General features: G+C 56.3%; 4 protein-coding genes across 4 annotated transcripts; 2 read left to right on the forward strand and 2 right to left on the reverse strand.

Moving 5' to 3' along the window:
* Nucleotides 1-3150: 3150 nt before the first annotated feature.
* On the forward strand, nucleotides 3151-4231 carry LOC136127666 (interferon-induced transmembrane protein 3-like). The gene is made up of 2 exons (XM_065883333.1): nucleotides 3151-3404; nucleotides 4014-4231. The coding sequence occupies exons 1-2, from the start codon at nucleotides 3156-3158 to the stop codon at nucleotides 4203-4205; spliced, it is 441 nt and encodes a 146-aa protein (XP_065739405.1). The 5' UTR covers nucleotides 3151-3155; the 3' UTR covers nucleotides 4206-4231.
* A 20552-nt stretch (nucleotides 4232-24783) lies between these two features.
* On the forward strand, nucleotides 24784-26106 carry IFITM5 (interferon induced transmembrane protein 5). The gene is made up of 2 exons (XM_065883025.1): nucleotides 24784-24999; nucleotides 25604-26106. The coding sequence occupies exons 1-2, from the start codon at nucleotides 24811-24813 to the stop codon at nucleotides 25814-25816; spliced, it is 402 nt and encodes a 133-aa protein (XP_065739097.1). The 5' UTR covers nucleotides 24784-24810; the 3' UTR covers nucleotides 25817-26106.
* Nucleotides 26107-29300: 3194 nt separating this feature from the next.
* On the reverse strand, nucleotides 29301-33127 carry PGGHG (protein-glucosylgalactosylhydroxylysine glucosidase). Its single transcript, XM_065882676.1, has 11 exons — nucleotides 32753-33127; nucleotides 31836-31955; nucleotides 31282-31413; nucleotides 30948-31059; nucleotides 30672-30744; nucleotides 30443-30579; nucleotides 30168-30301; nucleotides 29946-30041; nucleotides 29774-29871; nucleotides 29489-29700; nucleotides 29301-29386 (listed from the first exon to the last, which is right to left on the reverse strand). Exons 1-11 carry the CDS (start codon nucleotides 33125-33127, stop codon nucleotides 29331-29333), a joined length of 1545 nt encoding a protein of 514 aa, XP_065738748.1. The 3' UTR covers nucleotides 29301-29330.
* A 1202-nt stretch (nucleotides 33128-34329) lies between these two features.
* NLRP6 (NLR family pyrin domain containing 6) lies at nucleotides 34330-42688 on the reverse strand. The gene is given in 15 exon segments (XM_065882508.1): nucleotides 34330-34737; nucleotides 36604-36717; nucleotides 36823-36902; nucleotides 37029-37156; nucleotides 37599-37737; nucleotides 37740-37765; nucleotides 37844-37973; nucleotides 37976-37995; nucleotides 39034-39123; nucleotides 39992-40532; nucleotides 40535-40636; nucleotides 40639-40875; nucleotides 40878-41726; nucleotides 42001-42039; nucleotides 42286-42688. Coding segments are annotated over 15 exon segments (3306 nt in total).
* Nucleotides 42689-51772: the final 9084 nt, after the last annotated feature.

Below are 51772 nucleotides of genomic sequence, written 5' to 3' on the forward strand. Positions count from 1 at the left end.
TGAGCGCGGGCTCCCTGCCCGCTGTCGCTGCGCCGTGTACCAGCTGCGACTGGGCGCGGCAGCATCAGCACCACCCCGAGGGGCTGGACCTCACGCCTCCAAGAGAGGGGACCTCCTCAAGGACAGCGTGTCAGAGTGCCTGTGGCCACGACGGATGCTATGTGCTCCTGATTTCTCCGTGAAGCAGAGCTCTGTTTATTCTCTACTCCATTCTGGCCAGCAAGAGGCCCTGTAGAGACTTGCTTTTTCCTTAAAATGTTAATTCATGAAACTCCAGAGGCTAGGCTTAACAAAAGGAAGAGATATCTTTCTACATCCTAGACATGTTCAAATATCTGGTTTTATACTGTGTTAATCTGAGCAGGTTCACAGATGGATCTTATTTCCCTGTGTGGTTAGAAAGCTAGGTGACCCTAACTGTTACAGGTTGTTCTGGTCTCTCTGATTATTGGTCCTTGGAAATTCATTAGGAAAAGTTGTGTAAAACCCCTAAAACTTTGCAGAGGAATGGCACCTTCCAAGGGGATCGGCCAGCTGTACCATCCCCTCCTGCCTCCACCACCTCGCCTGCTGCGCAGGGACCCAGCACAGACTCCGAGAGACCCTGCCCCGCCTGAGAAAGGACCTCAGACTTGGGGAGCTGGTGGAGGGGCGTCTCCACAAGATGACATGCCCCTTCTGGGGCCTACCGTTGCAAGTAGAAGGGGTCAGACCCTCTTTTCTTTTGCCTACAGATCACCAGGGCATGCACATAGTAGAGTGTGAGCTGCAAACCCAATTTAAGATAGTCCAGTAGCCACGTTAAGAAAGGAAAAAAACAGGTGAGATTTATTTTAAGGATCTATTTTCTTTGAACCTATATGTAGAAAATATTATAACAACATATAATTAATGAAAGGTATTATTTTTTTAAATAAATGTATTTATTTATTTTTGGCTGCGTTGGGTCCTCATTGTGGCGCGAGGGCTTTCTCTAGTTGCGGCGAGCGGGGGCTACTCTTCGTTGCGGCGGGCGGGCTTCTCACTGCGGTGGCTTCTCTTATTGTGGACTAGATGCACAGGCTTCAGTAGTGGCGTGCGGGCTCAGTAGCTGTGGCACACAAGCTCTACAGCGCGGGCTCAGTAGTTGTGGCGCGGGGGCTTAGTTGCTCCGCGGCATGTGGGATCTTCCCGGACCAGGGCTCGAACCCGTGTCCCCTGCATTGGCAGGCGGATTCTTCACCACTGTGCCACCAGGGAAGCCCCATGAACGATATTATTGATGAAATATTTTATATCTTAACAAAAAATTCTTTTTTTCTCACCAAGCTTTCAAGGACAGCTGATATGAGACTTATGCATACGTCTTTTCTCCACTGGAACCCTCCACGTTCCTGGGCCTGGTGGCCACTGTGAAGCGCTGGAGCAGAGCCACCCTGGAGGCTGTTGTAGGAGTGGGAGCTGGCAGGGAGGACCCCCCAGGTGGGGCAGCAGGAGGGTGGCCACCAAGTTCATTCCCCCAGCCTGACAAGGGGAGGGCACAGGGGACTTGGAAGCTCCTGGAGAAAAGGCAGCCACCCTGCCCTGGGTGGGGGGCTCTCAGATGGCAGAGCAGGAGGGGCTGGGGGGAGCCAGATGGACATCGGCATGGAGGGGGGCTGCGGGAGAGGCGGGTCAGGGGCCAGGCCTACTATGTGCGTTACTTCTTTGTGACGGGGAAACAGCACAGCGCTCATTGCCCCTGAGACACCGGAACGGCCTCACCGCAAGACACACACCGTTCTCTGCTCCGATGTCACCATCTTGCTGTGGGGTGGACAGAGTCAGTAAGAGGAAAGCGTGTAATTCAGGAAGGCTCTGGGCGGTGGAGGCATTGACCCTTCCCGAGGCCCCTCCATGCTGCCCCTTAAGCTCCTTGGTCGGTATATCAAATGTTGGGGGGGGGGCGGGAGGGAGGAAGGAACGACGGGGCTGCGCAGATATGCAGGCCCTGGGCTCCTAGCTGCCACCAGATGCTCTGGACCCTGGGGTCTCCCACCACAGCTGCCTCCTCAGGTCACGCAGAGCCCTGTGTCCCCACACCCGGGACATGGGAGACCATGGGAGGCTCCTTTGGGGCAGGCCACCCAGGCTGCTGGCTGCTGACCTGCAACCAGGAAGGACCCAAACCAGCCTGGAGCAGGGACTCAGGGCCAGGAAGGCCAATGCATTTCCGAGGGGAGGGCGGTGCAGTGAGGGGTGGGCCGTGGGCCAGGGCTCGCTCTGGGGACTGGGGTGTGGAGGCTGAGTGAGGGTCTGGGAGGGGCCCTGCGTGAGGACAGCGGGGCTGCAGCAGGCTTGGGCCTGAGACCCCCGGGCTGGGGAAGGGTCCCGGGGCCCAACCACACCCCTAAGTAGGGAGGTGGGGTGGCTGAGACAGGGCCTGGCTCAGGTGTGAAGGGAAGCAGCACTCATTACCCCACATGTGCCTCTTTGCCATATTGATTACTTTAAGCTGCTTATTTTTAAGCAATAGGACACCTGGGAGAAGCTCTGAAACTGAGTAGGAGTCAGCCTTTCGAAAGACATTTACCCGTACGAGGGAAACCTCCATGCAGTGTGTCTCCTCTTGTGTGGCGATGAGGGGGACGGCCACATTTCTAGAGACTCTTGTGGATGGAGAAGCTCCGCAGGAAACCTTACAATTGTTTGTGTGCTTTTCCTTGTCACCTCCCAGAGGGGCCTCTCTTCCGCACCCCGCAACACCTTCTGTCTTTAGCTGGAGGTGGCATTTAAGGTGGTGGCTTCAGCATTTCGGGGAGTCCCTCAGTTTTCCTGGGTCTCTCCCATGTATAGAGGAGGTATACGTGTTATTAAACTTTTATTTGTTTTTCTTCTGTTAAACTGTCTTTTTATTACAGTGGGGTCTCAACCAAGAACCTGGGAAGGTAGAAGGAAAGTCTTCTGCCCCTTCCAGCCTCTGGGACGGGAAGCTCCCTCCAAGCCCTCAGCCTTCCTCCCACTCACGCTGGTGTAACCTGACACTCGGTGGTTCGCATCCCGCCTCCTAGGACCAGCCCATCCCGAATTCCCCAACTTCCAGGAAAAGGAAACTTCAGTGAAATCGAAACTACTGGGGAAAGGGAGGACCCCTGAGAGTGTCCAGGCACCTCGATCACAGCTGCCTCACGTCCACCATGAACCACACATCCCAACCCTTCTTCAATGGTGCCCACAGCGGGACCCCCCCGAACTATGAGATGCTCAAGGAGGAGCACGAGGTGGCCATGCTGGGGGCTCCCCAGAGCCAGGCCCCCGTGACGACCACGGTGATCAACATCCGCAGCGAGACCTCGGTGCCCGACCACATCGTCTGGTCCCTGTTCAACACTATCTTCATGAACTGGTGCTGCCTGGGCTTCGTGGCGTTCGCCTACTCCGTGAAGGTGGGTGGGCGCCTGGGGGGTTCTCCAAGGAAGTGCGTGTGAGCCTGGAGAGGCCCCCCTGCCTGGCTGGCTTGTGGGGTGTGGAGAGCCCTTGTGTATATTGTTGTGTGTGTGTGTGTGTGTGTGTGTGTGTGTGGCTTGGGGGATCATTCCCAGTGAGAGTTCACAGCGAAGCTGCAGGGGTGCACATGGGGATGGGGGGCTATGTCTCCACCATCCCAGGAAGTTCCCCTTCCCAGCCTTGTGAGAGAAGTTACATCCTTCACACTTTGGATTCAGACCTCGAGTCTGGTCCAGAAAAGAAAAAGGTACTGAAAGGACACTGACCCCTGGTGGGGTGAGTGGCCAGCAAAGGGGACAGAGCAGAGGGAGGGTGAGCCCTGGGGCCTCCCGGAGAGGCTGAGAGTCCGTGAGGAAGCAGATCGAGGCCCCAGGAGGGGACGGGGGGCCCACCGGGCACTGTCCTGCTTGGGCTCCGGGGAACGGGCAGGGGTGGGTCCCCATCTGGGTGAACGGGCCCTGGGGGACGAGCAGGGGAGGGCCTGAGTCACAGCACCTGGCTGTCACCTGGCCCAGCTCCAGGACCCCTCACCGTCTCTTCTCCCCCAGTCTAGGGACCGGAAGATGGTGGGCGATGTCATTGGGGCCCAGAGCTATGCCTCCACCGCCAAGTGCCTGAACATCAGTGCCCTGGTCCTGGGCATCCTTCTGATCACCGTCTTCATCGTTATTTTCGCCACTGGCTCCGTGATGGTTTTTCAAGCAGTTTCCCAGCTCATGAAGGATTATGGAGGCTCCTAGTAGCTGCCGGCAGCCCGAGGCAGTCACCCCTTTTCACTGCAGTTTATACACGCATCTGTCCACAGCTGAATGAAATAAAGCATTTGTATGTGAGGGTGTTGTGGGTTTTTGTTTTGTTCTGTTTTGTTTTTTTGCGGTACGCGGGCCTCTCACTGTTGTGGCCTCTCCTATTGCGGAGCACAGGCTCCGGACGCGCAGGCTCAGCGGCCATGGCTCACGGGCCCAGCTGCTCCGCGGCATGTGGGATCCTCCCGGACCGGGGCACGAACCCGTGTCCCCTGCATCGGCAGGCAGATTCTCAACCACTGTGCCACCAGGGAAGCCTGGGTGCTGTGTTTTGACCTGGGGAGGGGGCCCTGTTGAGAGTCCCAGCCTGCCCCTGAGACTGAGCCCCTCCCCCGCCTCCCCCCCGCCCCCACCCCCCCACCCCCCACCCCCCACCCCCCACCCCCCCACCCCCCCACCCCCCCCCACCCCCCCAACCCCACCCCGTCCCATCTGCTCCGCTGCTGGGTGGGACCTGCCAAGTCCTAAGGCTTTGCCTGTTTTTGGCCTCGAGCTGGGGCAGCAGCAATTGGACAGGGGTTTGGGGTGGTGCCTTCCTCTGGGGAAGGGTCATGCCGGGTCCAGAACACCCTTGACCCTGTTGACAAAATACAAAACAAAACAAACGAAGCCCGCAAATAAGAAAAGAGTTTATTTGGAGTTTTAGGATTTGCAATCGGAGAAGTGCAGATTCAAGTAGCGAGTCAAACGTGCTGCGAGGAAAGTACAAACGCTCGGGGGGTCTAAACACAACAAAGACATTCCAGAGAAGTTACAGGGCTTGTTTTACAAAGCGGGATCGGTGCTAGCAGGCATTGGGTCACATGTCGGCAGCTGATTGGCTGCTAAACTGAGGCTTCCAGGGAGTAAAGACAACAGGTTCCAAGTGGTCCCAGGACTGCCAGGACGTGTCCGCAGTGGCTCCCCTGCTCCCTTGCAGACCCTTTGACATGTGTCTCCACTTTGCTGTTCCTGGTCCATGGCCCCAAGGACCCCGTCAGCTCAGGAGGGCTACAAGAGTGCACGGGCCACCGCTGCAGAGACAGCCCCCAGGAGGAGGAGAAATCCCTGCCCTGCCCCGGAAATCAGCCCCCATCCTGGTTCTGTCAGGCCTCTAGATGTGTGGGCACTTGGGGTGCCCCAGGGCAGACCCTGCCCACAACCAGCTGGGCAGGTTTGGTGTAAGGTGGGGTGGCCCTAGCCTCCCCTTCGTACCCTGACACCCGACCCCAGCTGTGGATCCCCTCCCGACCCGCACCCACGCCCCTTTATCTGTCCCCAGCTGCAGTGCCCTGACTCCAGGAGATGGCCGAGGGGCTGGGGTCTCGGGGTGGCCATGAGGGAGCCCCTCTCCCCGGGGGTCTGTCACACGTGAGCAGGGAGGGGACAGCCCCAAGGAAGTCCGGGAGGAGGGGAGGCTGGCAGACCTGCCCCTCTGGATTGGGAAGGACTGACTCCAAGGTGAGGAGGGGCCTGCAGCCAGTAAAGCCCTGGAGTCCGGCAGGGGGCGCTGCCCAGCGACTCAGACCCCTGCTGGGTGGGCTGGGCAGGTGGAAGCTTCCGGGACCAGCAGCGCTCAGGAAGGGAGCCAGGGGCGAGGCCAGGAGAGATGTTCCTCCCCACCACCCCCACCCCGAGCGCGTCTGTCCTGCTCTACCCTCACTCCCTCGGGACCAAACCTGGGCGGGGCATCTTCAGGAATCCTAAGGGCGGACTTCCTCCAGGCCAGACTCCAGGCAAAGCTGGTCTGCCACCTAGCAGGATCCTCACCCCAAATCCGTGAAGACTGACGGGGTTACACTCAGTGCCACCCACCCTTCGCGACTGCTGTCCACCCGACAGGGGGATGTGGGACGTGCCTAGTCAGCCAGCCGGGGTCGGGGGTTTGGGGGTTTGGGGTCACACGTCTGTCCCCCCCGACCCCCTGCCTGGGAGAGTGTCCTTCCTGGACTCAGAGAGGCAGGTCCTCCAGCCTCCCCTCCTCCGGGAACCAGTTTCCCTGGGGCCGAGCCTCCCGAGCTCACATGTGGGACCCAAGAGAGAGCGGGCAACCTCGTCTGAGTCACCGTCCTCCAGGGAGGACCCCAACCTACATAGCCCCCTAGGTAGGACCTTGTGAGGGTTTGGGGTCTAGAGTCCTAGGTGCCAGGACGGAAGGAAATCCACTGTGAAGAGTGCTGAATTCAATGAGAGCCGGACAGGACTGGACCTCAGCCCCGTGAGGGAGCCCAGAAGAGCCTGGATCCCCAAGGGGCCTGTGGAGAAGGGTCACTGCCCCAGCACCAGCCTGTGGCTGCCTGGACTCCTCCAGCCTCTCCTGGGTGATGCATAGCACACCTGGGATACTGTGCAGGGTGCCGTGGGTCAGCCGGTAGGGTGCGTCCCCTGCGCCCACTCCCTCTGGGGCTCAGAGACAGGAATACCTGCCTGGGGTGCCCCTCCCTGTATTGGGCTGAGGCGGGTCCCCACCTCCCGGTGTACAGCCCAGGCTCACACCCAATGCCCCAGGGTCCCCAGTGTCTGTGAGACACTTCCACCCAGCAGGGCAGCCACGTTTGCGTGGGAGGGAGTGGTCTTTCCTCTGGGGGTTTCTGTCGACCGGGGCAGGGTCACCAGCTCTGCTCTGGGCTTCTGCTGTCAGCCCACAGCTGAGTGCTCTGTGCTTCCCCGAGGCAACCGGGGACTCACAGCAGTGTCCCCTCGCAGGGGACATCACAGCACCTTCACAGATGAGTGCACTTTATTGAATTCAGCTGTCGACAGCTCTGTCTCCATAAATTGCTGTATAAAGGGGTGGGGGGAGGGGGCGGGCCCACAGCCCCAGGTGCAGGGCCGGCGGTGGACGGCGGAGGAACTGGGCTGCCTCCATGTCCAGCGGCTAGTAGCCTCTATTATTCGCCATCTGTAAAGCCATCTGGTAGGCTTTCAGGTAAGCAAACACCAACCCAACGATCAGAAGGATGCCCAGGGCCAGGGCACCGATGCTCAGGCACTTGGCGGTGGAGGCATAGCTCTGGGCCCCAGTGACATCGCCCACCGTCTTCCGGTCCCTAGACTGGGGGAGAAGAGACGGTGAGGGGTCCTGGAGCTGGGCCAGGTGACAGCCAGGTGCTGTGACTCAGGCCCTCCCCTGCTCGTCCCCCAGGGCCCGTTCACCCAGATGGGGACCCACCCCTGCCCGTTCCCCGGAGCCCAAGCAGGACAGTGCCCGGTGGGCCCCCCGTCCCCTCCTGGGGCCTCGATCTGCTTCCTCACGGACTCTCAGCCTCTCCGGGAGGCCCCAGGGCTCACCCTCCCTCTGCTCTGTCCCCTTTGCTGGCCACTCACCCCACCAGTGGTCAGTGCCCTTTCAGTACCTTTTTCTTTTCTGGACCAGACTCGAGGTCTGAATCTGAAGTGTGAAGGATGTAACTTCTCTAATGAGGCTGGGAAGGAGAACTTCTTGGGGTGGTGGAGACATAGTTCCCCCCATCCCCGTGTGTGCCCCTGCAGCCTCGCTGTGAACTCTCACTGGGAGTGATCCCCCAAGCCACAGCTTCCACAGTTCCCTTGAATCTGCGTCTACGTCTACTTGGGAACTGTAAGTGGCGGTGCACAGTTTCCCATCCACGTGGAGCCCCCAGGCTGCCATCCTCACGTGTGGAGTTCTGCTGGTACAATCCTCCACGAGTCCTCAGACTCCACAGTAGCAACTGTTGGTGTTTACCAGCTGGAGTCAGACTGGGTCTGATTTAAAAACTGAACGGGGTTTCGAAATGAACTAGGTCCAATTTAAGCTGGACTGGGTCCAGTGCAGGTCCTCGGGCGAGTAAAATCTTAAGCAAAGGCTAACAGCGAATGCGAAATTTGCAAGTTAAAAAAAAAGGTGCAAAAATTGGTAGTGCAGGTGGAGCATTTAAGAGCTGTTAGACCACTTGTCTCCTAACCCAAGGACTCCCATGTTAGGATCAGTTGATCGTGGAACGGGTTATATTGACTCCAGGTCACCCACCAACGTCAAGAAAATTTCCGAGCAGCGAGATGCACCACGAACCACACACAATGTGCATCCCAGAGGCACATCCCTTTGAGGTTTTAGTTTGGCTCAGAGAGAACCCAAGGCTCAGCTAGAAGAAAGGAACTTGCCACCTGCCGGCACAACCATTTATTGTATATCTAAGAACTGTTGTCCCAGAAGCTGTAGATATCACAAAAATGGGGAAAGTCTTACTAAAACAACCTAGAATCACAATGGGCGTTTATAAGGACTATTCCAATTAGATAAAATCATTTAAGAGGTGTACTTGAAAGCAAAGTTTCCCAAATCAAAGAGAGCAAATGGGATAACTGTTTTTATTGGTATGTGGAAGCTTCCAAAAGCCTTCAAAATTCCAAAATACCTTCCTTAAAAAATTATTTGCAAAAAGCTAATGAAAATTTAAAGACACAGGTCATAATCAAAAGTCCACCAAAGCATTAACATTACAGCTACTACAGCTCCAAGACCAGTCACCTAGGGGCCCAGGGAATGATGTGTCAGTTGTAGTCAACTGTGGCAATGGAAAAGAGATTGTCCTCAAAGGGGATTTTTCAACATCAACTCCAATGCCCTCCTATCTATCCCCAAAGGAGGCCCCAGCTAGGCCCCTCCCAGAACTGATGGGACTCTGATGGGTCTCGGGTAAACTGCTACACTACTCCCTTAAACAGCCAAGGAAACTAAAATTAAAATTAATGCAAAACTGGAGCCTGCACAGGGGATCCTGGGAAAGCTGACAGAAGCCAGAGAAAGGTGAGGGTTCTTAGCAGAGTCAGCTCTCCTGTGTCTTTGTCTTTATTGCCCGGTCGAGAGAGGAAAACAAAATGTCATGGTGTTCCTTCCTTTCCAAACCAGACCTACAGATTATGGATCCTTTCTCTCCCAAGGACTGCTGTTGTCTTCTTGCTTGTCTCATTTTGTGTCCTAGGAGGGTGGCTTGGCTTTCTGCCTGCCTGGGACATGCAGGTTGTCAGCTCTTTTTTTGGCTGTCTTTGAGAGTGACTCTGGATCTTGGGGAGGTGGTAACCTGTACACCTTCTTTGAGGATGCCTCTTGGGTCCATGGAGTTGTTTGATATTGCCAGGAATATTTACTGTTTGTCCTGGCTGAGACCTGACAAGATATTTAAAAGGATACTCTAGTGTCGATGAAAAATTAATCAAACTAAGAAAGAAATGGAAAGTCTTATTTGAGCCAAATTTGAGGCTTATAACCTGGGAAGAACGTCTCAGAAAGTACAGAGAACTGTTCTGCCCATTAGAAGTCCAGGCACGGTTACATAAGTTTTTTGAGACAAGAGCGCTGTACATTAAATGACGCGTTATCGACAGTTTACACGATCCAGAGCTAAGCGACAGCGTGGCCCCTTACCAGGTCAGGAAGGGGTGTTATCTTTAAGGAGCTGCCTTGCTGATGGGTGAATATTGCTCTTTATGGTTGAACCAATATTTCTGCCGATGGGGGAGGTTGGTTGATGCCTAATGTCGACACACAATTCGCAGTGCAGGGAGAGAGGAGGCCAAAGGGCAGAGAAGATATTGTGTGTTTAAGATTTTCTTGTCTTGCCATAAAATGTGAATTTAACTTCTCACTAGGATCAGAAAGTTGGCTATATTGGAAGCTGATGTTCAAAGCCTGATAGAAATATTTTAGGCCTCCTCCCCTAAGCTAAATCTACTAAGAGGAAGGGAAAAACCTCCTAAAGCTCTTGGGAAAGGATTTAAAAAATTTTTTTTGCGGTACGTGGGCCTCTCACTGTTGTGGCCTCTCCCGTTGCGGAGCACAGGCTCCGGACGCGCAGGCTCAGCGGCCATGGCTCACGGGCCCAGCCGCTCCGCGGCATGTGGGATCTTCCCGGACCGGGGCACGAACCCGTGTCCCCTGCATCGGCAGGCGGACTCCCAACCGCTGTGCCACCAGGGAAGCCCTTGTAAAAGGATTTATGAGTGGATCAACCTATGGTGTCATTTAAGTTGCAACCCAGTTCTTTGAGGAATTAAAAACAAGTGTCCTTATCTTACAAATCTTTGGAAAACCAGAAATGTGGCTCCAGACACAGTTCAAAGTTCACCTGTTTCTTAAAAATTTGGAATCTGATGTTGTGACCTGTGAACATCACAGGAAGGATCTTCAGAGCGGTAGCTGGGGGCAGTGCTATTGCCTTAAAGGTTGATGACATCTCCCAGCTAAGCTGAGAGTCTGAGCAAAAGGGGGGACTGTTAAAAAGAAACAACAGGCCCCAAACGGAGTCATATGTGCTAAGCCCCACACCAGCCAACCAAGACTTAACACCCAACCTAATTGCAGTTTCAACCTTCCCCAGGAGAGTAACCTTTAACCAGTCAACCTGGAATTTCCTGGTCAGTATTAGGAGGAAACCCCAATAAGATCCTTTCCCTCCCCCCATAGGTGAATTATTTAAGCCTGAAATCTAAATTATCTAAGCCTTTTTTTTGTTTATGACTTCTTTGTCTGCCTTTAAAATCTTTTCCATTTTTGTAGCCTGTCGATGGAGAAAATGCCCACTGTGAAGAGTTGCGAGTGAAGTTTTATTTGGGGCAAAGTGAGGACTGCAGCCCGGGAGACTGCATCCCAGACAGCTCTGAGAAACCACTCCAAAGAGGCAGCGGGGAAGGTCGGTGTTATGTGTGATTTTAGTGAGGGGTGGTGGGGGCGACATGCAGTCAAGCATGCATTCTGGCAGAGGCTTGCTGCCGGTCACGAGGAACAGACGTCACCTTGAAGGATTTTAGTGCTTTTCTAGATACGAGGAGATGCAAGAATAGGGCTCCTAAGATCTCCTGAAAGTATCTAACTCTCTGAAGACCTGTCCTGCCAGTTTTTCCCAGAGCGCAGAGGGCCTCACTCCTGGTCTCCACCCTGAACGCCTTTCAGGGGGTGTTGAATGGAAGTCAGCAGCTTCAGTGGCTTATGATTTAATCCTCGTAGAGGCAGACGGCGAGTGCCAATTTGTAGTTGGCAAGCCCACTGGAGCTCCTTTCCACTTGTTGGATGGGATGCTACCCCATTCGTGAATCATTCAGTAAAGCCAATTAGATCTTCAAATTTTCACCGTTGAATTTTTTGGTATTTAATAGGTTCCTGGACCCAATTTCAATGTGTGCGTGTGTGGAGGGGGCGGGGGCTTCCTGCAAGGTGTCTGAGAATTCTACTCAGTTCAATTGAATTCTGACACTGTTCGCCCAGACACAGCTCCAGATCCCACAGGCTAGGGTCTCAGCTCCACAAGACAGCCCTCCCGGCCACTACAGACACCAGGTTATCACCTGGGCTTCTGACCCCAGCTGTAAACCAGAGGGGCCCACGAGGTCCTCCTTGGGTTCAACTAATTTGCCACAGAAGCTCGCAGAACTCAGAAGAACATTTTACTTATTTATTATAAAGAATATGACTCAGGAACAGCCAGAGGGAAGAGACACACAGGGCAGTTATGGGGGACGAGGCACAGAGCTGCCCTGCCCTCTGCAGGAATCTCCATGTGCTCACCACCCTGGAAGCGCTTGGAACCCTGTCCTTCTGGGGGTTTTGGAGACTTCATTACATAGGCACATTGAGTAAATCATAGATTGTTAGCGATTGACCCAACCTCCAGCCCCTCTCCTCTCCCTGGAGGCCTGGGGACTGGGGCTGAGAATTCCAACAGTCTAGACACATGGTTGGTTCCCCTGAGAAGCGCTCATCCTCAGGTGGGTCCGAAAGTCACCTCATTACACACGAGGATACCTTGTCACTCTCATCACTTAGGAAATTGTAAGAGTTTTAGGAGTTCTTTCCAAGAAACAGGAAGAAGGTCGAATACGTATTTCTTTTTTTTTCTTTTTTCGAATACATATTTCTTAATATAAATCACAATAACTCAACAGGCAAAGTATCACTTGGCTGCCCTTTCACGCAGGGCACGTGGGGCTGAGGAATCAGGGGGCTCCAGGCCCTAATCAAACTCTGAGTGGGGCCCGACCCCGTCCGGGCATTTCCCACCCTTGGGGTGGAATAAGAATGGAAGCAAGTGGTGCTCGGCACGTCCTCACGTGGGGTCAGTGGCTTCTGGGTAGGAGCCACGGTCACGGGGCTGGCTGGTGGGGACACTGGAATTGCTCCCCAGTGCCCACCCCCGCAGGGAGGAAAATCAAAACCAGTAACTAAGTCACCTACATAAGAATCTTCAAGTTGCGAACTTAAAATGATGCGAAGGTGTGTTCGCATATCCAGTCACGTAAGTTAGTTCACGTGTCTGGTGTACGTTGCCATGTGCGTGTGTCCGCTACAAGTGGTGGTGCTTTTGTGTACTTTACCGTACGGTACTGTTGCTGTACATCCAAGGAGCTTCCTAACAGAGACCTGACGGAACTGGAGGCCCAGAGGAAGGACAAAGAGAGACAAGAAGAGGAAGAAGTAGCTGAAGAACGGAAGAGATTCACAGCGCAGGAAATGGCAAGGGGGTTTTCTTTATTTGAGGAGGCGCTGTTAGTTTTTGAGGCACAGGACCTGAATATAGAACAGTACATGAAGGTTTCAGTAGCCGTTCAGAATGTAATCCAGTGCTACCATGTCACCTATGATAAGAAAAAAAGAGCCACTACCCAGACATCACTGGATCTTTTTTTCAAGAGGGTAGATAGAGTTGAATCCAGCAAGGAACCAGAACCTGTGCCGTCAACGTCAGGCGTGAATGAAAGTGCAGCTTGCCCTCCGTCTCCCATGGCTGACGATCCTTCAGCTCTACCGCCTCCCACCGCCTCTCCCTCCTGCAGTCGGTAACTCTTCCTGCCTGTTCCCTCGATGCCAGCCCTGGATGCCAGCTGTTGTGCTGTACTGCTGTACTTTTCAAGGGACTGCGCTGTAAGGTTAAAAATCTTAAAAAAAATCTTTTCTTTACTGTTTGTGTTTGTTTTTTATATGCTGTTTGTGTGAAGAGTGTCATAACCTGTCACAGTGCAGAACCGTACAGCTGACTGTGTTAGCTGGCTACCTAGGCTGACTTTGTTGGACTTAGAAAAAACTGGACCTATGAACACGCTCTTGGAACAGAACTCGTTCGTATGTAAGGGACTTACTGTATCCCAGACTGGGAGTGAAGCAGAAATTAAGCCACCTCAAAGCCTAAAGGGTGCAGGGGTGTCACCCCCACCAAACCTCCATTTCGTTCACCTGTCTGGCCCCAGACCCAGATGGAGCTGGTGGAGACTCGGGGCCGCGGCAGACTAAGCCGTGGGAGTCCAAGTGCAGCTGCCGTGCCAGACGTACGTCAACCGGGCCCGGGGCTAGGGTGTGTGGACAGAGGTCTGGGGAAGGCGGTCTTTCCTGTCCTGTCTCTAAAGTTGGACATGGCCACCCGGCCACCTCACGGCAGATCTGCCAGCCGTGGGAGGGTTGTGTCAGACCCACCAAAACAGAGCTTTGTTTGTGAAACGAAGAATGTCCACCACTCAACGCTACACGGTTCGGGTTGTCAGCCGCGGCACTTGCGGACCCACAGGGCGTCCTGAAAGGAGCTCGGGACAAAGGTCAGGAAGAGGCTCCTTGGATGTAGAGAAACCTCTGGAAAAAACTTTAATGAACCCGATTTCTTGTATCTTCCTGAAACTGTGCACCCCACATTGGGACTTGAGCCCACGGTCTCTTAATTAGAATCACTCACCTGCTGTCTGGACAGCACAGAAGGAATTCAGTGAGAGGCAAAGTGATAGACTTACTCATATAGGACGCTCGTGAGGGATACAGGCGGGCAGGCGAGGGGTTCTGCCCCAAGTACTAAGCAGGCTACATTTTTATAACCAAAGGGAAGCGGGGAGGGGGGAAGGCCGCCTTCTTCCTCATTCTCTGAGTAGATGTCACTAGCTCTTCCTTCGTATCAGGCAGGAGAGTGTTTGACCCTATGAGGTCAAACACGACCGTCATAGCGCTCATTCAAATCAGCAGAAGGGTGGAAACATATACTGAAATATGTTGAATCATCTCAGGTTTCCGTATAATGAAGGTCTCCTACTTTGGAATGTCATCTTTCCCTTAAATTCCTGTCCTCGGTCCTAAGGATCATTATCTTGGTGAACCCGACCAGCAGGATGCAGGCCTCCTTCTTTCACTTAATGACCTGGGGCATATCTCATACTTTTATTTATGGCTTTATAGTTAAGCGGGACTGCTTCGTTCATTAAGATCCAATAGCTTTCTTGAGTGATCATTAACCTACAGTGGTCTCCCAACGTTCCCTAGGTTTCCCTCTCTGTCTATAATTCCCTAGTGGGACTTCTACGACTACCTGTGTAACTATCCTACCGTATCCCTGTCATTCCCATACACGGAAAAGCCCTAAAAGCATTAGCTGAGATATCTGATCCTCGTAACTAGCAGGAAATTTTACTGAGATGCGTGCTTCACTGCATTTCCTAGCCCAAACCATGTGATACTGGCTTCTCCCCTACCTCGTAGTTTCTCAGAGCTACTGAGACGCTGTTTCCCAGTCTACAGTCCTCAGTAAGGTCCCTGAATAAAACTCAACTCATAGCTCTTACGTTGTACATTTTTCTTTCAGTCGACAGTTTGGGTGACCACGAAGGGACCCAGAGCAGACGTCTCTCCTTGCCTAAACTCCAAGAGGATAGGCAGCCTTGGTACTAGCGAGGGCCCCTCGTGTCCATCCACCTCCTTGGTGACTCACAGGAATGGATAAGTTTCTCCTGAGTCTCAGGTCTCCCATCCTGGTTGGCACTCCTGAGTTTTACAATATCTGGTGGTTATTAAACTCCTCGTTATAAGGAGTAGCTCTTTCTTTGAACTTAAGTCGAAGAAGGGGTACCTGGATTCCCCAGTTGAAAGACCCTGAAAAGGTTTAGACTCTGGGTGACTAGGTAGGAGGCTGGCCTTGTGTCTCTCCTTGAATTGGCTACTTTAACAAAGTTTGTCTGAATGAAAGTGACGATATCACACGAGAGCTTTCAGCTCCAAAGATAAGGGACCCAGCTTCTCCCAGCCAGCTACGGCTTTGTTTTCTCAGGCAACTGAAAAAGTTATAGGAGTGGTGGAGTGGGATCTTCATACCATGCAGCGGTCCCAAAGGGACAGCCTCTCATTAAGCAAAAAAACAAAAACAGCTCACTCGTCTGAAGATGCGCACAAAAGGATTGGCCATCTGGTGCTCAGGTTTTAGACTACTAGAGAGAGAGACCAAGACACGTGAGAGAGCTAAACGGCTCTGTGGTAACACCTGAAGGAGTTAAGCTCACAGATAGCACGCCAACCCACACAGAACTTTTAACAGCAATTTTATCTCAGCTGACCATGAAATGGGAAACAAAGCCTTCAGAACGGAAGAGAAAGGCATGCCAAATGACCTCCAATAACCCCCCAGCTGGGCTTATGTACTTTTGGGACTTATACTTGCAAGTACGTACTTAATTGGGAAATTCAAAAATCTCTCCCTGCAATGGCCAAGATGGAGCTCTTTCAACATTCCAAAACTGTTCTTCGCGTAAGCAGTTAGAGAAAGCTGGCTTGATAAAATATCTTTTCAGAAGTCTGACCCTAAGGGAACAAAAGTCCTTCTAGAAGAAGCTTGCATTTCTCTCCCTGTGCCTTTGAGATATAAATGTTCTACCAGGTCAGGGAACACATATCCGGGCCATCTCCAGGTCCTGATACTAACGGAAAAAAGGGGCAAGGGAAGAAGCCTTTTTAAAAACTCAAGCACCTAGACTTAGTCTATTTCAACTGTTATTTATAAACTAGTGAGTTTTATATGTTAATACCTGATTCATGACTGTTTTAAAATGAAAATGATGAGATCTCTGTCTATCTGAATGTATGTACATTATAAATGTTTCTACCTCCAGGTGGTATTTTCAAATTTAATTTGTAAATGAGCTCTATTTGATTGACTTAAAAGAAGTTAAGTGCTTACATAAATTCTCAGAAATATAATAGAAACTAACCCAAATGCATCTCATGTTATGTGATCAGGGAACTATCCAGTATTAAATTAACATTCAGTATTAAGTTTTGTCTGTTTCATTTAATTAATACAGACATGTCTTTAGAGTCATCAACACTAAGTATACTACTTTTATTGTACCTAGATTTACTAAAAGTCAGATAAGTTTATGTTACATCTGTAACAAAATTTGTCAGCAAGAAAAATAGCTTCAGATGATGGCTGACTTGTTCTGATGTCCCATGAAGTTTTCATGGGTCATCTAAACATAATTGTTGGGAACAAGTGAATTAAAGAGATATAAATGGGGTAAGAGCTTTCAGATGAACCTTTTAAGAATAGTTAGGTTTTATGATATGTCTACTTACCAGATTTTTGATAACTTGAAACTTGAGAGTTTTGCTAAATAAAGTTACATGATGAAAATTTATTGAATGTCTCTATTATTTCCAAATAAGATAAAATACTGAAACATTAATTACAAAACATAGGCTTCCTTTTACAGAAAAATTAAAGATATTAGTAGATATGTTTGGTGCCATACTGAGGCATATTCTATAAGAAAGCACACATTTTTTGAAATTATAAATAATATTTATAAATTTGCCAATTTACAGAGTGCTAAGGTAAAAGATAGTTCATAATTGCTTACTTCTTAGTTCTCACTAGAAATTAAGGTTTTTAAAGGTTAAGGACTCTAATTAAAAATGTAATTAAACTACTAAAAATTAATGAGGAAAACATCTTTGTATGCAAGGAAAAAGAAAGTGTAAGTAATGGAAATGCATTTTGTTAAGGGAAAAAAGAAAGTAATTTTGTTCTAAAGAGAGGTTAAAAGAGAGAGAGAGGGCTTCCCTGGTGGCGCAGTGATTGAGAGTCCGCCTGCCGATGCAGGGGACACGGGTTTGTGCCCCGGTCCGGGAAGACCCCACATGCCACGGAGCGGCTGGGCCTGTGAGCCATGGCCGCTGAGCCTGCGCATCCAGAGCCTGTGCTCCGCAACGGGAGAGGCCTCAACAGTGAGAGGCCCGCGTACCGCAAAAAAAAGAGAGAGAGAAAAAAGGGGAAAGCATAGGACAAAATCTGAAGGTAAAAAATTTCCGATAACTTTCAGGTCATATCCCTGAACTGGGGAAGAAATGACAGAATTCTAACGAAAAACCTGATGGCTTCAAAAAGCTGTTAACAGAAGGTCAAGATCAAGAGGAATTAGTACATAGGCTGAATGATAACTGTTATGGCTTTCTGTCTGAAATATTACTGGTTTTTCATCTTTGTTTTCCAGATCTAAGGAAACCCTTCTCCTGAAGGTTGCTATAACTTGTGGCGACTTGGTAAATTAGACCTTTGTAAGCAGAACTGAACCATTTGTCTTTTCTCTCTACCTGATCCCTCTAGAGTTTGGAAACTTCTAGTGAGTATTCTTATTTTCATGGCAATATAGTTATTTGGATAAGTTCAGAAAGAATATGTTCTCCTTATAACGAGACACAATTGGGAACACTGGTTGTATTAACATGGCTTTGAAATGTCATATTAGACAATATGCAGTCAGAATCAGATATGACCAGACAGCTTTAAGGAACTAAGGCGAACTTCATGGAGCCTGAAGTCCCTTGGAAAAACAACCTGGTACCTTGTTTACGGGGTTCCTAGCAGTCTTATCAGGTGAATAAGGAAGGCCACCTCCTGGCAGGTGCAGGAATTTCAAGATATTTTGGGGGACCTTGAGAAGAGAAGAATCTACCCCAATCTACAGGTATTACAGGCAGAATCTGATGGCAACTGTTTGGTGTGATTTTCCTGGCCTTGAGAGGACTTTTAAAGTTCAGTCTGAGATTCCTTATAAAAAGTTCCAGCAGGGACGTCCCTGCTGGCACGGTGGTTAAGAATCCGCCTGCCAGTGCAGGGGACACGGGTTCGATCCTTGGTCTGGGAAGATTCCACATGCTGCAGAGCAACTAAGCCTGTGGGCCACAACTACTGAGCCCGCGTGCCACAACTATGGAAGCCCGCGCGCCTAGAACCTGTTCTCTGCAACAAGAGAAGCCACTGCAATGAGAAGCCCATGCACCGCAACGAAGAGTAGTCCCTGCTCGCCACAGCTAGAGAAAGCCTGCGCACAGCAACGAAGACCCAACGCAGCCAAAAATAAAAAAAATAAAAAATAAAAAATAATTCCAGCAAGGCCAATTTAGAAGAGCCTATAGGATCGATTACACTTATGTAAATAATAAGGTCATGTTTATCGAAACCAGGCTTATTTTGTAAACAAATTAGTCTTAATTTGGCTATATTTTGTAGAAACGAGGGTAATTTTAGAGAGAAAAGAATTTTGTTTCAGTGGATATTAAGTTCTAGTGTTGTTAGTTGTCTCTGAGGTTTTGTATTTACTGCCTGAGACTCACTGCCTAGATGGCTCCTTGTTACTGTGTTGCATTACCGTAAGGTTTAATTAAATTGTTTAAAAGGACACTCTAAGCTTGTTTCTGAAGCTTATCACAATAATCTTTCTTTGGATGAACATCAGATGCCCCATGACCTTCAACCAGGAGATTATACACACTGGAAAAGACATCATTTAAAGTATTCTCTCCAACCCAGATAGAAGGACCCTCATCGGGTGCTCTTAACTAGCTCACACACAGCAAGACTGAAGGGAATTAGTTCTTGGATTCATATTTCCCATTTACAAAGGGCCCTTGCACCCGACTGACTGGTCTGTAGAGGACTGCTGATCTCAAACTCACCTTAAAACGATGCTCACCTAGAGTCTGTCATACAGAGTGAAGTAAGTCAGAAAGAGAAAGACAAATACCGTATGCTAACACACATAATGGAATTTAAGAAAAAAAATCATGAAGAACCTAGGGGTAAGACAGGAATAAAGACACAGACCTACTAGAGAATGGACTTGAGGATACGGGGAGGGGAAGGGTAAGCTGGGATGAAGTGAGAGAGTGGCATGGACATATATACACTACCAAACGTAAAACCGATAGCTAGTGGGAAGCAGCCACAGAGCACAGGGAGATCAGCTCGGTGCTTTGTGACCACCTAGAGGGCCGGGATAGGGAGGGTGGGAGGGAGGGAGACGCAAGAGGGAGGAGATATGGGGACATAGGTATATGTATAACTGATTCACTTTGTTATAAAGCAGAAACTAGCACACCATTGTAAAGCAATTATACTCCAATAAAGATGTAAAAACAAACAATAACAACAAAAGACAATGCTCAATCAGAAGAGAAACCATGCCCACACGGGGCCAAGAAGAAGATGACATCAGAAGTAGACAGCTGGCCCAAGACGCCAGACCTGACCCATATGATCGTTTATAGTGTCTTCTGAACTTGAACTTTCGCCTGTGAGTCGAATGCTTCTCCATCATGGCGCCATCCTATGCAGAGTTCTAAACTCATCCAGTTTCTGGGCTGACGGTCAACTAACGACATTCAGTACCTCTGGTTATCTTGGTGGATTTCTCCTATGGCTCTGACTGGCTCTGAATGGTCCTTAGGAGATCGATAGAAGAAAAAAATTATAGTTCTGTTCAGGCCACTATCGAATTACTAGGTGGGATCCCCTCACTTGGCTAATGAATCATACTTGCTCTGACCCTGGCCAGAAATATGAATTTTCTTTACAAGTTACTCGAGTTCAATCAGAGCAGTGAGCTAAATTTCAGTCAAAACCCATAATCACTTGCTTATTAGGAGGGACCCTCCGTCAGTTATGGGGTAGATTTACCGGGTTACAGTCATTTAGGTTTAAGGGGCCCCTTGTGCTGGGAACAGTTAAATCATACTAACAATCATCGGCCTCGTGACACTAGGAAACTGGGCTGTCCTGTGAACAAGCCAGCACGTCATCACCCCTAGAGACAGTGATTGGTGCAGAGCAAACCGTCAGCCGACTGGGAGTATACTCGGCCACACCTAATGGGAATTCTTGGCCTAACTTCTTACTTACGATGTCATTAATGCTACTAGCTATAGCACTTGTTTTCTGCCTGTTCTACAAGATTGTTGTTTCTTGTATTGACCAATGTGTAAGTGAGCTTCCAACGAAAATAATAACTAAGCAACTTGAAATAGTCGACCAAATACATAGTTCTATATGAGGTTACAATGATCGTAATAATGTAACTCTAGATATGGGAAGAAGTAACATGGGAGAGTCACTTTCTGGACTGTAACAGACTAGAGTGACGGGGGGTCCAGAGACTTCACGGCCACCTCTGACAGGGCCTGGTCCAGCAATAGCACATGGAGCCCTCTGGGCACCATGGGGCAGATGGTCATGACATGCCTCCCAAACCTTGGTTAAATTTATGACCAAGAGGGGCAAATTGTAAGACAAATACTGTTGCCTACCATCCAGTTCTACAAGGATCAGGCCATTAGCCACTGGAGTCTCTGACTGACAGCTCACCCTGAGGGCAATTCAGGACAAAGAACAGGACGAAAAGGCTCTCTGTGCTTTGGAAAACCAGGCCCCTTAGGCAGGGTAATCGCAAGAGGAAATTTTTTTTTTTTTGCAGTATGCGGGCCTCTCACTGTTGTGGCCTCTCCCGTTGCGGAGCACAGGCTCCGGACGCGCAGGCTCAGCGGCCATGGCTGACGGGCCCAGCCGCTCCGCGGCATGTGGGATCTTCCCGGACCGGGGCACAAACCCGTGTCCCCTGCATCGGCAGGCGGACTCTCAACCACTGTGCCACCAGGGAAGCCCCAATTTTTTTTTTTTAAGACTTTTTTTTGATGTGGACCATTTTTAAAGTCTTTATTGAATTTGTTATAATATTGCTTCTGTTTTATGTTTTGGTTTTTGGCCCCGAGGCATGTGGGATCTCAGCTCCCCGACCAGGGATCAAACCCGCACCCCCTGCGTTGGAAGATGAAGTCTTAACCACTGGACCGCAGGAAGTCCCAAGAAGAAATTTTAACCCAATTTCTTGCATTTTTTCATATAGAAAATCATTAACTGAGATGTCTGATCCTCGTGGCTATCAGGAACCTTTCACCGAGCTGTGTGCTTCACGGCTCGCATTTCCTAGCTAAAACCATACGTGCACTGGCTTCTCCCCTACCTCTTCAGAGCAGTTCTGTTACCGAGTGCAGAGTCCAAGTTCGCGCTGCTCCCGCACGACAGGCCGTTGAGTCAAGAGACAAGGTGATGGGGAAGAAGCAGTGACTTTAATCAGAGGCCAGCACACCAAGAAGATGGTTCCTAAAGAACCATCCTAATTCGGGGTAGAATTCGGGCTTCTTTTGTGCGAAGGGGAAAGGGGAAGCAGGAGGATCTGAGATTAGAAATGGGTGAAGGCAGATTGCAGACTTCTCGGAGCCACCTGGCCTTCAAGGAAGCGTAGCATTGCTTCATTCTTCTGCTTGCTCACGCAGGCTGGGTCACGAGGCGCCTGCGAATCCTCAAGTCCTTAGCAGTTATTTTTACTTTACAGTCTTATCTCTGCGTATTTGCAAGGTTTCCAGGCTGAAAGCAAACTTATCTACAACAAGTAATGGCCATAAGTAACCCAGGACCGTGGGATGGGAACGCTCTTCAGGGAACTTAATGGGCTATTCGGGAACAAACAACATTTCTCTACTGTTTAACTCCTGGTGTGTGGGGACGGAAGTGATGGACTACATGGGCCGAAGAATGGGGGGGGAGGTGGTGCCAGGTCTGTTCTTCCTGTTACGGTTTCTCAGAGGCACCAAGAGGCTGCTTCCCAGGCTATAGTCCTCAGTAACACCGTTAATAAAACTTACCTCACAGTTCTTGCATTGTGTGTTTGTCTTTCAGTTGACAGTTTAGTCCAGCAGCAATGCATTCAAGGCTGGACGTGCAACATTCCAGGTCAAACAAGCAGGTTGTCCTGACCCTGTGTCATCCACCACTGCTTCCCAAGGCCTGTCTCTCTGCTCACACCTGGGGCTGCAGGGGGATCCCTCTGGGACCAGATGATGGGTAAGGAAGAATTCCCAGCCCGGTTCTCCATTGGTCAGCTTAGTGTGAGGGAGACGGCTGGCCACAGGATGGGTCCTGCACTCCAGCCCACTCAGGAGTGGCCTGAACACCGGGGTGAGGGGCAGAGCTGCAAGCGAGTTACTTTCATTGGACCCTTGTCCCCAGAGGGGCAGCGTGTACCCCTCAGGAACTCGGAGCACCGACCCTGCACAGGAGTCCACGTCATATGTCATCCTCAGGGATGGGAACACAGGCTCAGGTCTGCCAGTCACGTCCCACACCTTACCACCCCCCTGCACCAAGCAGAGGGTGGGCACCCCTCCTGGCTCCAGTTAGCCCTCAGGTCAAAGGCCGTTAGGAGGTGCTGTGTGGCTGTGGGTAGAGTACATGGGCCCAGGACCCCAGGGCAGGACTGGGCAGCTCTGCCTCTTCACTTCCTGGACCACTGGTGCCTTCACGTTCTCCAGCCCTGCTGCTCTGGGCTTTGTGGGTTCAGAAGTTCTGTCTCCCAAAGCTTCCTTCAGGCGACACAAAAAGGTGCCGTTGACCTACGATCTCTGGATGCCCCTTTGTTTCCCACGCCTGGGTCACAGGCAGGGCCACTTGACTCTGGTCCGCAAGAGGAGGGAGGGATGTGCCACACTGGGCCCCCTCTTGCCCAGTGTTATGGTAAATGGCCAAGCGCAGCACTCTTGCCCCAAGACAATCACGGTGACCAAGGCCTAGGTCTCTCGGAGAAGGGGCCACATCACACCGTGACCCACTGGGCCTAGCAGAGCTGGTAGCTGATGGTGCGCAGAATGTCGCCCTGCTTTGGACACCTCTCAAATGTCCTCCAAGCTCCAGAGCTCCTGCGGGCTCAGCTCAGGCCTTTGCTGGGCCTTACTGCAGCTCAGCTTCTACTGCCACCCCATCCTGTTCCTTTTCCTCCCTTCTTCAGGATTGGACACAAAGAACCTCCCTATTCAATGTCCTTCTCAGAGTCTAGGAGCGTGGCCTGGAGTAACCCTGCAGGGCCTGTGAGCCACTGCAGTGACTCTAGATCTGGAGTGAGGTGGGGGCCCTTGGGGGGCGCAGGGGGCACAACTTGTTTTCTGTTGTAACAGGATCACTCTGGCTGGAGTAGTGAGAACGCCGAGGAGGGGGCCCCGCTAACCCAGGAGAAGGTGAGAGTGGCTTGGTCTCAGGGGTCACAGTGGGGGTGAGATTCTGCACATTCTGGAAGGTGGGGCCAAATGGATCCGGTGTGAGTGGCAGAAGGTGCAGGCGTAAGCCAAGGCTTTTGGCCTGAGCAGTTGGACGGGTGGAGCGGCCACCACCTGTGCCCGCAGAGACCGGGCAGAGGGTGCAGTGGACTGAATACTTGTGTCCCCCTCCCCCACTGAAATTCTAAAGTGACGGTATTAGGAGGTGGTTAGGTCATGAGGGTGGACCCCTCATGGTAGGGTCAGTGCTCTTATAAAAGGGACCCCACAGAGCTTCGCAGCTCCTTCCACCAGTGAGGAGCCCTGAGAAGTCGGCCCTCTGCAACCAGGAAGCGGGTCTCACCAGCACCCATCCACGCTGGCACCCTGATCTCAGACCTTCAGGCTCCAGAAATGTGAGACATAAATTTCTATTATTTGTGAGCCACTAGTCTAGGTACTTTGCTATGGGAGTCCCAGCTCAGACAGAAGGTTTGGGAGAGCCTGAGGTTTCCCGTTGAGGAGTTAGGCTGGAGACCCTGGGAGCCCTCCTCCGCGGAGCACGGCACATAGATGGCATTTTTAGCCAACAGGCTGCTGGACCCTCTGGAGGGAGATGAGACCGGGGTGCAGACACAAGCTCAGCCCCGCCCTCCCAGCCCCCTAGCTCTGGATTCAGGAAGAGAAGCAACCAGCCAAGGAGCCTGAGAAGCAGCTGACAGCTTGTGAGGGAGGAGGGCAGTCCCCAAAGCAGGTCCTGATGAGCTCAGTGTAGCACCGCACAGTAACAGTCCAGGTCACAGCTGGTCCCCCAACAGGCCACCCCCCACCCCCACCCCCCGCTCTCTCTCTTCCCTGCTGTTCTCTCCTGAGCACTGTTCTTTTCCACCCGGCAAGGTGGGCACTGATGACCAGGTGATGCGGTCAGCTCTGGGGACAGAGGGGCTGTGGTTTCAGCAGCCCTGGTCCCGAGGAGCCCCGCCTAGCCCTGCCCTCAAGCCGAGGCAGCGGCCCACCCACCATGGCCCTGAGCTGGTGCGTCCGCCTCCTTTCGTCCGCGGGGGCGGGGGCTCTGGGGGGCAGACCGCAGCCACCGCATGGCCCCGCCAGCAGCCTTGGAGGGGGCTCCCTAGGCTGGACTACCCGGACAGGAGGGGCTCTGGTGGCCCCGCACCGGCCCCCAGCCTCTACGGGGTCAGTGTTTCTCCGCGGGGAGCGGGGCTTTCTGGGGGGGAGGGGACTCTGCGGGGGTTGGGGGGTGGGGGGTGGGCTCGCGCAGGCGGGATGGCGGGGCGGGCGGGGCGACCGCTCAAGCCCGGGCTGTCATTTGTCGTTAAATTTAGCGGCGGGCCGGTCAGCCGGGCGACGGAGGGGACTATAAGCGGCTGGGGCGCCCACCCTCGAAGCAGAAGTCCGAACGAGGAAACGGCGCTGGAACCCATGGACACGTCGTACCCCCGCGAGGACCCCCGGGCCCCGACGCCCAAGGACGACGGCACCGCCCACACGGCCCTCACGCTGGGGGCGCCGCTACCCCCACCTCGAGACCACTTGATCTGGTCGGTGTTCAGCACCCTCTACCTGAACCTGTGCTGCCTCGGCTTCCTGGCGCTGGCCTACTCCATCAAGGTGGGCCTTGGGGCGCTTCGGGGGGCCCAAGAGCGTTTCACGGGGGCTGCTTATCGAGTTGGGGTGCAGGAGTATCCACGGGGCCGTCCGTCAGCCTGACGGTGGTGGGAGCCCCTCCCTCATGAGGGCTTCTCCACTGAGGCTGGGGTGCTGTTCATAAAAACGAAAGGGGGGTGTAGTTTGTCCCAAAGAGCCCAGGGTCAACGGGGCTTCACCCAAGGGGGTCTCTTCCATCAAACGCTCTCAGCACCTCTGAGGACTCCCTAACCTCAGAGGTCCTTGGAGGCTGATGCTGGCCTGGGAGGGCCACTGGGTCTATAGCTGGAGTGGGAGGATGCAGGGTCTCCTTTCGGCCCCACTTTAGGCTGAGCCCCTGATGACCCAAGGCCCCCTGGGCGGGCCAAGCCCATGTGCCCAGCTGGGGACAGTGAAGGGAGTGGGTGGAGCCCGGGCAATATCCCCTCAGACGACACCCCTCCATCTAGATTTTGGGTCCGGCTCGGGTCCTCCAAGGTGTGGACCCAGCAGCTGCCTGGGACTGGGTGGCAGGCCCCACCCAGGCCCCAGGCAGGTGTAGAGAGCTGGCCCTGCTGCTGGCCCGCAGGCGCGAGACCAGAAGGTGACTGGAGATCTGGAAGCAGCCCGGCGGCTCGGCTCCAAAGCCAAGTGCTACAACATCCTGGCCACGGTGTGGGCTCTGGTGCCGCCTCTGCTGCTGCTGGTGCTGGCGGTGACCGGCGCCCTGCACCTGTCCCGGCTGGCCCAGGGCTCCGCCGCCTTCTTCAGCACCAAGTTCGACGACTCAGACTATGACTGACAGGCTGGGCCCTGTCCCCGCCCTGACCCAGGGACCCCAACCCCAGGGCTCCACCCTAATCGCCTGGAACCCTGACTTGCCTACGGGCCTGAGGCCCACCCTCCAGCCCCAGCGGGGGCACCTAACACTGACCCTGAAGATCCTCCACAGGGACCCCAGGGCCTCCCCCTCACCTCGATCCATGCCCCCAGTCCCCTAACCACCCCCCCACCCCCGCCCCCAGGCCAGCTCCTCCCTCCCCAGCTGCCAGGCTCAGCCTCAGTTTCACAATTAAAAGCGTCTGGCTCCAGGAAGTGCTTTCCAGGACTGTTCCTGGCTGGGGCGGGGGAGGGTATCTTCCTGAGGGGAGCTACCCTAGGGACCACTGCAGCCACATCCCCCTGGACCGCCCCCAGCGTCCGTGGTGGACGCCCCGCCCTGTCGGCTTGGCGCCCCGCCTGTCCCCTTTGCTCAGGCACTGGGCGGCCTGCGGCTTCCGGGTGGAGGCGCCCGAGTGCTTTGGAATGAAGTCTGGGAAGTCGGACTTTGATCTCTGCCGCTCTGTGGTTTAGTGGCCTGTCTTTCAGAATGTGTGTGCTGTGTCTCCGCGTCCACGCACCTACCCATCCCTGAGTCAGCGTGTGTGCACACGTGCTAAGGGGAGTCCCTGACCAGTGAGACTTGTCCTTGTCCCGCACGTTCCTGTCCATGGCTGGGCCTGTGTTGACCTCCTTCTTTGGGTCACTCTGTTCTTGTGACCCTGCGTCCCTTTAATTCTGACCTGTCCCGGCAGTGGGGTCCCTCCTTCCTGGGTCAGTGGGGCTGGACACGGACACACAGGCACACAGACATGGTCACGCCGTCACCCGTGCACACGTCCACCACGCACAGGTGCACAGGACCACCTTCTGCGCTCGCACGATTGAAGGGAGGCGTGGGGGGCGAGGGCGTTTTCCCAGTGCCTCTGTGCGGGTGCACGTTCTCGCATCAGTTACCTCCCTTATGTAACCCCCCGGCAGCCCCAGCAGAGCCTGGCAGAGTGGGGGCTGCCAAAGACACACGCACACCCTGTGTGGCTGGGGGTGGGGCCCCTGGGCCTTGCTGTGGCCGGGCTAATGACAGGGCAGGCAAATTGCAGGGGCCTTAACCACAGGGTGGCTCAGGGCTCTGAATACCCCACCCATGGTCCCTTCCCTCCCTTTGCTTGCCCACCCTGCCTGGGCTGGGGGCCTGGGTCTCTGTCTAGCTCCTGTACTTGGAGCCCCCAGAGTAGCCCCCCTCTTGTGACAGCCAACAGTTGGTCCAGCTGTCTCCAAAGCGTGCCAGCAGAGATGAATCCCGGCCGCAGGCCGGCGGTACCCCAGCCCCCTGCTGAGTGTGTGCTGCTCCGAGCCAGCCCCTGAGGCAGAGGTTGTGCTGGCCGGGGCCTGGGGTGGAGATGGAGCAGTGCCCCTTCCTGGGCACTGGCCCTACATTGGACTAAGGACAAGGCCAGCGCTCGGACTAGGATGGAGACGGTGTTCCAACACTGAGCTCCAGGTTTGGCCCAGGAAGGGACCAACCCATGCTGGACACAGAGGCTGGGAGCGGGGGTCAGCCTGTGTGTAGCCGGGTACATGTCTCCAAGCAGGGGATAGTCTTCTGGTCTCCACATTTGGTGAGGGGAGCAGACATTGTCCAGCCCTTGCCCAGCTGCTGAGGACAGAGAATACGCAGTCAAGCCAGGCACAGAAGGTCACCAGCAACCTTTCCAGCCTGTGTCCTGGGCAGGTTGAAGGACCCTGGTCAGGTTCAGGCAATTGGCTGTCATGGGCCAGACCAGCCAGGCCAGCACACACATGCTGCCACCCTGTCACGGCCCCTTGGAGGGTTGCTCCTCCACAGGCACACACACACGGCACACACGCGGCACGTATCAAGCTACGTCAGTCCTGTGGGTGAAGGGCCACCTAGCAGCCCCACCTGATGCCTGTGCCCACATCTGGCTCCAGGGCTGCAAAGGCAAGTGTCTGCTTCATGGGGACAGTCCCTGGCCACCATGCTGTGCTTCAGCAGACATGCCTGGGCCTTTGCGGCACTGCCACCGGTTGAGCGAGAGCCTGTGGGCCCCTGGGGGAGCCCCACCAAGTCGCGGGATCCATTCTGAGGCCACAGGCCCTCAGGGAGCTGGTCTGCAGCTCGGCCACACTCCCTGCAGCCACCCCCTTCCCTCTCTCCCTCATGGGGCTTCAGTCCATCACAGTTTGTCTGCCTGGTGTCTGCTTCTTGGAGAACTCGGGCTAACTCTCCACTGAGAACAGAGAGCACGGTTTGCAGATTAAGGAGGGGTGCAGACGTTGGCGGGACTCGCTTACTTGCTCTACGCGAGCAAGTGACTGTGCTTCCCAGCGGCGTGGAAGGGAAACTTGATCCTTTACGAAATCCTCACGTTCAGCAGGGAGCTTGTCAGCTCCTCACAGCAGACAAAGCTTGCCCACTCCTCAGGCAGATCTGCTGCAGCAGGCTCGGCCCTCGCCAGGATTTCCATGGCAGACACCATCTCGCCTCACCCTGGGGAAACCCAAGTCTGCTGTGCCAACTGAGGGGCTGAAGCCCAGGAGGAGACAGTGGGCAGAGCCTCGGCTGAGGGCAGCCTGCCCAGGACAGGTGGGCCCAGGGCCGTGGCCTGGAACTCACGCACACCTGGCCCCAGTCCTTCTGGCTGGTCAGAGGAAATGCAGGGTCTTGCTCCACACCCCACTCCCCTGCCTTCCTGGCTGAGGAAAGGCATGTGACAGAGACCATCCGACTTGACTCAAGTGGCCCAGAGGCAAGAGGACCCAAGGACTGAGGATGCCGAGCGCTCACAACAGCCCAGGAGCGCCTGGACCCAGCCATACCTGATGCTCCCTCGTGTGACACAGAAGGGTCCTTTGTGAAGCTGCGATGCGGTGTCCCAAGTAATCCCACAGGAGACTGAGTCTCCCCCACGCCCCTCATCCTGCCGTGCTCCCCATCAAGGCCGGCATCTGCCTCTGTCTTCGCAGAACCGCTGGCCCTTCTCCCACCTCACCCTGTGGGGTCCTAGGGAAGGGGCACTGAGGGAGGGCGGGAACAGACATGCTGTGTGAGGCTGCAAGAAAGCTGACCATCTATGGGGGGTTGGGCTGGGGAGGGGCTCAGGCTAGAGGCAGAGTCTTGAACTTGGGCCAAAGAATCCAGACTTTCCTTGGAACCCGTGAGCCTGGCTGCCGTGTGGAGGAGGGTGGGAGGGGGTGGCAGGCCGGGAGGGCGTTGAGGAGGGGTGGGCGCAGCCAGCAGGGGCACCCGCAGAGGGAGTGGCCAGGGGGGAGGACCTGAGAGACATCCCTGAAGCCAACAGCCCTGGTCGTTTTGGGGGAGGGGGCAGGACTGGGCGGGGGGCGGGGGGGACTCGGTGGGGCTGGAGGGCCCAAGGGTGTCCCAGAGGGGGTCCTGTGGGCTCTGCGCAGATGTTTAATGTTTTCAAAAAATCTTTCCAGGAAACTCCTGGAGCAGAACTTGCTGCCCCTGCTTCCTACAGGTGTGACCTCTGTATCCGGCCAGCTGAGCAGGGAAAGGAGACCTTGTGTCCTGCAGGGAGAGGAGGCATTGTGGGGTGAGGGCACACACTGGGGGCTACCTTGGGGGTCACGTGCCCTGGACCCCTGGGTGGGTCTGGGAGTGGCGGCCTACCTGGGGACAGGGGGAGCCGATTCTGTGACGGCCACAGCTCAGCCTCCAGCGGCGGGGCCCAGGGCCCTGCTCGGGCAGTGACCTCAACTGTCACAGAGCCCTCGGAGAAGGAAAAGTCAAGCTTGCTCCCCTGGTAGGAGATGCCAGAGACGCACACTCCGGAGATCCCCGCTGGACACATGGGGTCGAAGGTCAAACCGGCCTCAGTGATCCTGCGGCGAGGGGAAGGTCTGTGAGGAGGGGGGTGGCGGCAGGTGGTTACCCTCTGCCTGCCACTGCACTCACCTGAATCCCGTGACCCCAAAGAGCACCGCCTGCAGGAAGCCCCCCATGCCTGTCAGGAAGTTCACGGCACCCGACCTGTCTGCATTCTCCGTCCACACCTGCAGGGGGCAAAGCAGTCAGTGCAGGAGGTGGGCGTGGTCGGCGTGTAGGTCGAGGCTCTGGCCAGGCTGACCTTGAAGGGCTCCGTGACGTTGGCGAAGCTCTTCTGCAGGAGGTCCCACGCCCGCCCGGGGTCCTTCAGCTCCATCCAGCCCACTGCAAACATGCTCTGGGGACAGAGATCAGAGGTCACGCTGGGGTGAGGCCCACTGCGGGGGGAAGGAAGACTGAGGCCAGTGGGGCAGGGCCAGGGCTGCCCTGGGGACCACCACCTCACACCCTGCAGTTTCCTTACCCAGGTCATGGCAGGGCCCTGGGGGGACGTCACAGCCTCATACATCTCCAGGTTTTGCCTGCGAACTTGAGGACTCAGGGGGAAGGGGACGGGGTACCCCAGGAGCACAACGTCTGCCTGCTTCACCTCCTCTCCTGGGGGGGAGGGGGGAGATGCTGCTGATGGGGTGAGGTGGGGAGGGCGGGGGCTGCTCTGTTGGAAAGGGGGCATCCAGGGCGGACACGAGGTCCTGTGGGAGGAGAGAAGGGCCCTGAAGCAGCTCCAAGTCCACTCACCAGGCTGGTACCCATCAAACTCAGGGTGGAAGTTCAGTTTTGGGTCAAAGGGCACCTTGATCTTATCAGCCACCACCAGCCACTGGTTAGGGACGGGCTGACCCAGGTCCTGGGCCAGGGCAGCAGCAAAGCGCAGGCTAGGAGTAGAGATGGGGAGAGGTGGGCTGCAGCCCTGCACTCCTGGTTGGCCCCCTGCATGGTGGAGGTGGGGCGGGTTCTTGGGTCTGACCTGTTCTGGACCAGAACGTTGGTGTACACGGAGTTGTCGACCCCTGAATGGTATTCGTCAGGGGGCATGACTCCTGGGCACAAAAGTACAAGGTGGTATTCAGTGCAGGGACTTAGGGACCTGCCCCTGATGCCAGTCGCCAGTGTGGGCTTGTCGGCATCAGGTGGCGACCACACGCTGAACTGAGAAGCAGCCACCTGCTCCCCCACTTGTGACCATCCACTCCCCCGCCCCTGCCCCGTCATCCACACGCCTCCCACATGGCCACGCTCTCACCCTTCAGGTGGAACTTCTCCTCCCCGGGGCTCCACTCTACGCGGCTGCACCAAAACTCAGCCACGGCACTGACCACGTCCCAGCCCCCAGCCTCTCGGAACAGCTGCAGGTCCTGGAGAGCAGGAGGTGGTGCGTCAGAGGCCGTGGCACCTGCGATTCTAGTTCCCACTGGTCACTGTATTTCTTGTCAACGCCTACCCTTCTGAGTGCCCAGAAGTGAAGGCCTGGCTCTGAGATGCTACGCCGGACCGGCCTGGACAGGAAGTCATGGCAGCGTGGAGGGCGTAGCCTCGCTAGGTAGGGGGTCACACGTGGTGGCACAGTGACACCTCACCTGGGTGGTGTGGTAGTACAGCCGGAAGGCCAGCACCACGGCCCCGTTGATGTGGATCTCCTGGGTCCCATAAATGGCCTCAGGGCAGACCTCTAGGCCGGAGCCCGCGCTCTCCCAGGCAAACTTGGCTCCCTGCGGGGTTGGAGTAGACTTGACTTCGCTCTCGGGGGGCCGGGGGTAGCCCACCCCGGTTCTCGACGCTCTCAGCCTTCAGCCATGGAGGGCAGACAGAGGCGGGGGCACCAGTTGTCCCGCGTGACCTCGTGGGGGCCTGGGGGCTCTGAGTGCCCTCTGTGTGGCCCCATCGTGGGCCAGGTGGCTTCTGCCCCGTTTCCACTGTGTACTTGCCCTGGGGCAGGGCAGTGAGGGGACGTCCTGTGGGGTCCCGGTCAGGCTGTTGTTCCCACACGTACAGTACAGGCTGGGGGATGCCACAGAGCCTCTATAAGAATCCAGGACATTCCAGCCACACCCACAGAGGGAGCTGGGGTGAGGGATGAAGGGTGGCCAGCCCTCTGGGGGGCCCCGTAGGGTACGTGCTCAGTCCCCCTCACCTGGTAGCCTAGGTTCCGGGCGTTGTACAGGGCTCCACCGAGCGTCCGGATGCGGTACTGCAGGAGAGCCCTGGCGGCCTCCGGGTGCAACATCAGGATACTGGGGAACATCCAGAGGTCCTGCGAGCACAGCCGAGGGGCCCCCTCGTCCTGGCGCTCTCACTCCTCTCTCCCCATGGGCCACATCCAGCTCCCTCCTCTCCTGCCCCATCTGGGTCTGTCCTGGGTCTGCCCTCTGCCTGCCAACCCCACAGTCCCATCCCCAGCCCAGACGCTCCTCAGGCCTGGTCCCCAGCGGGCATCTGCGTCTGCCCGGGCGTGGGCAGCCTGGTGGGGGTGGGGGGTGCCTGCTCTGTTGCTCACTAGCTGCCCGACCCAGAGTGAGCAGCTCAGCCTCCCTGAGCCTCACCTGTAGAGGGAGCAGAGCAGCAGCTTCTCCGGCATCAGGAAACGTGCAGCAGCATCCTGGACCCTCCCGAGCCCAGCCGTCAGCCGGTCCTGGCTGCCTCACCTTGCTCCACCCTCGCTCCACTCAACAGCCACAGGGGTCTTCCCAGAGCCCACGGCTGCCCATGTCCTTCCCCAGTTAAAGTCTCCACAGCCTCCTCAGCCCCCTCTACAACCGCTCTTCCTGCAGCGGTGAGGGCACCCTGCACAGATGCCCTGGAAAGATGCCCTGCACCTGCTCAGTTCTGGGCCTCTGAACCTTCTGGTCCCCTTGCCTGAATCACATCACTCGTTTTCACCAAATGCCTACACAGCCTTCAGCCGAGACACTACTTCCTCCAGGAAGCCTTCCGTCTGCCACAGTCCCTGGGCCTTCCCAACCACAGCCCCATCCCATGCAGGATAGAGGCAGCAGCTCTGTGTACAGCCGGCTCTGCAGCAGGTGTGCGTTAAGGACGGATGGTGCGCACCTGGTCCCAGAAGACGTGGCCCCAGTAGCATTCCTCACGGCTCCCGTTGGAGAGGCCCCCTGGGCTGAGGCCGTGGCAGACGTATCCTGGGGCCCCGGGCTGGGGCAGGGCACTGAGCAGGTAGTAGAGAGCTCCACGCAGGGCCTGGCGCAGACGCAGGGGCCCCTCCACATCCAGGCCACAGCCTGCCCAGAGCTGGGCCCAGGCCTGTGCATGGGCCACGTAGAGAGCGCGCCTGGCCTGCAGCTGCAGGGCATCGGCGAGGCAGGCCTGGGCTTCGGCCTGGCTGCCACCCACCACCGTCAGGAACTCCCACGTCCCGTCCTCCTCCCCTTCCCCAAGGGTCAAGGCTGGGGGCACCGGCGTCCACAGCATGTGCACCTCCTGCTGTGCCCCCCCAGGCTGCTCGGGGGTGAGTGTGTGGCCGTACAGGTACCTGCAACAGGATGGCTGTGTCTCAGGGACGGGCTCCCTCCTCGGGCTACCCAGCTGGCCCCCCGCCCCCTCCTCACCGGGCTCCCTGGAAGTCAGGACCCAGATGCAGGTCCAGGTCCGGGCTTTCTGGGGAGAAGGTTGACTGCAGCAGCACAGTGATGGGCCAGCTCCCTGTGGCCAAGCGGGTGATGGACACACTGAAGGCCAGGACGTGAGGCAGCGTGCGGTGGGCATAGATGCGCTGGGAGGCCCGGAAGCTGGGGCCCTCCAGGGTGTGCAGAAAGGAGCCTGGCGGGGCAGGGGTGGGGAGGGGAAGACAGGGCAACTTGCACACCCCACTCAGGGCCGCCGAGGACAGTTCCAAAGCTGCCGGCGGGGAGTGGAGTCACCTCTAAGCCCCAGGTGCCCTGTCTGGGAAGCGACAGCTGCACAGGCGCCGCCAGCTCCTGCCAGCCCAGGAGGCCCGTCCAGCTGAAGGCCTCACAAAGTGGCCTCTCAGGGCTTCCTTTTCTTTGGGAGTCGGCATCCTCTCGATGGGACCTCTGTCGGGTCTCCCACTCACTTGGAACAATGGTGGAGGGGAGGGGGAGGTCAGGCAGTGGCTACCTGTGTTAGTGTCCAGGACAAAGGTCTTGGTCAGCTGCTCTCCTGATCCTGCAGGGGCCTCCAGCTGGACGTTGAGGGGACTGGGCAGAATGGCCCGGTGCGTATCCCCCCAAGCCCCATTGTACACTCCGCTCACATGCAGTGTCTCGTGATACACGCGTGTGCCCAAGTAGGCATTGGTCACGGTGGCCAAGAGCCGGGGGTCACTGGGCAGAGAATGGGCAGTGAATCTGGTGGCGTCCTTGCCAGCATCCTCCATGAAAAGGTTGGCTCAGCGGAGGGGCCTGCAAAAGGGGGAGTCAGAGGCCCCCACCATTGGTTGGGCCTCCCTTTTCTGTAAACCCCGAAGCTTGCCTTGGAACCTGGTTAATGCCCCCACGGGTGGAGGGACGTGTGTGACCCACCTGGGCAGCCCCGACTGTCCAGAACCCCACTCTCAAGCCACCCCAGGAAACACCCTCAACCCTCAGAGACCCTCGCCCCCAATACTGATCTCCAGGGACACAGCAGAGGCCCCGGATTCCCACCTTAGGGCCTCAGTCCCTTCCAGCTCTCTCCGGGCGCACCGCCTCGAAGCCGTCCGGCTGGCGGGAAGGAGGAGGCCTCAGCCGGCGGGCCTCACCCTCCAGGAGGCCGGCTGGGTACGGGGTGGGGTGCCGGCAGCAGCTGGGGGTTGGGGGGTAGGCGGGCCGTCGGGCGCGTCCCTGGGGCTCGCCGCAGCCCAGAAGCGTCCCTCGGCTCCAGCGGGTGGGCGCCGGCCCGGACGGAGAAGTAGTCTTGTCACCGGAAGGCCCCGCGGTCCCCGCCCCAGGGCGCGCAGCGCGGGCCGGATGGAACGTCCCCACCCCCGGGGCGGGCGGGGCGCGCCGCCTCGAGCAGTCGTGCGTGCGAGGCCGCGAGGAGGCCAGCTCCAACTCTGCCTTGAGTCTTCTCCAAGGGTGGAACTGAGAGGGACGGGGTTTCGGCTTAGGTGTCCCTTCTCTTGCCGCCGGGTCCTGCCTCTCTCCCTGAACCCCCGTCCGCCCCGGAGAGGTGAGGCAGGTCCCCCTCCTGGAGCCCCGCCTTCCTTTGTCCCCGCCCCAATTTCTGGCTCTCCCCAGCCTCCTCTCTCAGCCTGTCTACCCACTTGCCCCCTGCCCCGCTGGAGGCTCCAGGCCCTGGGGCTGTCTGGACCTCGTCTCTCTGGCCCTGGTCTGACCCGAATGACTGTGCTCTGACCACTCGCCCAGCCAGAGACACTCGGATTCAACGTGTCCCTGAAACCTGCCCTTGCCGTGGCCTGCCCAGCACAGGCCATGGTGACTTTGCCCATCCCGCTGCTCAGGCCCGCTGTCCCCACACCTACATCCACCGGCGCGTCCCCCTTCCAGGGCGTGCCCGCTCTCACCGTCCACCCTCAGTCCAGGCCGTGCTCCTGGGTTAGTGCAGTCCTTGCTCTGGCCCCACAGCCCTTGTCAGCAGACCCAGAGCCACATCTATCCCAGGAGTGGTCAAGTTCTCACAGCCTGCAGTGGTGCCCACCTCACTGTCAGGACAAGCCACCCAGGGCCCCCTCCCCACCCTCAGTCCCTCCCCCATCCCGCTGCTGCCACCCTGGCTTCCTGGCTGCTTCTGCACCATTCCAAGCGTGCTCCCTGTTATGGGTGGAATGTGACCCCCCAAACCCATCCATTGAATTCTAATCCCCAGTGTGATGGTATTTGGAGGTGGGGCCTTTGGGACGTAATTAGGTCACGAGCTGTCAAGAACGGGATTTCTGCCCTTATAAGAGGCCCGAGAGCTCGCCCTCTCTCTACCCTGTGAGAACACAGCCAGAAGACAGCCATCTGCAGGGAGAGGCTCCTCACCAGACACCAAGTTGACTGGCATCTTAACCTTGGACATCCCAGCCTCCAGAACTACGAGAAATAAACTTATCTTGTTGACAAGCCACCCGGTGTATGGTATTTTGTTATAGCAGCAGCCAACCAAGACAGGCCCCTTTGCGGCCTTTACACTTGCCATCCCACTGCCTTTTCTTCAGGACATCCTTAGGGTTGGTCCCTCCCTTCCTTCCGTTTTCAAATGCCTCGTCCACAACCAGATGTTCCCAGACTACTTACATGTAAGAGGAAACCGCTGGCTCCATCCCCCCAGCCCCCCTGCTTTCCCTTCTTCCTCGAAGGCCAGCTCCAGGAGGGCAGGGATTTTTGGTCTGTTCTGTGGAATGAATAACTGGATTATGGAAGGGAATTTGGGGAAGTGGAGGGGCTGACTGGGGTCCCAGAAGCTGGCCAAGTCCAGCAGGGTTGGGCAGAGAAGACTTCAGGATTCGGGGGCTGTCAGTCGCTGGCCCTGCCCATGGAGACCAAGCCTCACGTCAGAGCTTCCTGCATCAGGGTGTTCCCCTGAGCTCACCCAGGAAACGGGGGCTGCAACCCTGTCCCACTGAGATGGGCTGGGGACCAAAGGAAAGAGTATGAATACCTGTTAGGATGCCTGGCTAAGTGCAACAGAAACCGACGAAAACAAATGCCACGGAGAATTTATCACCAGCGCACGGGGCGCTGCCCACCACGTGCGCCGTCACAGCTCCCGTCCGGAGCAGGGGCTACTGCTCCTGCCCACTCCCCTCTGGCCTGTTCCTGAAGTCCTCAGACAGCGAGCGGACACCTCTGGGCTCACCACACAGCCTCGGGGATGGCTTCACTCCTAATGCTGAGACCCAAACTCCTGAGGAGGGAGGGTGATCCACCTGCCTTCAGCCAAGGGCCAGCCCCTGCTTGATGCCCTATGGCTGGAGCCGAGTAGTGGGCTCTGGGTGCCCATACTGTGCGTGGGCACGGGATCAGCAAACGGGTCATCCTGCACCAGGTAAAGGCCAACACACTGTAGGTCCTCAATTCCCGGGGGCGCTCAGCGTCACCCTTGTTGCTGAGGGGCGCCTGCAATGGGAGGGCTGGAGGGTCCCAGGAGAGGAGCGTGGGTGGGGCAGCAGTGGGGTTGGGGGAGGGGACCCCCTCCTCCTGGTGGGGAGGACAGAGACATACCTGTCCCCAGGGTGTGGGGAGGTCTCGGGGGCTGTCCAGGAGCAGGTAAGGGGCCGTGTCTGTCTGGGTCTCCCATCTGCCTGTCCAGGGCCCCTCAGGCTCAAAAGAGTTGCCCACAGCAGAGAGCACCAACCTCTTGCCCTTGGAGTGGGGAGGGCTACTCCGTAGGGCTGACTAGAGCCCTCCCCCAGGGCCTCAGGGGTCACTGCCGAGCCCTTTGTGAGGCTGGGGGTCGCTGTCCAACGCTGGGTGGGTGACGGCCAGTCCCACCTTTGCTGTCCCCACGGCCCGCAGCTCCTGCAGTGACCGCTCGCTCAGCTCCACGGAGGTTAGACTGTAGCCGTCTGCAGAGGACAGAAGTGGAGCTGGTGGGGGAAGGAGGCCAGGGCTCGGGGAGGCAGCGACGGGGAGCTGTTGACCTGGGTTATGCCAAAGGCACACAGGGACGGGAGGCGGCCACTAAGGGGACTGTCAGAGGCTGGGGGAGTGGGTAGGGACTAGGGGCCAGAGCCTTCGGGGGAGTAAAAGCGTGCCGGTCCAGACTGTGGCCATGTGCACCAGACACTAGATGGACATTTGGTCTGGCGGAGTGGTTGAAGCCCAGGGCTGGGGCCAGGGATTTAGGGGGTGGGTCTCCAGGGGCTGAGTCTCAGCAGGGTCCCTCGGGAGGGCCCTGGGCGGGACTCCTCTGTGAGGTCTGGGGGAAGCCCCTGGCGCCCACCCCAAGCCAGGGTGGAGAGGCTGTGTTCCCGCACCTTTCCCGGCGCTGCCCCCACCTGAGGCTTTGCAGGCGGCACCCTGGGAGCTGCAGGACGGCACACAAGTGGGTCGCCATAGTCCCCGACAGCTGGCAGCCACTGAGGTCAAGGGTAGTCAGCGCTGGGCTCTGCTGGAGCAGGCCAAACACATACTGGGAGCCTCCTGGAGGCCCAGCTGCTGCACCCTAGCGGGCAGTGCTGACCGCAGGAGCTGCTATGGGAGCCCCTGTCTCCCCCTTGGTCCCTTCCAGGCCGGCCCTCACCTGAGTGTCTGCAGCCTGCACTGGGGTCAGGCCAGGCCCTCACTCAGCGCATGCAGGCCGGCCTCGCTGAGCCAGCTGTGGAAGAGGCCCAGCTCCGTCAGGGCCTCAGAGAGGTCTCTGCAGACCACGTCGGCAGTTTGCAGCGGGACAGCCTGTGGTCAGGAGGTACATGGGTCCCCAGCTGTGCAAGCTGCCCACTCCCTGGGGGCTGAGGTTCAGTCTGCAGACGTGCTGGCCGCACACCTGCCTCCCTGGGCCCCACAGAGCTTCTCCTGCCCTTTGTCACATGTGTGTCCCTGCTGGACTGCACTCCCCTCTTCCCTCAGGGCATTTTCCACCAGCTTCTGGATGAGCCAATAAGAGACCTCGTTCTTAATACGTCTAACTCCATGTAATCACCCGCCAAGTGCAGGTGGGCTGAGCTTATTTAGTTAGCTGGGCATCATAAACAATGCTGCGAGGAACATCTTCATGCACTTAGCCGGGCAGCAGAACTAATGGGCCAAGTGCGCTGATCACTGTTTCGGCTCCTGATGTTTATGCCAAGTTACCCTGGGTCACCATTGACACAGGACTGTGCCTGTTTCACCACATGCCCCTTCGGTACTAGTTCCTACAGCCTTTCTTACTTTCTGCTTACTTGGTGGTGGTGAACAGTCATTGGAACGATTATGTACTAAGTACTGCCTCATTAATTCTCACATCAACCTTCTGAGGTGGAAGCTACTGGCTCCACTTCCCAGGGGAGGAAACTGAAGCTCAGACCGCAGACTGGCCTCAGAGCTCGCGCCCTGAACGCCTTCCACATCTGCTTGTAAGAATCCAGAGGGACCGCCCAGCATTTCACAATAGCACTGAGCAGCCTTCCTTGGGGAGAAAAATACAGTCGTCTGGCCTTCTTTATCCCTCCCCCAGGATGCTCAGCTGTACTCTGCTTCCCACTCAGACTGGGGCCAAGCCCACCGTCCTAACTAGCACCTAAGCTGGTGCTGGAGCCCTGCCCCCATCCCCTCTTCCCTCCTCTGTCCTGTGTGGGCAGAGCCTGTCGACCCCAGCAAGGGACACCAGAGGCCACAGGTTCTCAGCCTGTCCTCTCAGCCATCCCCAGAAAGGGCCACACCTCTGTCCCTGCCCAGGGTGTCCTGCTCTGCATCCCTTCCAGGGGAAGGGCTGGGGGCATGTTCACTCACATCAGGGTGTTCAGACCACACTGTCGGTCGGTCCACTCACAGAGTGGATGCAGTGGGGAGCCCGGGGGTTTTCTCATGGTGGTTCGAGAGCTACTAAGAGAGAAAGGAAGGTGAAGGCCCCAGCCCCTTCCAATCCCTCACTCCCGCAAAGGACTCCTTCCTACGGTCCTGAGGTATCGGAGCTGCTTCTGCCTCACCCACAAGCTGGGCCAGGACCCTCCTCCCTCTTCAGCCCAAGCCCAGAGTGAAACCACTCAACTGTGGCCACAAGCGCCTCCCACTGAAGCTGTCTATGCGAGTGCCATGGAGACACGTCACCTGCACACACCAGGTGGGCCTGTCCTCGCACCTGCAGTGGGCATCCCCAGCCCCAGCCCCGTCAGCGTCCTGCCGTTCGTTCTCCCAACAGATGCTGAGCACCTGAGTCAGGTGCTGGGTTGGAATTAACTGTACAGAAACAACGGCACGAGCTTTGCCCCTGGAGGAGCAGAGGGTCTGGTGGAGGAGCTGGGTACGGGCAGATGTCGTGGCACACGGTGGTCAGTGGGGCATTTCTGAGGCCAAAATGGTCTCAGGCCAGCTGGGATGGTTTGGAGAGGCTTTGAGGATAGGCAGTGAACAGTATTCTGGGTGGAGGGAACAGTAGAAGCAAAGGCTCAGGGCACAGAGGGCGTGGTATAGGCCAGGACTTATGAGAAGGCATCGTGGTGGGTGGGGGGAGTGCTGGGAGGGTTGCCTCGGATGTGGGTGCTGCGGTGCGGGGCATGGTGAGGACACCCTGGGAGCTGCCTTGCAAGGAGGTGGGAAAACCAGCCTGAAGTCGTGCCTCTCCTCTGGGGAGCAGGCGTCAGGTCTGGACACACTCCCCAGGCCCAGGTGGACACTTCAGTGCATAAGATGCACACACGCCGCACACAGAGGGCCTGCAGAAGAGGGCCGTCCTGCTCTGGGGACTCACGAGCTGCCTCCCAGGCTGCCCTGTAGCCGCTTCATCAGGCCCTTCTTTTTCTTCTCCTGGGCAGTGGCCAGTCTGCAGCTAACCAGCTGCAGGGCCTGCCCCGCCGGGCAGCACGGCACGCAGTAGCTCAGGACGGCCAGGTCCATTCTGCTGAAGTGCACTCACTCCAGTGCCAGCTCACGGAGGCCGCGCAGGGCCTGGTGCACAAGGGCGCCCTCCTGCGTCTCGTACCGGCAGTACAGCAGCTCCAGCAGGTCGCTGAGCTCTTCGCCCTCCTCCTCCTCTGACTCCCCAGCGCCCCGGAGCGCTTGGCTCCCCTCGGTCCCCTCTGGCGCCGCCCTAGGGCAGCCCTGGCCCTGATCCTGCACCCACCTCAGGACTTCCTGCTTCCCGCGCTCTGAAACCGCGCAGCCGAAGTGGTGCTCGATGTCGCGCATCCTCTCTGTGTTCAGTAGCCCGAAAAGGAAGCGCGTAGTGAGCGCGAGGTGGCCACGCGGCTCCGGGTGCCCCCGCAGAAGTGCTCCTACGCCGCCAGCAGGTGTCTGGGGAGCCCTTCGTCCTCCAGCAGGTAGGACAGCACGGCTAAGAATTCCAGACGGTCGATGAACCGGTAGGTGACCTCGGTTTCCAGCACGCCTGTCACATCTTCTTGCTGAGAAACTGCGCCTGGACTTTGGAGCCGCAAAGCTCCAGTCGTTCCAGGTCCTTCTCAGAGACCTGCGCCCTGCCCCCGAGGACGCCTTCGCAGGCCAGGTGACACAGCTTGTGCAGCTCTTCCTGCAGGCGAGGTCGGTCGGCCGCGGGCGCCGAGCTCAGGACGCTGCCGATGAAAAGCAGGTACATGGACGTGGTGGTCTTGGAGGTGCGCGACAGGTCAGGACCTGGAGCAGCTGGCGCAGAACGGGGCACACGGTCCAGCACACGGCGAAGCACAGCGAGAACAGCGTCTCATTCTCCTTCGCGCAGCGGTAGGCACGCTCCGCCCTCCACTCGTCCTGGAAGAACCTGTAGAAGTACTTCTTGTCCTTGTCGGAGGGGCCGCGCACCTCGGCGCGCTGCGGGGAGCACAGGCGGCTCTGCAGACTCCCGGGGGCGGCGGCGCGCGCGGTCACCAGCACGCGGGCCGTGGGCAGCAGCGCCTTGCTCGGCAGGCCGCCCAGCATCCGCGCGCCGCTCGCGGCCTCAAGGGGGTCTGTGCAGGGCGCGGCCTCGGCGGGCCCTGGCGCCGGCAATTCGTCCACGCCGTCCAGAATGGACAGCAGCCGCGTGGACTGCGCTAGCATCTGCCGCACGGGCGCGTTGCGGTCGGGGTACTGGTCCGGGGTCAGGTCGGCCAGGCTGCACGTGCGCGGTCGCTCCAGCACCTCGCGGCAAGACACAAAGAAGGCGAAGTCCACCTGGCCGTGGTACAGCTTGCCCGCCGCCCAGTCGTACAGGATTTTCCTGGCCGCCATGGTCTTGCCGATGCCCGCCGGGCCCTGCAGCACCACGGTCGGCGGTCTCTGGCCCTCCCCGTCGCGGCAGAGCAGGCGGTTGAAGGTGTGGGTATCGGATCGCCGAGCGCGCTCCGGCTCCGGCTCTTCCGCGGGCCCCACAGCCACGTGCTCCAGGGCAGCGCTATCGGGCGCGATGGGCAGTTTGCTGAAGCGCTCGCTCATCTTCACGGAGCGAGCGTCCCTCTCCTTCACCTTGGCGTGCTGCCGCAGCACGTGCTCTCGGTATTTCTTCTTGTACTCTTGGGGGCAGGGAAGGGCCGGACAGAGGAGAGGGGAACAGGGGGTCGAGGAGGAGGCGGGCTGTGTCAGCCGACTCTCAGGGGCCTGTTGCCCTCTCCGCCGGGCTCAGACCTCAGTTTCCCCTGTTGCACCACAGTCCCCCTCCCATCCGCGCTCCTCCCTGGGACCAGCTGTCAGGAACCTCCGAGTGACTTCGAGGACACTCGTACTCCAAACCCAGGGCTCAAGGCCCGGACAGCTCGGGGCCTGCGCCTCCCGCCGAGAGAGACCTACCGGACACGGAGAGCAGCGCCTAGGAGCTGAGGCCGAGCCCTGGAAGGGAGGACTGCGGTGAGGCCCCGCCGACTGTGCGGTGCGCGGCGGGGCGCAATCAGGGGTCGGGGCCACCCGCAGGATCGGAGCCCTGGGGCCCGCGAATTTGTGGACGAAGCGCGCCCAGGCCGGGAGCGCCCCGGGGCTTTTCTGGGGAAGTGGAAGGATGGAGGCCTGTGGCCAGGATCTGCCCAGGCGGGAGGGAACGGAGGGCGGGGACCCTGGCGAGCCCCACCCCGCGCTCACTCCGCAGCCGCTGCTCCTTGAGCAGCGCCGCCACATCGCGCACGCCCGCCCTCTTCAGGGTCTTTCGCGCCGCGTCCAGCCTGCGCTCCGGCCCGTCGAAATGGATCAGGTGCTCCGCGAGGTCCACGGCGTCCGCGCCCTCCAGCCGCCCCCACGGTTTGCGGAGGCCGTGCAGCGGCGCGTCCCGCAGCTTGTGGCGGAAGCGCTTCAACCGCTCCTGGCTTAGGTCTTCGAGCGCAGCCAGGAGCACCTCCCGGGCGGCGGCAGCGCGGGCCTCCGTGCTGAGGGCGGGCGCACGGGGTTGGCACGCATGCCGTGCCCCGGTGACCCCGGCCCCTCCCCGCCGCTCCGGACCCCAGCCCCGGGCGCCCACGAGCGGCAGGGGCTTAGACGCGGCCCCCATCTATCCAGGTGGCTCCAGGCCAACGCTCGATAGCGCTCTACCGGGAGGGTCGTCCTCTCCTCCCAGCACCCCTACCGAGGACTTCGCTCCAAGGCGTTCCAAAGCTTTGGGTGGGCACTGGCCGCCGCTGACCCCAGAGTCAGGGGGTGACTTCCTGCTCCGCACCTACCTTTCTGCTCATTCTTTTCCACGCATCCAGGTCAAACGTCCAAGATAAGATGCCTACCAGGGCCTGTGCTCTCCCCTTTCCTCCTTTTCCCTCCTTTCCCTCCGTTCTCTTCCCCAGGAGCCCGGAGCAGTTGGCCTCAGCAGGGAGCTGGACTCACCACCTGGTCCAGGCTGTGTTCCGGAATTGCCCAGGGCATCCGTGCTCACTGGACCCTTTGGTGAGGCCCAGCCTGAGGGCCTTGCACCAGAGGCAGAGACTGAGCCCCTGGTGGGGGACAGACTCCACAGATGCCCTCTGGAGGGATGGAGTCCCTAGAATACTGAGGCTGGGGGACAGCGGGGGAAGGACGTGTGAAGGACACGGGGCGTGAAGCCCCAGGAAGGCAGCAGGGGGAGGTGGAGGACCCAGAGGGCTGAGGCCAGCCGCACTCACCCAGAGCGGGAGCCTCTGGCTGGTCTCCAGAGTCTGGCCCCGAGGTCTAGCACTGAGGGGCAGAGGTGGGGATCAGAGAGGCGACCCCTCCCTAGCCTGGCTGGAGCCATAGCCTGGGGGCATTGTCCGGCCCCGTCCGTGCCGCAGACCCAGGTGCTCTAGCTCGGCCAGCGCTGGGATGTCTGTCCCACAGTCACCAAGCTCCCAAACTCAGGCACTGTGGCACCTTCGCACGACCGGTGTTTAAGAGCTCTGCTCAGTGACCTTTGGTTTTCTACTGTTCCTTTATTCAGTTCACGTTCTCTAAGAACCCATGGGGTGTGGCAGCGAGGCATGGTTGTGAGAGGTAACTGCAGAGCAAGGTGGGCTGTATGGAGGAGGTGGCTGGCTCAGAACAAGACCTTAAACTTTAAGGCCTCAAGATTGGTGAAATTCTGAAGGCAGAGGTGAGCGAGGGCTTCCTAGGTAGAGGGGGCAAAGGAGGGACATGCACAGTGTCACGGGAAAGGAAGGCTGTCACCCAGGAGCCAGGAGAAAATGGGACAGGGAAGTGCTCTGTGGCCTCCCAGACCTGGCTTAAGCAGGCTGATGAGAAGAGCTTTGGACATGAGGCATGTGTATGACTGATGGGTGACCACGTGGGACCCCAGGAATGCGGGTTTCTACTGACAGTGTCTGCCTGTGTGTAATGTGGGTGTGTGTGTATGTCTGTGTCTGTTGGTGTGGCCACCCTAATACTGTGTTTGTGTAAATGTATCTATGGTAGGCTATATAATAGTCCCCAAAGATATCAGCTCCTAGTTCCTGGAACTTGTGAATGTTCCCTGAAATGTCAAAAGGGGCTTTGCAGGTGTGGTTAAATTCAGGATCTTGAGATGGGGAGATTATCCTGCATAGTTATTATTGAATGTCATCACAAGTGTCATAGGATGGAGACAGAGGGCGCTTTGGCACACAGGCAGAAGGCAGTGTGACACTGAGGCAAGAGGCCAGGCTGCTGGCTTTGAGGATAGAGGAAGGGGCCACGAGGCAAGGAGCACAAGGAACACAGCCCTAGAAGCTGGAGATTCAGCTGGAGAAGGAAGACATTCTCCCCTGGGGCCTCCAGAGGGAGAGCGGCTGAGCCATCACCTGGGCCTCAGCCCAGTGAAGCTGACTTTGGACTTCTGCCCTCCACGACTGTGAGAATATATGTATGTTGTTTTCAGCCGCCGCGTTTGTAGTAATGGCTAAGCAGCCACGGGAAACGAACACAGCATGTCTCTGAGTGCGCATTTCTGTGAGTGTGTCTGCAAGAACGGGGCTGCGGCATCAGCACTGCCTTTCAGGCTCCACAGGTCATCCCTGTGTTCAGTCCTGCTTCCTTCAGGAGCCTTGAGAGCTGTCCTTGGGGAGGGAACCCAGAGTCCTGGGAGCCTCTGTTCTGCTGCCCCTTCCCCAGGAGGAAAGTGTCCACAGAGGTTCCCATTCTACCTAGGAGCTTTGTTTCTATTTAAGACAGACAGTCCCCACCTCTCCCCGAGGAAGGCGCAGGGAGAAGGGGAAGGCTCTGTTTATCCGCACTCACACCTCCCCCAGGGCGCCCTCTTCGCTCTTTCCTGCTCCTAAACTCCTGCTGCTGCCCTCCACATGGGCAGCCTCCCGGGCACAGAGCAGGATGGGTGACAGGAGAGCCTGGAGGACACACTGCCAGCACACTTCCCGGTGGGAGGGGCACGCTGTGCTTTTTAAAGAACGTGAACAAGTCTCTCTTGTTCCCACAGAGGCCTGAGAGGACGGAGCCGTGTGCCTGCCTGGTGTGTTGGAGCAGCCCCACCTGGGCTAGGCCCAGAGCAGGGACGAGGCCCTCCCTCCAGACCACAGTGTGGGCAGCGCCCAGCAAAGCAGAGGGGGCTTTGCCAGGGAAAGCAGCAGCCTGGACCGCAAAAGCAGATGTTTTAGAACTCAGCTGTGGACAGAATCTGGCCCTGCACAGCGCTGGGCCATCACGGGGCCCCTGGCCACAGCCCCATCCTGAAGACCCAGGGCGGCCCTCACTGATCCCCTCATTGAGCCCTGAGATGCTACACAGACAGATTTCGCACACAGGCCACGGCTCTGTTTCTCCTAAATGCACATTCACTTTTCTCTCTCCACAGTATGAATTCTTTTTTTTTTTTTTTTTTTTGCGGTGCGCGGGCCTCTCACTGCCGTGGCCTCTCCCTTTGCGGAGCACAGGCTCCGGACGCGCAGGCTCAGTGGCCATGGCTCACGGGCCCAGCCGCTCCGCGGCACGTGGGATCTTCCCGGACCAGGGCACGAACCCGCGTCCCCTGCATTGGCAGGCGGACTCTCAACCACGGCGCCACCAGGGAAGCCCTGTATATTTATTTTATATAAAATTGTATATAAACGTATGTATATAAACATATGTAAACACACACTGTATGTAAACGCATGTATATAAACATATGTAAACACACACTGTATGTAAACATATGTATATAAACATATGTAAACACACACACTGTATATAAACATATGTATATAAACATGTAAACACACACTGTATATAAACGTATGTAAACACACACACTGTATGTAAACATATGTATATAAACATGTAAACACACACACTATGTAAACGTATGTATATAAACATATGTAAACACACACTGCATATAAACGTATGTATATAAACATATGTAAACACACACTGTATGTAAACGCATGTATATAAACATATGTAAACACACACTGTATGTAAACGTATGTATATAAACATACGTAAACACACACACTGTATGTAAACGTATGTATATAAACATACGTAAACACACTGTATGTAAACGTATGTATATAAACATACGTAAACACACTGTATGTAAACGTATGTATATAAACATATGTAAACACACTGTATGTAAACGTATGTATATAAACATATGTAAACACACACTGTATGTAAACGTATGTATATAAACATACGTAAACACACACTGTATGTAAACGTATGTATATAAACATACGTAAACACACACACACACGCCCCACGGGAAAGTACTTTATAACCGAGAGTGCAGCGCTCATCTGCAGTTTCTTTTGCCTTTATTCTTACGACTCCACTCATGTTTTAAAAATATTATGTATTTATTTATTGTTTGCTGTGTCTGGTCTTGGTTGCGGCGTGAGGGCTCCTCACTGCGGCGCGGCAGCTTCTCTCTAGTTGTGGCACCCAGGCTCAGCAATTACGGCACGTGGGCTTAGTTGCCACGCACCATGTGGGATCTTAGTTCCCCAACCAGGGATCGAATCCACATCACCTGCATTGGAAGGTGGATTCTTAACCACTGGACCACGAGGGAAGTCCCAGACTCCACTCATTTCTGAAGTTACTTAAGTCACCATCTTTCCCCCACTCCCTTCCCTGAGATTCATTCGTACATATGTAATACGGTTAGATTCTTTCATGACACACACTGTGTTAGTCCTTGGATCCCCTGACATCCCAAGTGGTATTTTTAGTTTGCAGACATTAATGTTCACGCTTTCTGCTGTAAAGTTCTATGAATTTTGACAGGTGCATAATGTTGTATATCTCCCTGGTGCCCAGATCCTGGTTTCTAGTGCCATTCACCAATAAAAGGGACCAGGGTTCCTTGGCTTATTCTAGCACTGGGGCAGAAAACATACAAGGAGAGTCTGGAGCATTTTACAGTGCCAGTAAGTAAGAAAGTGTTCAAAACAAATTTAAAAAAAAAACCAAAAAAACTCCATAATGAAAAGGGTATGCCAAAGGGACACAGAAGCCAAAAGAAAGAACTCCCAACACCAAATCTGGAAACATTTGAGCAACAAAATGAAGTAGTATTGATTATAATCCAAGGCATAAGACAAATACCCATGAGTCCATACTGATGTGTCTGTGCCCTTGACATGATGTGACGAGAAGGGTGCTTTACCTCTGTGGTCGTCCTCCCAAACCCCATACCCCCAGAGAATCCTGAGAAAAACAGGAGACAAGTTCCAATAGAGGGGTACCCTGGGACATACCTGAACAGTTCTCTTCAAAACCGTCCAGGTCACCAAAGACAAGGAAAGCCTGTGAAACTATCATAGCCCAGAGGAGCCTAAGGAGATGTGACGACTGACTGTCACGTGGGGCCCTGGATAGGGTCCTGGAGTAGGAAAAGGACATCAGCGGGAAACTGAGGAAATATGAATAAAGTACGGACTTTATTTACTTAATAATGATGTATCAATATTGGTCCATTGATCGTGACAAGTGTAGCATACAGCTGTATTAGTCAGGGTTCTCCAGAGAAACAGAACTAACAGGATATAGATATGGGTAGAGATTGATTATAAGGGATCGGCTCACATGGTTATGGAGGCTGAGAAGTCCTGAGAGCTGCAGCTGGAGAGCTGGACTCAGGACACCCAACCATTAGCTCCATCCTGAGAGCCGGCAGGCTTGAAACCCTACATGAGCTGATGTTTCCATTGAGTCCGAAGCTAAGAAAAGACCAATGTCCCAGACTAAGCAGTTGGGCAGCAGTCCCTCTCACTCATGGGAGGGTCAACTTTTTGTTCTATTCAGTCCTCCAATTGGGCAAGGCTCACCCTCATTTTGGAGGGCAACCTGCTTTACCCAGTCCACCAAATGTTAATCTCCCCCAGAAACACCATCACAGATACACCCAGAACAATGTTTGATCAAATATTGGGCATCATGGCGTAGCCAAGCTGACACATAAAATTAACCATCACACCGAGAGAACTGTGAAAATGCCCTACTGACTGGCACCAGTGTTTCTCTGTGGGCACGTCCCGAACGAAGAGGGTAGAAGCTGAGTTTCAGAGGAGGGGCATGCAAAGCAGGGAGGGGGGAGGAAGGGGGCAGCCCGCCTCTCACAGAGTCTCTACCCATGAGCTTCAGTTTCGGTAAATTCTGCAAAACCTAAGAAGTACTTAGCGGAAGTGTGTTTTTGTAGATTAAAGGAGGGGGCTGAGTTTTGCAACCTGGATGAGATTTTAATTTTTCGGAAAGTGCTCATTTAGTTTTGAATGAAGTTATGAAGCATAAAGTTTTTATATGACATGAAAATGGTTCTCAAACTTGACTGTGAATCAGAATTCCCTGGGTGGGGGAACTTCTTATAACAGATGACTGGGACCACCCTGGAGTTTCTAACTGACTTCTAACAAGTTCCCAGGTGATGCTGCTGCTGCTGGTCTACAGACCACACTTTGAGAACCTGCGTTTTATGTGGTGAAAATAGATTTCCAATGCGATAAAAGTAAGATGCGAATGTTTGCATTTGTGTGCATTTTTTCTGGGTCCTTGATGCTAAAAATGCTTGCTGCAGAGGGCGGTGCCACACGGTCAGTGCCTTTCTTCAAGAGCTTCTGTGGTTCTGAGTGTGGACACAGGGTGGTGCCATGTGTCCACAGTGTCCACTCCAGACCTTCCAGGTGGCCTCGCAGATTTGCAGGGGAGGGTGTGCACGGTGGCTGGTCTACCCCCCATCCCTGCCTCTCCCCACCCATGGGCAGCAGGGACAGGTCTAGGGTCTAGATCTAGATCAGAGCTGGATCCATAGATACGTGCTGAGGATGAAGGAGGGACACTTCTGTCCACCAGAGCCCTGGAGAGCTCTTGCTAACCCTAACCTGTCCAGGACAGGCCAGAATAGGCCTGGCTGGCCCCAAGCCCTTTTCCCTCTCCATGGCTCAGTTTGTCCAGCTGTTACAAGGGGCCCTCGTCCCCACCCTGCACCCCCAGGGCCTTTCACTACCTTATTCAATGTGACCGCCACTTGGCCACCACTGCTTTCTCCATGGGGCACGTCGTTTTCTTTCCAGGAAAAGGCAGACCCCAGTGGAGAAGGCTGGTCCAGTACACAGGGCTGCACTCTGGGGGGGGGGGGGGGGGGCGGTCAGCACGGCCGTGGGCATGAGGGAGAAGCTGGGCCAGGCTTCCCACCCCTGGCAGCCTGGGTGTGGTTGCGGGCAGCAGGGATCTGCAGAGAGTTTGGTTCTGGGGACTAAAAACCCGGTTCGGGTGTGGCCTGAAGAGGACTGCCATGGGTGGTAGGAGCCCCAGAAGCTGCATGAATGGGAGGCGAGCAGGGCAGGTTTGCGCTTGGAAAGGTTGGTGAGGGGGAGGTGGACGTGAAGGGGCTGGAGCTGGCGTGGCTAGGTTGAGCACAGGCCTGCGAAGTCTCTCTCCCCTGGAGGGCGGCCCCCAGCTCCCCGGTCCTGGTGCTCACCCAGGCCTCACCCATCAGCGCTGGGCTGGCCAGGGCCTTGCTTGCTAGACTGGGGCTGACGCCCTGGAGCACAGCGGGCACTCTGCTGCCCAACCCCCGCCTACACGCCCACCCTACTCAAGCCGGGATGGGTGGAGAAGGAGGCCTGCCTCAGAGCCAGGCCTGTGTGAGGGGCGCGGGAGGTCTTATCTGTGAGAGAAGAAACACCGCAGGCCGGGTGACTGACCCTCTGATCCACAGCCTTATCCCCAACTGGACCCCAAAGCTATAATTAAAGGTTCAGGCAGAAAGGATTATTCGAGAGGAGGGGGAGAGCCCCCCACAGCCTGAGGCTGGCACCGAGGCCCAGCGTGGCTGAATTAACATTCAGGACACACTCCCACCTCCGGCCTCCCAGGACTTGGCTCCTTCCTGGGAGACCAAGTCACAGGAAGACAGTCAGGCTGGGGCCCTGGAAGGCGGGGCTGGGAGCCCAGAAGCGAGTCCCGCATTTAGAACAAGCATGGTTTCTAGGGAAGGGCAAGGTAAGGTGATGTTCCTTGTGGAATGTAGTCACATCACCGATTCGCCAGCAGGCTGACTCGGGTGTGATCATCCTTCGTGAGGATGGAGACTGTGGCTGAGTCTGCGGGCTTAGGGCTGACGTGCTCATTATGTCCTGCTGCTGCTTGGCTCCTGGGCTCGCCCCGACGCTGATCTGGTCTGGAGACAGCTGAGGAGCACGCTCTGGGATGTGGCCTTTATCACTTTCACCGATAACCTCTTAGTCATTCTGACGGTGGAGTGCGGTCCCGCAGTCTCCTGTCATGTCTGATTCGACTCTGCATTCCTCCAGTCTAACCCAATGCCTGGCATAGAGCCCCGGCTCCACTCAGCCTCCTAGCTGCCCACCTGTCCATCCGTCCATCCGTCCATCCATCCAACATTGAAAACCTGATCTAGGCCCCAAAGACTCCGTGGTGAACACACCAGTCCCTGACCTTGTGGGGCTGACACGCCAGCTAAAACAAGACATGTCTGAGGAGACATCGTTTGATCAGGGCCTGCATGACATGAAAACATGAGGGAAGGGCTCCCAGGCTAAGGCACCAGCATCGGGTGGAGAGGGGCCACAGCAGGGATTGGGCCTGGAGGCTGCTGGTCTGAGGCCCCTTCTCTCCCAGTTCCAAGCAGGTCTCCTGCCAAGCCCTGTGACAGGAGTGGACAGCTGCGGCTGCCTCCTTGAGCTATAAAAAGCCCCAACAAGCAAGTGAGCAGAGGCCACGCCAAGCGCACACCGGGACTTCACTGGGCTAGGGAGGAGCTCGGCCCCGCAAGCATGCTGAGGGTGGCCCCCGCCGTCAGGCTGCTGAAAGCACCCCTGGGGGGCTGGGTGGTCCCCAAGGCACACATCTCTGACAAGCCGGCCAGAACACCCACTTCTCCAACGGTAGGTCCCGCCAAGGCAGTGGGGCATGGGAGGCGGGGGTGGGGGGGTGGCCTGACCTGGGCAGGGGGAGTGGGCAGTCCTGAGATGTTCTCAGGATGAGGTAGGTTTGGGGCAGGACACAGAGGGGAGAGGGGTGTCCTCTCAGGCCTGCTTGTAGAGGGGATCCTGGTGCTAGGTCTCAGTCCCTTGGCAGCAACAGTGTCCCAAGTCCAAGAAAGGGGTCCCTGCAGCCATCACCTGCAGGCCAGACTCCCAAGGCAGCCTGCAGAGTCAGTTGGGGGGTGGGAGGCTCTCTGTTCTCAGGCCCCTACTTGCCATCTGGCAAACAGTGGTGCTGACGGCTGGGCTTGGAGGGCGCTCAGTGCATCTCGTTTACAACCCGTTAAAGGGGAAGAGTGGGCTGGTTTGAGGGTCTGTGAGAGTACAGGTGAAAATGCAAACCTGTGACCCTGGAGCTCCAGGAGAGTCAACAACTATCTCTATTTTAAGCATAAACAAACCAAGGTCTAGAAGGTCATCTGCCCAAGGTCATAGGACTAGGACTGAACACAGCCTAACTGTCCCTGTTCTGGAAACGTCTTTCACTCTGGGAGTGAAAGTCAAAAGGAAGGATTGGTCTCCAACCTGGTGTCTGATTCACTCGGGGGAGGGGTGGGGCGACTGGTCCAGGCTGTTTCAGGAAGAAACAATGAAGGTGAAATATAGCTGGCGCTTCACAGCCTGGCTCTGAGGGTGCAGTCACTGAGAAAGAACACAGGGTGCCGGGTGGGACGGCCTCTGAACACATGCATGCATGTGTACGC

This window comes from Phocoena phocoena, chromosome 8 (assembly GCF_963924675.1).
Source record: "Phocoena phocoena chromosome 8, mPhoPho1.1, whole genome shotgun sequence".
Taxonomy (NCBI): Eukaryota; Metazoa; Chordata; class Mammalia; order Artiodactyla; family Phocoenidae; genus Phocoena; species Phocoena phocoena.

Excerpts from the sequence above, each read along its gene's own strand:
- PGGHG (XM_065882676.1), bottom strand. The coding sequence starts at position 33,127 with ATGCTGTGGACGCCGGTGCCCCCAGCCTTGACCCTTGGGGAAGGGGAG. Across the intron at positions 31,060-31,281 it reads TGTACTACCACACCACCCAG|GACCTGCAGCTGTTCCGAGA; the intron begins GTGAGGTGTCAC and ends CCTGCTCTCCAG. Across the intron at positions 30,580-30,671 it reads AACGTTCTGGTCCAGAACAG|CCTGCGCTTTGCTGCTGCCC; the intron begins GTCAGACCCAAG and ends CTCTACTCCTAG.
- LOC136127666 (XM_065883333.1), top strand. The coding sequence starts at position 3,156 with ATGAACCACACATCCCAACCCTTCTTCAATGGTGCCCACAGCGGGACC. Across the intron at positions 3,405-4,013 it reads CGTTCGCCTACTCCGTGAAG|TCTAGGGACCGGAAGATGGT; the intron begins GTGGGTGGGCGC and ends CTTCTCCCCCAG.
- IFITM5 (XM_065883025.1), top strand. The coding sequence starts at position 24,811 with ATGGACACGTCGTACCCCCGCGAGGACCCCCGGGCCCCGACGCCCAAG. Across the intron at positions 25,000-25,603 it reads CGCTGGCCTACTCCATCAAG|GCGCGAGACCAGAAGGTGAC; the intron begins GTGGGCCTTGGG and ends GCTGGCCCGCAG.